Source organism: Zea mays, chromosome 4 (assembly GCF_902167145.1).
Source record: "Zea mays cultivar B73 chromosome 4, Zm-B73-REFERENCE-NAM-5.0, whole genome shotgun sequence".
Classification (NCBI taxonomy): Eukaryota; Viridiplantae; Streptophyta; class Magnoliopsida; order Poales; family Poaceae; genus Zea; species Zea mays.
In genome coordinates, this window is record NC_050099.1 from 66974678 (window position 1) to 67046766 (window position 72089).

A 72089-nucleotide genomic window follows, 5' to 3' on the forward strand; every position below is an offset into this window, starting at 1 on the left:
CGCCGCGCCGTCACCTGGAGTCCCTACGCGCTCCCTCTCTGCCCGACCATGGAACTCGTCGCGCTCGGTCCTGTCTATCTCCGTCACTTGCGTCAGCTCGCCAGACCTACAGCTCCATAACCTACAGCTCCATATATGTCACTCTCCCGTATCGTCATCGAGGCCGGTGAACCACGTTCTTCTCTGCTCGATCTCGTCGAACCACGAATCCCGAACTTTAGACAAAAATAAGCGAGGTCCCTGTGCATCGCTTATCAAGTACTCGGTCGAAGACTTCAATCGAAGATCGTCGTCATTCCGTGCGTCATCAAGGAATCCTAAGGATCGGATGAAGACGAAGCTAGCAGCGCGATATTCCCCAAGCGCTCGACAAATTGTCTGGATCGGAAAATCGCTACCGATCTCGTGGATTCGTGTCAGCTGTGGAAACGGTAAGCTGATAAATTATTTAGAATAGTTCGATCGATGAATAAATTAATGTGCTAGTGCGATGCTCATTAAGGTGCTCGATAAATTGCGTAAGTCATGAAACTCTCGTCGACTTCGCAGTTCTTGCGATTATCGAGCCAGGTTCAGCTATAGCGAGTTATTTCGCTATTCCGGCCAATTAGCGGAATTAGTGTACCGAATAGAATATTAATAGACCTGTGTGATGAGGAAATAGTTTAATCACTTATACATATGTGTGTATATATTTACGATAAAGAAATATTTAAGTAATTGTTGATATGAAAATCATGTGAGGAGTAAAATAAAATTTAAAATAGTTCTTTATGAGCGATGTAGAATAATTCATAAAACGAGGGATAAGTTTAGAATTCAATTAATTAACTGATAAGTTGTGGTTAGGCTAATTGTATTAAAGGTGTATAATTTGTTGTTTTGTGATGTTCGTGTTAGGTTCGGTTAATCTAGCGAAGCGTAATTATTGCGCATAGTCATATATTAATAACTAGTGTTTCCGTACAAAATTATACAACGCCTCGCCGCTAGGTGTTTAATTCACCGTCGTGTAGCCTTATTTAGGTTTGTGATATTCTTGTTTATATGCATTCATGTGCATTATGCAAATCATTTAGGTACGTTGATTAACCACGAGATGCGGAGAACTTGAGTCAAGTCGACCCCAAGCGTGGACTACTCCGCATGGTGAGGCTGATGGACCAACCTGAAGATGGTTAAATCAAGAGAATGTTTGGTCGAGGGATACTCATCAAGTGGACAACGTCTAACAACACTAACCTAGTGTTATTCCAGGCAAGCCCCGGTGCATGCAACCCCTTTCCTTGTGTTTTTAAATACTTTTTGCACACTTAAGTCTAGTGAAATGTGCATTAGGTTCATAGGAATTGCTTGAAACCCTTTGATGCATTGCTTTCCTTGATATCCATACCTTTATAGATACTTCTGGTGAAGTATCAAAATATGATTTACAAAAATGCTTAGCCCTGCTTAGATCTTGTGGATAGAGGTTGTCCTTAGCCTAGCTCGAGAAAGGATGACTTCTACCTGCAAGAATATTTTCATTTGGAGCAATGATGGGATCTTACTGCAAAGTTCCCTGTGATGCTCTTTTCATCCTAGGAACAGAAACAATCCTAAGGATGGAAGTACTTAAATCGAGACTTGGGCTAGGAACAGGTGATGCTCCGCCCGGGTCAATTAAGGATTGGATGCGTATGTAGGCCTGTTGATCAAGGACTATCTTATCTAGCCACATGCCCTGAGAATGGGACAGGGTAAGCTTGAACCCGGCTATTCCATACATGAAAAGACAATCGCGCACTGGGCGTGGAGAGATGGCGAGAGTGGCACGTACCCTCCTGGCAACGGATCGCCTAAAAGGGGTGGTGTACTCTCGGGTGGCGCGGACCTGTTCATGCAGTGGAGGATCCGTGGGAATAGTAGACATCAAGGTTTACAAGAAACATATGTCGTGTGGTTAGAAATCCTCAGCTGAGTAAATCGATTCGGATCGCCGTTATATCCCCGGAGAGTGGAGACTTGAGCTCCGACCTACAACCTAAGTCAAGATGTGAACACTATGGATAAAAATGATGTTGTATTGATGAGATGATGAAATTAGACTAGATGCAAACAGAGTCTATTAAATATTTAATCTGGCGTTAAAATATTGAAAGTAAGGACTCACTTTAGTAAGCTATTTCTGCAAAAGTATCTAAGTTGATTCTTGCTAAAGCCTCTCCTTGATTCCCAAATCCAGCATATCCTTGAGAGTCTTTTCTTTAGTCGGGTAAGTCTTGCTGAGTAATTCCATACTCAGGGTTTTATTCCCTGTTGTTTTTCAGGTTATAGTTTTGTGCTGTTATGATGGTGTTAAGTGCCGGTGGGCTCGGCCTTCTTATATAAGTATACCCCTTCTATACTTCTTATTGAGGATGGTCGTTTGAGCTAGCATATATTTCAAACATATACTTTTGTAATCACTCCGATAAAATAATGTAAAATTTTTGTAACTTGTAAAATTTGGTAACAAGATTTCCGCTGCAAAAATATTGGTGTGTGTGATTTGTGTTTACTTAATCCCGCGATTCTGGTTGTAAGTGGTTTATCCGATGTCCTTGGGGCAATCGGACGGATCCTGTTAAGTTATTTAGTGCACATGCATAGCTGTCTGAGATCTTTGAGACAAAGACAGGTGCATGTGGGCCCAATAACTTGGGAGGTTCTGCCACAAACTCGAGATCTAGTGGTTACCCCCTTGTGAATGTCACCAAGTATGGAGTTGATGGGGTGATCTCTTTGAATTGCTTGGTGGACTCTTGGGTGTGGCGATCTTTGATCCTGGATCTCTTGATCATTTTTTTCTTGATCCTCTTCATCTCCCCCTTGATCAATGTCCTCCTCTTGAGGTGGCTCATCGTCTTGATCTTCATCCTCTTCTTCTCGAGCCATTTCCTCATCTTGGGTTGGTGGAGATGCTTGAATGGAAGATGATGGTTGATCTTGTGTTTGTGGAGGCTCTTCGGATTCTTTTGGGCACACATCCCTAATGGACATGTTCCTTAGCGCGACACATGGAGCATCTTCATCATCTAATTCATCAAGATCAACTTGCTCCACTTGAGAGCCATTAGTCTCATCAAACACAATGTCACAAGAAACTTCAACTAATCCAGTGGACTTGTTGAAGACTCTACATGCCCTTGTGTTTGAGTCATAACAAAGTAAAAAACCTTCTACTGCTTTAGGAGCAAATTTAGAATTTCTACCTCTCTTAATAAGAATAAAGCATTTTCTTCCAAAAACTCTAAAATAAGAAACATTGGGCTTTTTACCGGTGAGGAGTTCATATGATGTTTTCTTGAGAATTCGGTGAAGATGTAGACGATTGATGGAGTAGCAGGCGGTGTTAATCGCCTCTGCCCAACACCGATCCGAAGTCTTGTACTCATCAAGCATGGTTCTTGCCATGTCCAATAGAGTTCTATTCTTCCTCTCCACTACACCATTTTGTTGAGGTGTGTAGGGAGAAGAGAACTCATGCTTTATGCCCTCCTCAAGAAATCCTTCAATTCGTGAATTCTTGAACTCCGTTCCATTGTCGCTTCTAATCTTTTTTATTCTCAATCCGAACTCATTTTGAGCTCGTCTCAAGAATCTCTTCAAGCTTTCTTGGGTTTGTGATTTTTCCTACAAAAAGAATACCCAAGTGAAGCGAGAATAGTCATCCACAATAACAAGACAATACTTACTCCTGTCGATGCTTATATAAGCGATCGGGCCAAATAGATCCATGTGGAGTAGCTCAAGCGGCCTGTCGGTCATCATGATGTTCTTGTGTGGATGATGAACTCCAACTTGCTTCCCTGCTTGACATGCGCTACAAATCCTGTCTTTCTCAAAATGAACATTCGTTAGTCCTAAAATGTGTTCTCCCTTTAGAAGTTTGTGAAGATTCTTCATCCCAACATGGGCAAGTCGGCGATGCCAGAGCTAGCCCATGTTAGTCTTAGTAATTAAGTAAGAGAAATGGTGACAGGCTCCTTCTTCTAGGTCTGGCATGAACAGTTCAGTTACTACTTCTTTCCCAGATGGGGACACTAACTTTACTATCCTCTTGTCACAACTGACAGCGGCTTGGTTTCTGTGCAGCCAATTCATCCCTAGGATGACATCTAACCCTTGAGTACCCATTACTACTAGGTTAGCGGGGAAGTCTATCCCCCTTATTTCAATCCTTAGATTCAGACACATCTTATTGGACTGAACCTTTCCCCCAACTGAAATAACTCTTAAAGGTGGAATCATTGGTTCTATGGGGATGTTATGTGCTTATACCCATGATGTAGAAACAAAAGAATGTGTGGCACCAGTATCAAATAGTACTTTTGTTGGATGAGATTCGACTGGAAACATACCTACTGCCACATCCGGTGCATCCTGGATTGCTTCGGCCTCCAAGTGGTTCACCTTTCGATGGTTGTAGGCCTGGCCATGGCCTCCTGGTGCTTTCTTTGGTTCTCCTTGTCTTGCTAAGGTTTTGGAAGCTGGCTGCTGCTAAACTACTTTCTTCGAGCAGTGATTCGCCCAGTGACCTTGTTCCCAATAATGAAAACTTCCACGGCCTTCTCCTTGCTTTGGCGCTACCTGATTGTTCTGGTTGGTTGCTGAGGCAGGAAGGCGAGGTGCCTGGTTGCTCTAGCGCTGATACTAAATTCCTCCTTGCTGGTTGTTCTAACGGTACTATTGTTGCTGCCGCTGAGGGAACTACCTCTGATACTGCTGCTTGTGCTAACGCTGATGCTGATGCTGATGTCCTTGAGGGTGACCTTGCTTGAACTGCTGAGGTGGGTTGCCTGAGTAACGGGGACGGCTACTACCCCCGACCTGAGATCCACCAATCTTGTGTTTCACGTCCTCCATCTCCCGGCGCTTTCTTTCGGTCATGATTGCTCTATCGATCAAATGCTGGAATGTCACACCCGGATTTAAGGGGTAAAGCCGGGTGTGTCTCATATGTGCACCAAAGAAGAACAACACATATAATGACCAACTATATAGAGATAAATGTCATAAACATTATTACATTGTGGAAGTGTCTTACAAAAATAAATGATAACAATAAAGCGAACTAATAATTATTCCTTGGCACCATAAAGCTGACTGAGAAATGCCACCTAGATAAGCTCATACTCCTCGTTGTAGACCTCCTCCTAGGCTACCTACTCTTCACCTGTAGGGGGGTTTATATATCGCAAGGGTGAGCTCACAAAAGATCATAGCTCAACAAGTTGTGGGGAATAATGTGCATGAACTCACTAAAGGTGGGAGCTCATGTGAAGTGTAAGGCTAATCAATAAATAAGGGTTAAAGCTGAGTATTGCTTTTAATAAGTTGGTCAAATGTTATTAGCAGTTACTAAATGTAAGTATATACCAAACCAGAGTAATAATAAATCAAAATTAATAATAAAACCACAATACGATGCAAATGACAAATTAAGTTTAATTCCATAAGTTAATCATGCGAGAGTCCAGAGCTGCTCTTGATTGCGAGCACGACTAGTATACCAGTTTTACACTCTGCAGAGGTTGTACCCATTACCCACAAGTCATGTTACCCAGTTTGGTCATCTTTATACCTTGTTTTACCATAGAACATTTTGGGTAGTATCTGCTATTGCTATATGTGGTTTTGGGTGTTAAGATAATTATCATTCATGATCATGCTTTATTATTGTTGTGGGTAACATGACTGTGGGTAATTGGTAAAGGGTACAACCTCTGTAGAGTGTAAAACTGGAATACTAGTCATGCTCGCGGTCATGAGCAGCTCAGGACTCTCGCATGATTAACTTATGGAATTAAACTTAATTTGTCATTTGCATTGCATTGTGGTTTTATTATTAATTTTGATCTATTATTACTCTGGTATGGTATATACTTACATTTAGTAACTACTAATAACATTTGACCAACTTATTAAAAACAATGCTCATCTTTAACCCTTATTTGTTGATCAGCCTTACACTTCACATGAGCTCCCACCTTTGGTGAGTTCATGCACATTATTCCCCACAACTTGTTGAGCTATGATCTTTTGTGAGCTCACCCTTGCGATATATAAATCCCCCACAGGTGAAGAGCAGGTAGCCCAGGAGGAGGTCTACAGTGATGAGTACGAGCTTATCTAGGTGACGTCTCCCAGTCAGCTTTATGGTGCCAAGGAATAATTATTAGTTCGCTTTATTGTTATCATTTATTTTTGTAAGACACTTCCACAATGTAATAATGTTTGTGACATTTATCTCTATACACTTGGTCATTATATGTGTTTTTCTTCTTTGGCGCACAAATGAGACGCACCCGGCTTTACCCCTTAAACTCGGGTGTGATAGAAGTGGTATCAGAGGAAATGTTGACTGTTTGACAAAACCTAGATAGAACTGGACACAACTGAAAGCTCTCTTGTGGGTTTTGGTGTTTAGATGACAACCCAATTAAAGGACTAACAAGTGTGCTAAGTGTTGAACAGTTGCTTAATGCAAAGCTAACAGGGTTCAACACAAGTGAACAAGTGTGATGGTCCAAAGATTGAATTATTTATAGATAATAGATATCACAAGTAAGATGGACATTGCTTAAGTGAGACTCAATATGCGTAACTCAGAGACAACCGATCAAGCCAAGGATGGAGGCAAGAAGAGCTTCGAGGTACCGAGTGCACGGGAGAAGGTCAAGGAGACCAGGAACCCATAGCCAGGGGTGAAGAAGAAGACTTGCAAAGTCAAGGTTGATCGAGTTAAGAAGAGTTATGGTGCATCAAGGATCACTACATAAGGACATGACTTACAACCAATGAGGTAACATCTACAGTTATGTGGTGTAAGTCATAAGGCTCAAGATCAAGCTCGGGAAGTGAACAAGGGGGTTGGAGTTCAGATATGTCAATCTAGATCAAGTCAAGTTGACTTGATGGTTTAGAGTCCAACATCGACCTCAAACATGCCAAATTGGGTAAAATGATGAAAAAGGTTAAGTATGTAAGGTTTGAGTGTTCAACCATTTTGCATACACCTCTTACTACAAGTTTGGTGCCTTGGTTTTCTCTCTAACTCTTTCTGTAGAGAAAGTGCCATTCTGATCTTTGCTTGAGGAGAAACAGAAAAGCTAGGAGAAGAACAAGAAAGAGGTAAGTTTCTAGGAATAAATCAATTGGATTATACTCTAAATGTGTTTGTTTAAGTCTCAGGAAAATCCTCCCAAAAGTTGAAGTCAAACGAAGAAAGAATGGAGGAAAAAGCACTTAGTGTGTTGTTGGCTGGTGCATAGGACAGTGAATATTAACTGTCCGGTGCACAGGATAGTGAATAGTTACTCTGTCCGGTGCATAGGACAATGAATAGTAACCTGTTCGGTGCACCAACGGCTAGCTCTTCCAGAGAAGGAAACTATCAATCAGATTCGTTACTGTTCACTGTCCGATGCTCCACCGAACAGTCCGGTGCACCCGCAAACAGGGAAGGCTGGGAGCTTCCAAATGAAGCCCCAACAGATCCTAGGCCCTTTGGGACTATAAAAGGGACCCCTAGGTGCCTCCAACAAGTACACAATAGCAGCCAACAAGTCCATACATCATTTCGATGAATTCTTTCTCTCCCTCTCTTGTGTATCTCTCTAGTTTGTGTAGAGAAGAAGTTATTAGCCTTTAGAGAGAGGGGAAGTGCTGCTGAGAGCTAGAGCAAAAGCTTGAGCACATTGTTACTCTGCCGGAGTGATGTCAAGTAGATTGTAAGAAGCCACAACATCGTTGTAACTGATCAACATAGTGGAAGGCTCTATCTGTCGCACTGACAGATCTAAGCAAGCAGAGGAAGGAGTTGAAATAGACTCCAAGCCAAGGTGTCACACCCGTTTCTGAGGGCAGAGCCGGGTGCATCGCATATGTGTGCCAGGATCTATTTCCACACATATGTTGACATCACAAGTGTAATATATCAAAAGAACAATGCATAAAAGCGTAAATAACGATTTTATTAACATATTACACTTCGAACAGACATAATGTCTTAACCTTTATTTATCAAAGTACAGCGAAACAAGGACATCCATCCACAGGAAGATGACCGGGGGTATCACTAGACTAGCATCCATGGAGTTCCGCATCATAACTTCATCTGCAAACTTCTGATCAAAATTAAAGCAAGGGTGAGCTCACTTATGGTCAGGGCTCAGCAAGTGGGGGAAAAATTAATGCAAGTTTAACAAGGTGAGGCTAAGGTTGAGCAGTAAGCATTTTAGTTGGTCAACATTTTATTAACAACACATGTCTTACTAATAAGTGTTAATCCCAAGTATTCCCATTAAACAAAGGTACAAGAGTATATCAAAAACACTTAAGTGCAACCACTTAAGCAAACCATCGGCAGATCATCGGATCTCGATTTATTTCCATCTTCAAGTTCAATTATCATGTGAGGAGTCCAGGTTGCTCATAACCGTGAGCATGACTGATATATCAGTTTTACACTCTGCAGAGGTGGCGCATCTTTAGCCATGAGTCACGATTCCCTTCTAGCCCGGGTTAGCTAGAGCCGAATTCACTTCCGAGGTGAATGGCTAGGGTCTCACTACGAGGCTTTTCCCTAGAGTCCTCATTATGCAAATGCTGGAAATGGTCAACTGCATAAGGTACACCTAACGTAACCATCTTATAGTCCAGACTACAGGGTAAAGCTTTGGGAACTATGCCAGTATCCAATCTGCCTGAGCCGGAACTATAAGCGCTTGCTAGATGCCCCGTTCCGGTCGACCACGACCAACACCCAACATAAGGCTTCCCTAGTTATTTAGCCAAGGGTGTCCCATACCACCCTTATGGTAGCACTTGTTGGAACTTGCTAGCCGGTGCAAGGGGATCCAACTGGGGTGAGTATTGACGTAAACAGGGTTCTCGCACGAGATGGCAAAAGCTCTGTCAATCTAGCCTCTCAAGGGCACTGTGCGGGGGTATTTATAGGTATCTGAGCACCCAGCGTCTTGTGTTAAGGACGCATGTGCCCTCAGACACCTAGGTTATCCCCGGAATATTCCCATAAAGCGGGGTTACAGACCGTAGTTACAGGGATGCCTTTACAAATTAGGCCCGTAATGCGCAGCGGCCACGCAGGGCCTGTTACAATGGGCAGGAACACACGTGGGCCTCCATGCTGGACGAGGTTGCAAGATGAGACGACCTCGTCACAGGTCTTCGTCCGGTGACGTATGGGACGAAGGGTGAGCCTGCCCATTGTCTTGTCTCCGTTGGTCCAGCGATTACGGCGAAGGCATCGAGCGAAGGGTGGCGTCTTCGCCTTCGCCCCAACATTTGCCCTCCGAGGGACCAGTTCGACTAAGTCATCTGGTGCCGAAGACATCGCTAGATGGCGGAGACGCTGCCCTCGCTCGAAGTGGTTCCGCGGGGGTTTTTGACATGACCGTTGATTAACACCGTAATGTTGGACTGCGGGTTTCCCGAAGCGTCGTGCCCTGTGTATAAAAGGGGACGGGGGGCGGTGCGTTTTGAACTTTATCTTTCCGCGCTCCGCAAAAACCCTAACCGCCTTTTCAAACCTCTTGCTGCTCGTCTGCCCTCCTTGCTCTTGTTCGCCGGAGATCTGGCCCGTGTGAAGCAGACCGCCCGCCGCCGCCGACGGTACGTAGCGATGCCGACCTCTTCTTCTTCTGCTGCCGCTACGCCGCCGGCCGACGCGTCGTCTGAGGAGACGTTGAGCACTATGGCGGCGGAGGAGTTGCACGCCGGCGATACGGTGGATTTCGGTGTGTCGCGGATGTCCTCGATCCGCGTGCAAGATATGCAGCAGTTTGGTTACTTTGGCGGTGGAGTCGCTCGTGTCCCGGGGACGGAGGAGGTCCCCGAGCCAAAAGGCGAGTTGGTTGTGTTCGAGGCGTTCTTTGTCGCTGGTCTTCGCCTGCCTGTGCACCGATTTATGGGAGAAGTCCTGCGCAGATTCAACGTCCAGATCCATCAGCTGACTCCGAATGCCATGGTGGCTCTGTCGAAGTATGTCTGGGCGACGACTTCGTACGGCGGACAGCCATCGGTCGAAGTCTTCGCGAAGTACTATTGCCTGCACTGGCAGAAAAGGATGATCGGAAATAAGGTTGCCCAGTTTGGGTCCTGTACATTTACGCCGAAGACCGGCAAGACCTCGATGGAGGTAGTTGAGTTGGTTCCTTGCGCCCGCAATAAATGGGGCAACTGGCATGGGTTTTGGTTCTACGTTGCGGAGGGCACAGTCGATGACCATCCGGGGCTCCCCGTGGACGAGATGTGCTCGCATTATTACTCAGCATACCCGCAGTTTGAAGTGGCGGAGGAGGATGCAAGCGAAGGGGCCCTTCGGTGCGCGGCCGGCCTGAGCAGCGGGCGTGATTTGGTTGAGGAGTTTGTGGCGTACGGGGTGTGGCCTTTGGCGCATGGCTGGGCGCTGGGCGAAGTATGCCCTCGCCAGATGCCTTCCCATGGTGGGAAGCTGGTGCGAAGTCCCGCCTTCGCACTGGATCTGCATAGCCGCGATCCGGCCGCCTTTGTGCGTGAGGCGGAGGATGGGGCGATGCGGATCGTTGGTCGGTACGTGCCGAAGACAGAGGGCCAGCGTAGCTGGGATATACGCGGGTCTAATGACCGCTTGAACAGGGTCTTCGAGTTGAACCGTCTGCCGTATGGCGGTTATCCCGGGCAAGACGATGTGGATCGTCGCGGGAAGAAGCCGGCGGCAGAGGCTAGAGACGACCCTGCGCCGGCGGCCGCCCCATCCTCTAAGAAGAGGAAGCTAGGTATTGCTACGGGAGGACTGGGGGTTTCCGATGGTTTTGCTAGGGAATTGATGAGGACATGCGCGGCCCCAGGGGAAGGATGTCTTCGCCCGAGCTCTGGGGTCTTCGGCGCGGATGCTGAGGGTTACCGGGGGTTGGTGGCCTAAGAATGTTCCTATCCCCCGCGCGGCCGGCGAAGATTTTTTTACATCTCGCATGGTTCGTGATTGGAGAGTGTTTCCTTACGGGCGAAATATTGCTGCTGTTGTGTCGGCAGTGATGGACAAGGATCGTCAGGGAGCTGCGCAGAAGTGCCAGGCGGTCGTCAGGCTCCATGAGGCCAGGCCGAAGAGGCCGCGGGGGACTGCGAAGGCTGCTGCCCCCGGCGGAAGCCAGCCGCCGCTGGCGGCGAAGTCGGCCGCCCCTGTGTCTAGCAGGGCGCCGGAGGCTGCGAAGGCGGCTGCCGCCGGCGGTGCCAAGTCTGTCCCGGCGGGAGCCGTGAAGGCCCGAGAGTTGCCGCCGCCGGGCAAGCGCGTTGCCGACTTCGCCACCGATATTAGTGTGGAAGATTATCTTGTTGGTAAGTCGTTGGCTCGAGTTTTTTTTAAATCTGTTGATACGTCGCAGGGTCGGGCGAAGACCAACTTGTTGTTGTTCCGCCTGCCGTGGCGACCGCGGCGGCTGCCGTGGTGCCCAGGGCGAAGGGTGGTGCTCTTGGTGCCGGTGGCGAGATTTCAGCACTCACTGTCGTCAGGGACGAGGCGGGCGCTGTATCCCGCCGGCTGAAGGAGGCATTAAGTCAGGTACGTTGAGCTAGACTTCGGTTTTTACCGGCTTCGTTGGGGCTGTGGTCTTATGTGTGTCTTGTAGGCGGCTGACTTCGCAGACCGCTCGGCGTCGGGGGCCCTTACGACAGTCGTGTCTGCCGAAGTCGAGAGACTTCGGGCGCAACATGCTGAAGCCGTCTGGGAAAAATCGGTCGTCGACAGCAAGTGCCGCAAGCTGGCGGATAAGGTGGCCGCGCTGGAGGGTGAGAGGACTGACCTCCGGCGCCAACTGGCGGAGGAGAGGAAGGAGGCTAATGAGGCCCTCGCCAAGGTGCAGTCTGCGCAGGCGGAGGCCAATTTGGCGCGGGCGGAGGGCAGTCTTGCCAGGCAGCGCGCCGAGGAATTGGAGGAGCGGCTCAGCGCTCTGCAGACCCGTGTGGAGAGGGCCGAGGCTTCGACGCGCTCGGAGGTTGAGCGGACACGCAAACAGCTTATGGACTCATACCATGAGCTGGGCGCGCGGACCGCTGACTTCGAAGTGCCGGACCGAGAGCCCGGACTTCGCTGCCTCGAGTGGCTACAGGAGGAGTTGCTGGCGCTCCTCGCCATCGTGGAGGGGTTTATGTCCTATGCCTCCCTGGTCACCTGTGAAGGGGCGATGAACGCGCTTTCTCGCGAAGGGTGCCGGCACTATGAGGTCTTCGACCAAGCTGATGAGGATTTTGAGCGCGATATTTACAAGGTTGAGGACCCTGTGGTGAAGGAATCCGCGGGAGCCCTCTACGACCGGATGTGGGGCCCTCACGGTCGGGAGGTGGTCAGGGAGCGGGCCGAGACGGCGAGGGGTCAGGTAATGTTTGGCTTTTGTTTGGTGTTTGTTGAATGTGGGTTATATGTGGGTTTGCTGAATCTGTGTGCTGTGCTGCACCCTTAGGCGACTTTTGAACGGATAGTCTTCACGAAAGACTTCGATTTTTCGCACTTGTTGTGCAAGTCCGGCTGCACCCTTAGGCGACTTTTGCACGGATAGTCTTCGCGAAAGACTTCGATTTTTCGCACTTGTTGTGCTGGTCCGGCTCCACCCTTAGGCGACTTTTGCACGGATAGTCTTTGCGAAAGACTTCGATTTTTCGCACTTGTTGTGCTAGTCTGGCTGCACCCTTAGGCGACTTTTGCACGGATAGTCTTCGCGAAAGACTTCGATTTTTTGCACTTGTTGTGCTGGTCCGGCTGCACCCTTAGGCGACTTTTGCGCGGAGTTGTCGCACGCGAGGGTAGCTAGCGCTGGGCCTCGCGGTGACTTTGTATTGGTCGAATGTCGAAGACCGTCGGCGCGGTCTTTTTTCGACGTAGATTTTTGCGGGGGATTTTTCACTTGTATATTACATGACTCTGCCTCGTTAAAAACCTCACCCCCGGGAGGAAAAGAGTGCGGGCCAAAATAAAATTGTTTTTGCAAATTACAAGGGCGAATTGGCCCTGATGAGTCAAACAAAAAATTTGTGGAGATTATCGATGTTCCAGGAGTGCTCCAAGTCTTCGCCGCTTGGCGTTGCGAGCCTGTATGCGCTGGGGGATGCCTTGGTCTTGACAATGAAAGGGCCCTCCCACTTGGGCTCCAGCTTGCCCCTGGACTCTATCCGAGCTGTTCGGACGAGTACGAGGTCCCCTTCGCTGAATTCCCTCGGGATGACTGCGTGGTCGCGCCATGCTTTTGTCTGGGCTTGGTATTTATTTAGAGCCTGTAGAGCGAAGTTTCGGTCTCCATCGATGAGATCCTTCGAAGTGGGTTCGTCCACGTCGGGGACAGCTGACGAAACTGTTCGCGGGGACCCATGTTTTATTTCTTGTGGGGTCATGGCCTTCGATCCATATAGAAGGCGGAAAGGGGTGAACCCAGTCGCCCTGCACTCAGTCGTGTTTAGCGCCCATACCGCCTCAGGTAACAAATCGGCCCACCTGCCCTTTTTTCGTCGAAGAGCATCTTTTTGACAGCTGTGAAAATTTTTCCATTAGCGCGTTCCACAACTCCGTTGGACTGCGGGTGATATACTGAGGCGAAGGCAAGCTTGGTGCCAATGGAGAAGCAAAAATCCTTGAAGTCTTGGCTGTCAAACTGCTTGTCGTTGTCAACTGTTAGTTCGGACGGTACTCCGAAGCGGCAAACAATGTTTTGCCAAAAGAATTTCTGTGCAGTCTTTGATGTTATTGTGGAAACAGCCCTCGCCTCGATCCATTTGGTAAAGTACTCGACAGCGACGAAGGTGAACTTGAGGTTCCCCTGAGCTGTGGGCAGGGGCCCGACGATGTCCAGGCCCCAGAGCTGGAGAGGCCATGTGTGGGCGATCAGTTTTGTGAATTGCGAGGGGCTGCCTGATCGAGGAGAAAACTTCTGGCAGGCTTCGCAGGACCTTGTGACCCGATTTGCGGCGCAGATCATTGTGGGCCAGTAGAAACCTTGGCGGATCACCTTTGCGGCTAGGGCCCTTGGCACTGCGTGAGAGCCGCAAGTACCACTGTGGACTTCGCGCAGGATTTGGACGCCTTCGGTCTCGGTGACACATTTAAGCATTGGCTGACTGGCCCCCTTCTTGTAGAGTTGGCCCTCAATCAGTGCGAAGTCCCGGCTTCGATGTTTGAGGCGCTTGGCCTCGTTGATGTCGGTTGGGTGGTAGTACCCCTGTAGGAACAGGGTTATTGGTGCCCGCCAGTCTTCGGTCATAATAAGGTTGACTATGCGGTGGCCCTCACTGTCATTGGTTATTTGGAGCCCTTCGGGGCTCCGGACGGCTGGCGTGCCGATAACATGGTAGAACACGTCGGAGGGCAGGGACTCGCCTCTGGCGGCAGCCTTGGCCAATGCGTCGGCTTCTTCATTCTTGGCCCGGTCCACATGCTGCAAGGTGAATCCCTTGAATTGTCTCTCGAGACTTCGGATGGCCGCGAGGTATTGCATGAGTACGAGGTCCTTTGCTGCATAGTCTTTCTCGACTTGGCCGGCAACTACCTTAGAGTCTGTTCTGATAATGCAGGTGGTGACACCAAGGGCTCTCAGCTTGCGGAGGCCGAGGATGACTGCTTCATATTCTGCTATGTTGTTTGTGCATCTGTCAGATTCCAGAGCGAAGCTGAGGCGTGCCGCGTATCGGTGCTTGACCCCGGCGGGTGAGGTGATGACTGCCGCGGCGCCTGCCCCCACATGGCACCATGCGCCGTCGCAGTGGATCGTCCAAACCTTCTCTGCGGACGGGTCCGGCTGTGTTATTGGCCCAGTCCAGTCGACGACGAAGTCTGCCAGAACTTGTGACTTGATGGTTGTCCTGGGCTCGAAATTGATGTGGTAGCCGGAGAGTTCGGCCGCCCACTTGGCAATCTTGATCGATGCCTCCGGGTTTCTGAACAATTCACCTAGTCCCCTATCTGAGGTGACCCGGACCTTGAATGCTTCAAAATAATGGCACAATTTGCGCGAAGACATAACAACTGCATAGGCAATCTTCTCCAGTTCTGTCATGTTACATTTGGATGGTGTTAGCACTTCGGAGACGTAATAAACTGGGCACTGCCTGATCACACCCTCAACTGGCTGCTTCTGCACAAGTGCCGCGCTGACCGCATGCGGCGAAGCCGCAACATAGAGCAACAGGGGTAGCGAAGAGTCGGGGCTTGTAAGGACTGCCAACTCCGACAGGTACTGTTTTAATGAGGCGAAGGCCGCTGCCTGCTCTGGTCCCCAAGCGAAGTCTTTTGCGCCGCGGAGAGTTTTGAGGAAAGGGAGACTTCGCTCAGCGGATTTGGAGATGAATCTGTTGAGGGCGGCCAACCTGCTCGTCAGGCGCTGGACGTCTCTGGCGGACTGCGGAGGCGTCATGTTGATGATGGCCTGAATTTTGGTTGGGTTGGCCTCGATGCCGCGGCGTGATACCAGGTAGCCCAATATTTTCCCCTGGCGAACGCCGAAGACACACTTTTCGGGGTTTAGGCGAAGTCGTGCGTCCCGCATTTTCGCGAATGTCTCGGCGAGGTCAGCAAGATGGTCCTCCTTGCTCCTGCTGGCGACAACGATGTTGTCCACATATGTGAATATATTTCTGCCGACTTGCCCCTCGAGCACTGTTTTGGTAAGCCGGGAGAAGGTGGACCCGGCGTTCTTGAGTCCCTCAGGCATTCTGATGAAGCAATATGTGCCGAAGGGTGTTATAAAGCTGGTGCTAGCCTTGTCTTCCTCCTTCATATATATTTGATGGTAACCGGAGAAGCAGTCGAGGAGTGACATGACTTCGCATCCGGCCGCGCTATCGACTATTTTGTCGATCCGAGGCAGCGAGAAGTTGTCCTTTGGGCAGGCCTTGTTGAGACTGGTGAAGTCGATGCACATTCGCCACTTGCCGCTCTTTTTCTGCACCATCACAACTTTGGAGAGCCAGGTGGGGTAAGCCACTGGCTCGATAAATTTGGCTTCCAGGAGGCGATGTACCTCGGCCTTGGCGGCTTCTGTCTTCTCGTCAGACATTTTGCGGAGGCGCTGTTTTTTCGGTCTCACCGAAGGGTCGATTCCCAAGCTGTGCTCAATTATGGATCGGCTGACCCCGACCAGGTCGAGGGCTGACCAGGCGAAGACGTCTTTGTTCTTGGACAAGCAGCAGAGGAGTTTCTCCTCTTCATGCGAAGTGAGGTCTTCGCTGATGGTGACTGTCTGCTTGGGCGTGGCCTGGTCCAGGGAACAGTCTTGGTCCCGTCGTTGCTCTGCAGCTGTGCCTTGTCGTGTTCTTTGTCGGTTGGGCTGACGGACGCAGGGACCTCGTGCTGGGCCGTGAGGCAGTGCACATTTCTTTGCCCGGGGACGAAGTCCCGCTCTATGTTGCACGCAGTCTGCTGATTGCCGTAGACCGTGATGGCGCCTAACGGACCTGGTATCTTCATGCACAGGTACAGTCCGTGAATGGCTGCCTCAAACTTGTTGATAGAGCCCCGGCCCATGATGGCATTGTACGGATACACCATATCGACGATATCAAAGGTTATTTGCTCACTTCGGGCATTGGGTGCTACACCGAAGGAGAGAGGCAGTTCTATTTTGCCGACAGGAAAAGTGCCCTTGCCGCCGAAGCCATACAACGGGTTGTCCGAAGGCTTGAGCAGGCTGTGGCTTATGCCCATGCAGTCGAAGGCATGGAGGAAAATGATGTCTGCTTGACTGCCATTGTCGACTAGGACTTTGTGCAGGTCCCAGCCTGCCACGCTGCAGTTGATAACCATGGCGTCGATGTGGGGGGCGCTGCGCAGGTCGACGTCTCGTGCGTCGAAGGTTAGCGGTACATGGGACCACTTTGTCTGCACGACTGGGCCGGTGATGGCGACGTGGTTGATGCTGCGGTAGTGGTCCCGCTTCTGCCGCTTTGTGTCGAAGTCGGTGCTGGACCCCCCAGTGATCATATGAATGACTCTGCGATACGGCTGATCGGAGAAGTCTTCTTGTTTTGGGGCGTGGGGGTGGGGGATGTTTTGTTGTTGCTGGTGTGGAGGTGGGGGTGGGGGAGGTACGATTTGTACTTCCTGGTGGTGTTGGTATGCGTGGTGCGGTGGATGCGGGGCGGGGGCGTGGATGTATGGTGGAGGGGGTTGCTGATAAGTGTGCGCGACAACTCTAGGGTTGTCGGCTGGCTGCGCCTGTGCCATCCTGTCTCTGCTGGCCTTCGTCTCTGGGCAGTCTCTGGTTTGGTGGGCGCAGTCTTCGCCATGAAAAAGACAGTAGAATCGGCGTGGCGGCTACGCACGCCCCCGACCCCTACCGCGAGTTCCATTTCCGTGGCCCTGGGGGGATATTCCTGGCGGCGAGGGGCGTCACCAGCGGGGTGCTGGTTGGCGATGTTGTGCACCTGCTGCTGATTGCGGCTGTCTCGACTGGAGTCTGGCTGCGGAGTCCTCGTCCACGTGCGGCTGGACTGTGGAGCATCGTTGGGTTTCCTCTGAGACTCAACCTTTCGCTGGTGGAGCTCTTCTGATTTGGCATATTTTTCAAATAGCTGATATAATTCTTGGAGGTTCTTGGGCGGATCTCTGATGCAGTGGCTGTAAAGGACGCCGGCGCGAAGGCCACTGATGGCGTAGTGGATGGCGATCTGGTCATCGACTGAGGGCAGCTGTGACTTGAGTGTTAGAAACTTGCGGTAATACTCCTGCAGAGTCTCTTTTTCCAGCTGCTTGCAGAGGTTGTGGTTGTCCTTCAGGGCCGCAGGTGCGGAGAACGTCGTCTTCAGTAGCCTCTTGGTGGGTGGAGTGGGTGAGGGCGAGGGCCTTGCCCTTTTTTGCGGCCAGCAGTGCTGCCTTCGCAGCCTCGTCAGCCTTCGAGCTAGCTTTCTTGGGTGCCATCGCGGGTGGTTTTTTCGTAGCACGAACGGTGGGCGCCAAATGTTGGAACTTGCTAGCCGGTGCAAGGGGATCCAACTGGGGTGAGTATTGACGTAAACAGGGTTCTCGCACGAGATGGCAAAAGCTCTGTCAATCTAGCCTCTCAAGGGCACTGTGCGGGGGTATTTATAGGTATCTGAGCACCCAGCGTCCTGTGTTAAGGACGCATGTGCCCTCAGACACCTAGGTTATCCCCGGAATATTCCCATAAAGCGGGGTTACAGACCGTAATTACAGGGATGCCTATACAAATTAGGCCCGTAATGCGCAGCGGCCACGCAGGGCCTGTTACAATGGGCCGGAACACACGTGGGCCTCCATGCTGGACGAGGTTGCAAGATGAGACGACCTCGTCACAGGTCTTCGTCCGGTGACGTATGGGACGAAGGGTGAGCCTGCCCGTTGTCTTGTCTCCGTTGGTCCAGCGATTACGGCGAAGGCATCGAGCGAAGGGTGGCGTTTTCGCCTTCGCCCCAACAGCACTGTTTTCCCGGGTGGTCACTCCATGTTCCAATTAATATGCAATAATCTTGTTTAACCATTGGGTTAACAACAATAATTTAAACTTACCATTTGGAACATTAACATCATAAACAGGAGTGACTGCATAAATTTAAAGTTATAGCAATAACATAGCTACTTGATTAGATCATAATCCCAGGTTAAACAAGGAGTAAGGTTGGAAAGGTTATGGGTATCTAAATAGGTAACCCATCAAATTATTCATATATATCCAATAATAAACTTTATTAAATGTATTGTTTGGGATCAAACAGAGTATGCAGAGGGAGAAGTCCTCTTGCCTTGCTTATTGAAAACTTGAGGTTCTTCCACGGATAGGAATAGATCTTGATTCTTAACTACTAGATCAACCACTGAATATCACACAAACAAACAAGAACAAACACCACTCAATAACATACCACATTCACCATACGTAAAGCTAAAAGAAAGCCTAACGAAAAGAGCGTTCGGTTTTCAAAAACGTCGCAAGTAATGGTTATAATAAGAGGGTATTCTTTTCAAAAATGTGTGATCTATACTTTATAAAACAAGACATGAGTTTAAAAATATCTTAAATAAAACATACAAATATTAGGTTCACCAAATTAATCTTTTATAAAACGTCATATGTGATATGTCTAAGATTAAAGGTTAATAAGACGATAAAACACGTTATAACGATATTAAACCTTTTTAACCTTTTAAAAAGATATAAGTTATATATCTAAGGTTAATGGGCTATGAAACACATTATTAAACATTAGTTTTATAAAAAGCTCATAAATAGTTTAAACAACTTTTTATGTGAAAAGATCATAATTATATTATTAATCACCTATTTAAGATGAGTTAGGTTATGGGCCTTAAGTGGATTTTCATGCAAAAGATAATGAACAAATAACTATCATTTAATTTCATTAGAAAACATATAGCCTATATTATTATATTCGAAGTCAATATATAAAGTAACATTTTAAGTTATAAAAGAACTTTAACCCTTATTACTTTATTTTATCCTTTAGGAAAAGCTAAGTGATTCGTATATAATGTGGATTAACTTCTACAAAATCATTAATCATGTCATAAATCTAGTTAAGAACAATTTGACTATATGTTTGATTAATAAATTATGATAAAGGATAATTAATCTATTAATTATCTTTAATTCTATTGTAGGAACAAATGATCTAATTCATTAGAAAGGAAATTATGTATAAACTATCATTTTAGTTTATAAAAGCAATGACCCTTGTTATCTTTTAATTAAGAAAATATAAATAATCTATTAATTATATTTAGTTTCAATTTAGGGACATATGACCTAAATCATTTGAAATGAATAATATTAACTATCATTTTAGTTATGACGGTGTGAGCACTTAATTAAGCCATTATATCATTATTAGAAAAGTTATAGGACATGTTACTATTGTAAAGCATGTAATTATGCATACTTAAATATGATACTAAATGAGTTTTATGTGAAGGGATAATAAATGATTATCATTCTATTAGGAAAACACTAAATCTATATTTGTTGAGAAAACTACATTCAAACCGATAGGTCATCATTTTAAAGATATGAACACCAATTCTATTATTTTAGTATCATTAGAAAACTCTATTCTTTCTATTTTCTCCTTTCTTTTCTAAATAAAAATTATACGTATAACTAAAAATTGTTTGTTTATAATTCTTCTAACATTAATATTCTAAGAAGTACATGTAAATTACTAAATGGGACTTTTAATAACATATTCATGATTGTTATGACATAGATAAATATCTTACTATTCTAAGTGATTTAAGTGTTATACTTATGAATACATTTATTATGAATAGTAAAATCTATATTTTCATTTGACCGGAAATACGTGGCTTAATATTTATTTCAATTTCTCATATCACTAAAATTATACTTATATCAATACTAACCAATTATCGATCCACACACTAAAGCGAAATCAAATCTGTAAACGTTTCCTAGTATGAGAATCACCGCGGTAGTGAATAGTGACAGTAATTTTTAAAATTATAAAATCATACACATTTTCAAAGCATTGCCGCGAGGTTCAATTTTGGCTACCCGTATACATCGAATTCTCTAAAATCATACACGTGAATCGCCAAATCGCATCATCTCAATATTACAACAATAATTCACAAAATTCATTAATTCAAAACATGCTTTAGAAAATAAATCAACGTTTTGGGTTGTCTTCAACCTTGGGTTCTTGCTCATGCGCAGGGATGGACTTGACAAGGGAGGTTGGTTGAGCATGGAACGGCGCGATCGTCGGTGAGCGTTCGGGCGGAGCTCCGGCGAGTCTCCACGGACGGCGATGGCATGGACGAACTCCGGCGACGACGTGGACGAGCAAGAGAGTGAGGAGCGCGTGAGAGAGAGGGGGAGCTCGGGGAGGAAAAGAGCTCGTGTAGGGATGTGCAAGGGCTCGGCGGGGGTTTTTAAGGAGAGGGAGGGAGAGGAAGGGGCGGCCGGGGGTGCTTCATGGCTGCAATTGATGGCGTTCATCAATGGGGAGAGGGAGAGGGAAAGAAGAAAACAGGCGACATTGAAGCTCCATTAACGCCGGGATGGCGAACAGATGCGGAGCTTCGGTCGGGTTCGGTTTCCGGTCCATGGCGCAGTCCTGCGGGCGGCTGGGCAGGGGCGCTGCGTAGCCGGGTAGTCGGGTCCTCCTGGCGCGACGGGGCTGGCTCGAGGTCGCGCCAGGGCGCGGTGCGCAAGGCGCTGTCCTGGCGCGGACGTTGGGCGGGTCGGTGCGCATGGCACAGGTCTGGGCGCTGGGGTGGCCGCGGGCGGTTCCTGGGCGCGACGAGGCTGGGCGCAGGGAAGAGCTCTTGGTGGCTGCTGCGCGTGGGAGAGAAAGGGGGAAGGGAGGAGAGAGAAGTGGCGACGGTGGCCAGCAGGGGAGAGGGAACTAGGGGCGGCACGGCTGCTAGGTTAGGATGTTGGGCCTAATGGGCCTTAGGGTTAGTTAGGTTCTTTTTTCTATTTCATTTTTCTAAATTCGAAAAATATATTTTTAAATAATTCTAAAATTCATATTAATTAAACCAAAATTATTTTTTAATAAAACATTTATTTTTGAACTAATTATTATTATATTATTTATTTACTAGGATTTTCATTTAAGAAGAAATGATATCCAATATCCAAAATCACTTATGAGCAATAAAAAATCATTTTAAATGTAAATAAATAACAAACACTTAAAAGAAAATTTATTACCATAAATACCATTAATAAACTAAATGCATTATTTTTATTTAATGATTTTTATAGTGTTACCCAAGGTGTGACTAACTCCAATGAGGACTAGGTAAGCATTTCAGGCTTGGCCGAACCTCGGGATAAATCCCTGTGTCTGTGTGCTCTGCTCTGTGTTGTGTGTTGTTTCTCTGTCTTATTTGATGTATATACTTGCACTTCAATACTTATATGTGGTACAAGCTGTCTTAGAAGTGCAGGGTATTCTAAGATAGGAACTTCAATTTTGCTGCAACCTACTCGAAGGGTCTTTCATTCCACTGTGATCCAGCCTTCGAGTAGAGTAAGAATTTCTAGATATAAAGTGATAAGTATTATTTGCCTATTTGCCTCCCCTCTAGGCGACATCCAGATCCTATTCCCGGGCATAGGGAACTTTCAAAAACCCTTACCTACTTACCTTTACTCTGATTCTTTCTACACTTTTCTTGATCCTGTCTCACCTTTGGCTATTCTACTCTAACTACTCTTACCTTTTCTATTCTAGAAAGACAAGAAGGATTTCACACCTTGGAATCCTACATCTACAGACTCCCTAAAGAGATAGGAGACCTAAGACAAAAAAATACATATTTTCTCTATCTAAAGTGTTTGGATGTTTGTTCTGATCATAAATGCTTGATTTGCTTCTTTGATTGACTAAAATAGTATAGCAGGGCATTTTAGCATGTACCGCCATAAGGTAATATGTAGTATTAGTAAGTGACACACTAATCTACCGAGCTGTTAAGACCCTAAAAGATCATGATCTAAAAGTGGATGTCTTGTAATTACTTGTCTTATCTGCAATTCTATCTTACCATGTGTTTCTAACCAGATGGTTAATACCAGGAAGGGAGGCGGTATCGATCTACCTGCCAACAACCGTCGCAAGAGGATTGTTAACCAATCGCAACCAGAGATGGATCCTCCACCGAACCCTCCACCGGCTGGAACAGATCCAGTAGCTGTCGCTCAGATGCAGCTGCTGCAGCAAATGGTGAACACCATGACTGAAATGCAAGCTTAGATGCGGCAAGAATATCAGGAGATGCGCCAGGAGCGTCAGGAAATGCAACAGGAGATGAGACAAGAACGACTAGAACGGCAGCAACAACCACCACTACCTCCACCGCCGCCACCAGCTCCACCCCGGGACAAGCACCGAGAATTCATGAGTCATAAGCCGCCCACATTCTCCAGCTCTCTAGATCCTCTACATGTTGATGATTGGCTGAAGTTAGTCGAAAAGATGCTCAATATTGCTCAATGTACAGATCGGGGAAGGTGCTCTATGCGTCAGGTCGTCTCACTGGCCCCGCTGCTGATTGGTGGGACTCCTACTGTGATGCCCATGTTGTTGCCAACACTATTGCCTGGGTAGAATTTTCTACACAATTTAGAAACTATCATATTCCTGCTGGCCTGATGAAAATAAAGAAGAAGGAATTCTTATCACTTAAGCAAGGCAATATGACACTGAGTGCATATCGTGATAAATTCATTCAACTGTCAAGGTATGCTCCAGAGGAGGTTGCTGATGACGAAAGGAAGTAGGAGCAGTTCATGGAGGGACTCGTTGGGCCACTCCAGTATCAGCTGGTATCTCACACCTTCCCAGATTTCTAGAGGCTTCTGGACAAGGCTATAGCTGTTGAACACAAACGTGTTCAGCTGGGCAAGATGAAGAGTAAGGCTATCACCTAGGGGCAGGGGAGCAGTAGCTTCCATCCTCGCTATGTTCCACCCCAGGGTACACCAGCTCGCCCAGGAGGAGGGCAGCAGTCCTACCAACGACCTGCTCAGTATACACCATAGTTGACTCCGCATACTCATCAGGCTGCCCCCACTGGCACCCCGGCGAGATCTGCTGGCCAGGGTACTACTACAGTCACCACTTGCTTCAAGTTTGGTGAGGTTGGGCACTACGCCAATGCTTATCCAAAGAGGAACCCCAACACACCGACTCGAAGCAATGTTCAAGGTAAGCAACAGACTCTGGCTTTCGGCAAGGGGTTCAGCATTGCTAGAGTCAACATATCAGTGCTGATGCTACTGCTGATGGTGCTGATATTGCTATTGGTACGTTTTATATTAATTCAGTTCTTGCAGTCATATTATTTGATTCTGGAGCTATGCATTCGTTCATTTCTGCTCGCTATGTCAATACAAATGAGTTACCACTTCAAACTATGCAAAAACCCATGATAGCAATCACCCCTAAAGGGCCTATTGAAGCAAATTATATGACCAATAGATAAACACTAACAATCATGGGAAGGGAATTCTAGTCTATGACTATAGTATTAGAAGAGAGCAGTATAGATCTGATTCTGGGTATGTCATTGTTAAGGAAAGCAAAGGCAGGTTATACATTGTGCTAGGGGAACCGTAGAACTCACCAGTCCAAAAGGAGAAAAATTCGAAGACATGATTACCATAACCCCCTCCACTAGACCAGCCATATATCTAGTAGATGGTAAATTTGTGGGCAGAAACATCCGTGTGGTTAGAGAGTTTCCAGATGTCTTCCTAGAGGAGTTACCCGGAATGCCACCGGATAGGGAAGTTGAATTTGTTATTGATCTCTTACCTGGAACCACTCCTATTTCTAAAAGGCCATATAGGATGTCAGTGGAAGAATTAAAGGAACTCAAAGAACAACTAACGGAGTTGCAGGAGGTGAGGTACATTTATCCGAGTTTCTCACCTTGGGGAGCACCGGTTCTGTTTGTACAGAAGAAGGATGGTTCACAAAGTATGTGTGTTGATTATAGATCATTTAATGATGTCACAATTAAGAATAAGTATCCTTTACCTTGTCTCAAAGATTTATTTGATCAAATGAGAGGTGTCAGGGTATTCTCTAAGATTGATCTCAGATTAGGTTATCACCAAATGAAGATTAGGCCTTCTGATATTCCCAAGACAGCTTTCTCTACCCGATATGGTCTGTATGAGTTCATCGTCATGTTGTTTGGCTTGACTAATGCACCAGCCTACTTCATGAATCTGATGAACAAAGTGTTCATGGAGTATCTTGAAAAGTTCGTCGTGGTATTTATCGACGACATTCATATTTATTCTAAGAATGATAGTGATCATGAGGAACATCTGCGATTGGTGCTACAGAAGTTAAGGGGTAATCAACTCTATGCCAAGTATAGCAAGTGTGATTTCTGGCTTGATGAAGTACCATTCCTTGGGCACATCATTTCTAATGGAGGAATATCAGTGGATCCGACTAAAGTGAGAGAGATAGTGGGATGGAAGATACCAAGCTCGGTCATTGAAATCTGGAGTTTCTTAGGACTCGCAGGGTATTATCGATGATTTATTGAGGTAAGATAGCGAAGCCCATGACCTCACTACTAGAAAAAGGAAAGGAGTTTAAATGGACTCATGAATGCCAAGAGAGTTTCAATCAATTGAAGTTTAGATTGATGTCACCCCCAGTGTTGATTATGCCAGATCTGCGGAAGGGATTTGATATATATTGTGATGTGTGCCGCCAGGGCTTGGGATGTATTCTTTTGCAGGAAGGACATGTCATTGCCTACGCGTCTTGCCAGTTGCAGAAACATGAGTTGAACTACCCCACTCATGACTTAGAACTGGCAGTCGTAGTGCATGCTCTCAAGATTTGGAGGCATTATATAATGGGAACTAAGTGCCAGGTCTATACTGATCATAAGAGCTTAAAGTATATCTTCACTCAGAAAGATCTCAACCTTAGGCAACGCCGTTGGTTGGTGCTCATCAAAGATTATGACTTGGAGATTCACTATCATCTGGGCAAGGCGAATCTAGTTGCGGATGCCTTGAGTCGGAAGGAACATGTTCATGCTTCTATAGTCGCCCAGTTACCCGATGAGTTAGTAGAAGACTTTGAAAGACACAACCTAGGAATAGTGGTGCATACTGAAGGTATCACTATAGAAGTGGAACCTACCTTAGAGCAAGAAATACGCAAGGATCAGATCGGTGATGCTAAAATTCAAGAAATCAAAGATCTGATGGCAGAAGGTAGAGGTCCAGACTTCACGGAGGATGAACAAGGCACAATATTGTTTAAGAACAGAATATGTGTTCCTGAGATCGACAGTCTTTGTGGGACCATACTGAAGGAAGCCCATGACTCAGACTATTCTATTCATCCTAGTAGCACCAAGATGTATCAAGATCTAAAGAAGAAGTACTGGTGGTATGGGCTAAAAAGAGATGTAGCTGCACACGTGGTTGTATGTGATGTATGTCAAAAACTCAAAGCTAAACATCAGAGGCCAGCGGGACTACTACACCCGTTAAAAGTACTCGAATGGAAGTGGGAAGAAATTGGTATGGATTTCATTGTCGGGCTACCTCGCACCTAGAAAGGTTATGATTCATATGGGTGATCGTGGATAGATTAACCAAAGTGGCTCACTTCATTCCGGTCAAGACCACTTACAAGGGTTCTCAGTTGGCAGAATTATATATGGCTCGAATTGTGTGTCTACATGGGGTACCCAAGAAGATTGTTTCTGATCGAGGATCTCAATTTACCTCAAGATTTGGAAGAGTCTTCATGAGAACATGGATACAAAGTTGAACTTCAGTTCGGCCTATCATCCTCAAACTGATGGCCAGACTAAGAGAACCAACCAAGTACCTGAAGATATGTTAAGAGCTTGTGCCCTTAAGCATGGTGGCAGTTGGGACAAGAGTCTGCCATATGCAGAGTTCTCTTACAATAATAGTTATCAGGCCAGTCTGAAGATGTCCCCATTTGAAGCTTTATATGGCAGAAAGTGCAGAACTCCTTTGTATTGGGATTAGACTGGTGAAAGACAGTTCTTTGGGCCTGAAATTATTCAAGAGGCAGAAGAACAAGTTCGTATGATCCGGGAGAAGTTGAGGATAGCCCAGACTAGGTAGAAGAGCTATGCTGATAACCGGAGAAGACCACTGGAATTCAAAGAGGGTGACGACGTGTACCTAAAGGTATCACCAATTCGTGAAATGAGAAGATTCAAAGTTAAAGGCAAGCTATCCCCTCACTTTATTAGACCCTTTAGAATCTTTAAGCAAGTTGGTGAGATGGCCTACCAACTTGAGCTACCAGATCATTTGTCTGATGTACACGATGTGTTCCATGTTTCGCAGCTTAAGAAGTGTCTTCGTGTCCTAGAGGAACAGTTGCCAATGGAGGAACTCAGTGTGCATGGTGATCTAACTTACACAGAGCATCCTATCAAAATCATTGACACCTTGACTCGGGTTACAAGGAATAAAGTGATAAAAATGTGCAAAGTGCAATGGAGTCATCATGGAGATGATGAAGCTACTTGGGAGAGAGAAGAAGAGCTACGAATAGAATTTCTCCACCTCTTTCCTAGTTCATCTTAATCTCAAGGTCGAGATTCCTTTTAAGGGGGGTAGGATTTGTAAACCCTAGTATATAGTACCCATGACTATTGTCACTGGAAATAATAAAGGAGCCCTTTTGAGTATGTGGCTTATTCATGAGGCATATTTTCTTTCAAATAAACACCAAATAAAAGCACATGAACTTATGCATCATGCTGGACTTCCTTTGTTTGTGCATTAAACTAAAACTTATAATTAAAACAAATCTAACTTCAAATTCGAAATTGAGCTCTCAAAAATGTAGGAGCAAAAGAGTGGCAAAATAATGATAATAATAATAAATAAATAATATTGTTGCAAAAAGTAGTAGTTAAATTCATATTAGAATTCTATTATATATTTGCAAGACTGAAAATTCAAAGCCAGAATTCAAATTTAGTTTGAATCCTTGATTTGGAAATAAAAGAGAAATTGAAAAAAGAAAATCAAAAGAGTATGCTGGTTGGGCCTCAACTGTGTTCAGCCCTGTGGCGGAACCGCACAAATTATTCCAACTTAAGTGCCTAAGTCCCACCATAGAGGCTAGACCACACTTAAATAGGAATAAATCGTCAGTCCCTCGGATCTAGTCCGATAAAGCCACTTAACCAGGATCGAATACCACTAGCTCACTCGAAGGTGAGGCACATAGAAATACAATAAAGCATAATACCATAAATTAAGAAAGTATCATTAGTGATTACATTATCGGAGTTTTAGAAATAATAACCATAAATTTTAATACAGCGGAAATAACTAACGGAGAAAACCGAGTAACATGGCGAAGCCTGGCCACGCTACTCCTGGTCCTCTCCTGCGGAAGCAATAACCCTCTCGATCGTCTATCCCGGTGGCAGGGATGAAGGCTGAGTCACACCATCACTAAATCAAGGAGGTACCTGCAAAAATTATGCCACAAGCAAGGCTGAGTATACTAATACTCAGCTAGACTTACCCGGTGTGAGGAGTCTACTCCTCTACCTCTAGACATGCAACTGTTTGGCTGAGGGGTTTGGTTTGCCAAAAGCACTAGCTGAGTCTAAAATCAAGTTTTAGCTTTTCAAGTTTTAGTATGATCCTTTTTAAACTATATGAGTACCTAGCTATTCATACATGGTATCAAACATTTTATCAATCAACATCTTTTGCCAGTCACCCCATTTCCACTTATTACTCAATGTAGCAGCATGGATCAAGTAGTCTCATTAGTTGCGAGAAGCAGACGATTCGAATTGAGTTTTTAAACCTTGCAAGGTAAACCTAAACACACGATGTGGCGAGGCACTCCGTCCCCACACACATCAACCGTCCCCATAGATTCCCCGTCAACAGAGAGGGGCTCACCGTCTTGGCGTACAATGCCTCACTGACCCCGACTGCCGTCGTGCAGTGACCGCACTTGTACCCACCATAACCGGAATGGGAGACCACGTCTCAGGTCGCGTGAGGAGGGCAATCTGCTGCCAGGTTCACTCAGGTACTAGGCTTACTGATTTACCATATTTCTCGGCATATGTTTAGTACGTTCAAACGCTTGACACACGGTACCACACCTTAATCCTTATTCCAATTTCCGTCTCGTAGACAACACGTCCCCATGGATCGTTGTCCATAGACCATCATCATTCCGATATAAAAATGGATACAACCAATTCCTGACCTCGCGCGAGTGCTAGAAAAATGACTCGACTTCTACCGAGATCCCTAATTAGTAAAGCAGCTACTCGACCTAGCATACTAGTATCCATCTCAAAGGAATTCTGAGTTCATGCAACTAGGGTTTCAAACAACTCCTACACTTAAGTGCACAGTACAAGCCTACAAACATTAAGTGCAGTAAAATAGCATATATAACGGTTATGCATAAAACCGGGGCTTGCCTTGAATTTAACACTTAGATAGTGTTTGTTGGGTGGCACTCGCTTGGCGAGCATCCACTGGTTAAGTCCATCATTCTTCAGGTCGTCCACCAACTTCATCTTGTGGTTGGCACCACATCAGTTGCTCGATCATCATCTCTCGGTCCTAAATGAGATGCAAGATGCATATGTATGAATATAATGAAAATAGCACGAGATATACAAATACACGGTAGCGAACTAAACATTAAATTGTAAGACACCATAAACAACCACACGCTAGCATTAGTCATCTACACGTTATCGACGTTTAACATTAACACCATTAAAAAGATGACAACATTTTAGACACTTACGCAACACAATACGACATCACAATCAACTAGAGAAAAAACATATAAAACATGACACATATGTTATCTCAAGCTTAGCCATTACCAGTCTATGTCCTGTTAAGTGCTAACTAAGCATTTTTAGCCAAAAGGGTGAACTCAACCATCAAATGGACACTTGCAGATATTTTGGACAGCAATACAGCAGTTACTTGTTTTAATCATAACTCTTCACATATTAATACAAAATTAGCAAACTAGGACTTTCTGGAAAGCTTGGAAAAATGCTCTACAACTTTGGTATTGTCATTACAACATGATTCAACACTTAGCAAGGTTAAAAAGTGCTAATACCACAGCTCTGTCTAGATTTGGACAGATTCAGACTTGCAACTTCAAAAATTCACAACTGAAGATTCAAGCATCCAAACAAAGTGATCTTAGACTTTCTGGAAAGCTAATTAAATGTTCTACAAATTATTTATAAACATCTCTGGCTGGTTTAATATGTATCAAGGGTAAAATACACTATGAAGGCTGTGTTGTCCAGAACTGGACAGATTCAGTCTTCACACTTTAAATATCCATAACTTAATCTTCAGACCACCAAAAAGAGTGATCTAAGACTTTTTGGAAATCGTGGCAAAAGAAATACATAACTTTTATAATCACCAAGAATTGATTCCAGGTTTAATCAAATCAAACATTACAATTTTCGAAATCTGTTCTGACAGTGGACAGAACACAGCAACCAGTTTGTAAAATTCATAACTCCTAAACTGTCAGGCCTATGTTTGTGAAATTTTAACACAAGCAAGATAAGAAAATCATCTACAACTTTCTTATAACGACCATGAACAGATTGTAACATTAACTTAAGAAAACAATTCAATCTCTGAAATCTATACAGAAATTGGACATATTCAGTTACTGAATTTGTGAAAAGCACAACTTCTAAACGAACAGACTTATGGTTGTCAAATTTTACCACCAGCAAGATAATAAAGTTATCTACAACTTTTCTATAGCACATATCTACAGAAAGTACAATTTAGTTCATCAAACATTCAGCACGGGGAAATCACTGCGTGCAGTCCAAAACAGCAATTAATAAATTTCAGCTCCTATACAATTCAAGAATCACCATGATCTAGGGACTTGACTTACTCTAACTTATATCAAGGCACACTTAAGCATAGTCACACAATAGATGATGTGATGGCTACGTAGTCATGCCATCACTTCACCGCACACAATTAACAAACACATCCACCACAATAATCGGACCCGGTACATATACGTGTATCGATGCGTCCCTTACCCACTAGTTTGCATGTTTAACTTAGACACTACTTGAGCACTACTAATTTTTCATCCGCGACCATAACCATACGCATTTAGACTACAACAAGCAAATCATCGTGACTACGAGCTTAACCAAACCATCTAACAATTCGGCTAACTAGAACAACGACATAGCCCGCTAAATAACCTACACGTCGGCTTGCCTATTATTATCGCAATCCGATACACAACATACACTACAACATTTTTATAAACACACATCTTCACAAGTATTTTTGCACCCCGACCAACTCATACGAATCGTAAACCACTAATCTCCCCATCGCAATCACTATGCATTTACTTCCCAAATCATGAACGTATATATATTTATCATACGAACCGAGTATTTCAATAATTATACTAAAACCACTAACTCCATTACACAACTTGTATTACGATCCTACTTGACCACCAGATGTGACTACTAGAATCCGTGAGCACAACCATACACTATATGCAAAGCATAATTTAACGAACACATAATGCGCATCGACTCGACTCGACTTATAAATATGGAGAAGCGATGACTACTTTGGCATGTCACCACCTCTCTATTTAAGCCAATCCAATTATTAACTATTACGACTAAACATTCATGTCGATCACACATTATTTTACCCTGTCTCGCATACAACCATATTGTGGCGTGCACTCGAGACCTTTCGATTAATGTAGCGTAACCTACTAGTATATGAACTCCGGCACTCATGTCTTAACAATACATCCTCCACGCAAACTAGCATTCTCTAAACTACTCGTCACATCAATAAATATACTCCCTATATAGTCATCAATCCCATCACATTGCATAAAACAAATACACTTTTCACATAAGCACATATCGATGCATTTCCCAAAACATAATCCACATTTTGTAACTTAGTCTTCGCATCAAACAACGCACCGCATATTTTCCTATCAAATATAAAAACATCAGAGTTCTTTTCTACTTCATTTTCTTCTCTACATGCTTCCATTCATACAAATGTATTTTCACACACATAATCACACATGCACATCATCGACCAAAACCTAATTAGACTAACTACAAATCGCACACATCAAACAACCTCTTGTTCTCTAACCGCAAATGTGATCCTACCAATGTGTATAGCCGAACATTTTTACACACATCCACACATATACATGCACTGCCTGTCATCAACCAAAGCATACGTATTGTAAACTATAAATCAATCAACCTGAATGTGATCGGACTAGACGCATGTGCTGCCCACATGGCTCGACATTTCGTCGAACGGGCAAGGAGCGAAGCGCGACGTCGACCACTAGCTACGATAACACAAGAATTTAATGGCTCGGTCACTTTGTCGAACACCAAATGTGTGAGAATAGTGAGTGCAGCGAGGAATCTCACCGAGGACTTATGGCATCGCGGAGGGGGCTGCGCAGCGTGATGCTTCCCACAGGCATTTTGTCGAACACCTACGACGTGTCGAGGTTGTGGGGCTGCGGGGGAAACTTGGTTGCGAGGAGCTGCGCTGCCGGATGAGGGAAATAGGGCGCTGTCCTTGGGAGGAAGAAGAGCTCCTGCGCGTCGGGGGAGGCTGCTCGCCATGGACGATGGCGAGCTCGCTGCGACTGCTGTTTTGTGGGGAAGAGAGGAGGAGCAGGGGAGGGCGTCGGGGATTCGCTGTTGTATGCGCGCTGGGGCTTGGGGGAGGGAGACGCTGCACAGGGCGTCGACCAGAGGTAGAAGAAGGGGGAAGGAGGAAGGGGGAGCCAGCTGGGAAATGGCGGCCCGGGGTTTGTTGCAGGCGCTGAAACATGGAGGGGCAGAGGGCTCCGGCTGGGGGAGTGGTGGCTCGACCATGGCAAGAGCAGGGAAGGGGAGGCTGGTCGTCGACCTTGGGTGCGGCCAGGGAAAGGTGGAGCTGCTGCTTGGCGCCATGGACAGCAGAGAGAGGGAGGAAGGGCGCCATGGATCGAGCTTTGCGCACCTACAGGAACAGAGAGAAGAGACGTTGGGGGAAATGGAGAGGGGCGCTGGCTTCTTGCTGGCCGTGGAGCAATGAGTAGAGAGCACGCAGGGAGGTGGAGGCGCCATGGGAGAGAGGCAGCGCCATGGGAGCTTGGAGCTCGGCTCCCTGCTTGCAGCCGTGTGGGAGAAGGAGGCAGGCTGCTGCTACGCGAGGGAGAAGGAGGAAGAGAGTGGCGGCTAGGAAAATTTGAGGGGTGGGAGTGAAAAATTGCCAAGTGCAAGGGGAGAGGGATCCTATTTATAGAAGAAGCCCTAGGGTTAGGGTTTCTTAGTGGGCTAGGCCGAGCTGGAATGGTCTTGGCCCAAACACTAAACCGGTCCGCGCTAATTTATTTCCATTTTATTTTATGGTGTTTTGATTAAACACGGATTGTCGGATCGCTAATTATTTCCCGGAATACAAATGCTCCTGCGGAATTCGTCTCTACAGAGAACAGAGCGAAATAGATTTCGGAAGATCGGGCGATTAACTCGACCGAGAGTTTGGTTTGACTTTGCTCGGCATTAATTCCCTACGCATGATTCGAAAATAAATTGTCTCGAGATACGACCGGCTTTCGGATTTTTAGTCGGAGAAGACGAATCGTGACATTTTAAAAAGCACTGTCGATGCAGGTTTTGAATTCAGTTCAGACACAAGATACTAGGCTGAGTCGAGTAAGAATTAATTAGAGGATGACATATTGAGTATTCTGTAATACCCAATTTGTAATTTGTTAGAAATAATATAAATAGAGAAACAATTTCTCCTTATGTGAGTTTGACCTTTAGACATCATCACATGTGAACACCATATTCAAAAAACAAATAATTAATAAAAAGATATACTATTAAATTGTGCATCATGTTGGATTTTAGTTGGTGTGCATTTTATGACAAAATAAAAATGATGTTACAAGAATTGGAATAAAGTCCAAAGTAGAATTGGACAATCTAAAAGAAACCCTAGAAAAGGAAAGAAAGAAAATTTTATGTGAGTAAAAATAATATAAAATAAATAAATAAAATATTATTTCTATACTATTATTTTAATGTGACACCCGATCTTCAACAGCCATCAGCCAATGAGAAGAGCGTTAGCATGCAGCCCCATTTTTCAGCCAGATTCTGCTCGGACGCGCATGCTCGGCTTGCTCTCTGTTACGTGGGCCCTATTGCAGTTGCTTGTCCCGTGTGCTCACTCCTCATTACCCTGGCATGTGGGACTCCCTGGCAACTATTCCTCTTCCCCGCTCCGGCAGCTTCGGCGTGGGATGTTACACACGCCGCACGTCCGAACGATGCGGACAGGTCGTTTCTGGCGCTGGGGATTAAAACCCCGATGGATCCGTGAACTTCTTCCCTCTTCTATCCCCCACTCGCGCTAGCACCGCTCTCGCTGGATCGCCATCCTAGTAGCCAGAGCACAGAGAGATCGAGCAGTGTATCTGAGGACGTTTCCGCCGTCGGTGAACAAGGAGCACAGTCACGCCGACGCCTTCCTTGGGCAACCGTACCTGCTCCTTGGACTCCGGTAAGGGCTCGATCCGAGGGATTCATCATCGCCTCCATTTTTGTTTCCTCTCTGCTCATGTTCTTTCCGCCGCAAGGGATCTTGCCCACGTTGCCGCTCGGGATTCAATTGGGGACCTGGGGGGTTTCGTCCTGGTGTGGAGTCGACGCACCTTGCTGCGCCGGGTGAGAATTTGGGCTGGGGGCGTGCCAATTGCTCGCCGGACCTCTGCTCTGCCGCTGACCCGTCCCTCGTTGTGGCCAGTGCCCACCACTACTCGAACAAAGGTAATAATCTACCTATTACCTCCTCCTTCATACTCTCTTCGCGATAGCTCCGTCCAATTTGAATTCGGCGGGCTGGGGTGCTAGATTGTGTGTCGCTGGTAGGGGGCTCCGCCGTGGGATCCTGACGGCGCGGCCGTGTTCGTCTGAGAGGAGGGTGATGGCCTTGTGACCGTCAATTTTAGGATGAACCGGTGGTTGTCCAACCGCATGGAAATAGCTCCGATCGAATCATCACACACCGGGCTGCGTTCGGGATTTGTCGCGAGTTTGTGGAGTTTGGTTATGGGCCGAATCGCTGACCACCGGTGAAGTTCGCCATTCAGATAAGTGTACGCCGCCGAGTTAGCTTAGGGCTAGAGATGGGGGCGTGTTGCCGTCGTTCCTGTTGTTCGCCACGGCAAGGAAGAAGGCACCTGGTGCCGTTGATCTGCGAGTGGATGTGTGGGATTCGAGCGCGTGGTAGCGACCCCGAGCCGTCGATTGGTGAGTGAACGACTCGGACTTGATTTCGTCGGGTTAAAGTGTAGGCCGTAGATTTCGAATCGGGCGGTCATGGTTGGTTTGGGTTTTATAAAATTTGGACCATCAGATCTCGATCTAGTGGCTCATAGCGCATACCGTTTCGAGTAGCAGAGATCTAATCCGGGGCGTAGATTTCTTATCCTACGGCTGGGATGTTCCGATAACCTTTCAGTCGTGTACTTATGCAAAAGAAACCCTATGAAAACTGTGAATCAACCCGCCGTCCTCGTCTGCGGCGCTCTGTGTCTTAGGGATTCTTAGGCCAAGCCCCCTGCGTTTCGGTTTAATATATGCGCAGTCCAAGAGATAAATAAAATAAGGAAAAGGAATTTAGAAATTGATTTTGGGTTTAAAAATAATTGCAGAAACTCATTTAATTAATAGAAAAATTCATATCAAGTACAAATGAGTCCATTCCAGTTTCTATAATTCTATAATATTATTGTTTATCACATAGTACATCTGGTTTGACATGAAAATCATATTAAAATTTATTTCTTAATTAATCCTATATCAAATACATAAAACCTTAGGAAAGTCATAACTCCTTCGTTTTAACTCCGATTTGATCCGTTCAAGTCGCGTTAGTCTCGTACAAGCACGTAGATCATTATTACACAGTATATTCTTATTTTTGGTGTGATGTTAATTTTATCTGTACCATGTTTGTTTGTATTGCTACGACTAGCGTGAGGATTCGTGTCATCTGAGAAGCAAGTTGGTAACTGGAATCTCAAGTGCCAGGCAAGTTGTGCCCTTGATCACTTACTTTTCCCAGCCATGTTCTTATTAATTTTAATGATCTGCATAGGTTAATTTTGATGGGATCCTTTATGTTACCCTAGTTTTGATTACCTCTATACCTTGTTCACCCCTGAAATATTTTTGGGTAGTACTTGCTATTGCTTTATGTGGATTGGGTATGGAGATACACTACTCATGATTATCCTGTTATTATCTTGTTATTATTACTGTTCATGTTAAGATCATTAAATTAATGGGAACATGGAGCGACCACCCGGGAAAACAGTGCTACCACAAGGGTTTAATGGGACGCCCTTGGCTGATTAACTAGGAAAGCTAGTGGAGGTCTTCCTTACCCGAAAGGGGCAAGGGCAGTAGGGGAGTGGTCAGTGTAGGGAGGTCCTTGGGTTGATTTTGCTGCGATGGCGGTCAGGCAAGAACCCTGCACTGGAGCTTCCTATAAACTGTAGCGGGATTTCTGAAGCTAGTGGAACTTTGTAAAGGCCTCGTAGTGTTACCCTGCCTCGCCTCCTCGGTAGAGGTGTATGGGATTGGCCATCTCTTGGCAGATGGGTAACATGACTTGTGGGTAAAGATGCGCAACCTCTGCAGAGTGTAAAACTGGTATACTAGCCGTGCTCACGGTCATGAGCGGCTCGGACCCTCACATGATTAATTATGGAACTTAAATTTAATTTGACATTTGCATCGCATTTGGGATTATTTTATTATTACTTTATTATTATTAAGGTTTGGTATTTACTTACACTTAGTAATTGCTAATAAAATTTTGACCAACTTATAAAAGCAATGCTCAGCTTCAGCCTTTATTTCATTGATCAGCCTTACACTTCATGAACTCCCACCTTTGTGAGTTCATGCCACATTATTCCCCACAACTTGTTGAGCGATGAACGTATGTGAGCTCACTCTTGCTGTCTCACACCCCCCCACAGGAGAAGAACAGGTGGTCGAAGAGGAGCCGCCTAACACTGAGGCATTCGACTTGATCTAGGTGGCGTTTCTCAGTTGACATTGGCGCCGACGATCCTTAGTTCGTTTTATGGTTATACTTTTATTTTGTAATAAGACTTCCGCTATGTAATAAATACTCTGATGTTTTGTGACATTTATCTCTATACACTCTGTTATTATATATGTTGTCTTCTTGGCGCATGTATGAGATGCACCCGGCTTTGTCCTTTAAAACCGGGTGTGACAGAAGTGGTATCAGAGGAAATGTTGACTGTAGGACGAAACCTAGATAGAAATGGACAAAACCCTTACCTACTTACCTTACTATGATTCTTTCTATACTTATCTTGATTCTGTCTCACCTTCTACTGTTCTACTCTGATCATTCTTATCGTTTCTACTCTGAGACAAGATGGATTTCACACCTTGGAATCCTACATTTATGACCTTTTTAAGAGATAGGAGACCTAAGACAAAAATTAAAATTATTTTATCTATTAAAAATGTTGGTTGATTGTGGTGATGATCAATGCCTGATTTGCTTCTTTGATTGATTGAAATAGTATAGACGGACATCTTAGCATGTACCACCATAAGGTAATGAATTAGCTTTAGTAGGTGACACACTTAGCTAGTAAATTACCCAAAGTAACATGCTTCGTAATTACATGACTTGTCTACAATCCTTTCTTTCGTCCCCTGTGTTTCTAACCCAGATGAGCTACCCCTATAGTGTTAGAAGAGAACACTATAGATGTGATTCTTGGTATGTCGTGGTTAAGAAAGGCAAAGGCAGTATATACACTGTGCTAAGGGAGCTGTAGAACTCACCAGTTCCAAAGGACAAAGATTTAAAGTTGAAGTTGCAGTAACTACCACCGTCGGACTAGCGTCATTCTTAGTAGATGAGAAGTTGGTGGGTGACAACATCTGTGCAGTTAGGGATTTTTCCGGATGTCTTTCCAGAGAAGTTACCAAGATGCCACTGAATACGGAAGTTGAGTTTGTCATTGATCCCTTACCTGGAACCGCCCCTATTTCTAAACGGCCATACATGATATCTGTAGAAGAATTAAAGGAACTTAAGAAGCACTTAACGGAGTTGCAAGAGGCTGGTTACATTCGTCCGAGTCTTCACCTTGGAGAGCACCGGTTTTGTTTGTACAGAAGAAATATGGATTGCAAGAGATGTGTGTGGATTAAAGGTCCCTTAATGGTGTCACTATGAAGAACAAGTATCCATTACCCCACATTGAAGATTTATTTGATCAGATGAGAGGTGCTAGGGTGTTCTCGAAGATTGACCTCCGATCAGGTTACCATCAAATGAAGATTAGGCCATCGGATATTCCCAAGACGGATTTCTCGACCCGATGTGGTTTATATGAGTTCACCGTTATGTCATTTGGACTAACTAATGCACCAGCATATTTTATGGATCTGAAGAATAAGGTGTTCATGATTTTGATAGATTTGTCGTGGTATTCATCGACGATATTCTTATCTATTCTAAGAGTGAAAGTGATCATGAAGAACATCTAAGGTTGATGCTATAGAAGCTAAGAGATAATCAACTCTATGCCAAGTATAGTAAATGCGAGTTTTGGATTGACGAGGTGCCATTCCTTAGACATATCATTCCTAATGGAGGGATATCAGTGGATCCTGCTAAAGTCAAGGAGATAATGGAGTGGAGAGTGCCCACTACAGTTACGGAGATTCGGAGTTTCTTGGGACTCGCAGGATATTATCGGAGGTTCATTGAAGGGTTCTCTAAGATTGCCAAGCCTATGACCTCGCTTTTGGAGAAAGGAAGAGAATTCAAGTGGAATGAGAAATGCCAAGAAAGCTTTGATCAATTGAAGAAGAGATTAATGTCGCCACCAGTGTTGGTTATGCCAGATCTACAGAAGGGATTGGATATTTATTGTGATGCATGTGGCCAAGGCTTAGGATGTGTACTTATGCGAGAAGGACATATGATTGCCTATGCATCTCGACAGTTGCGGAAACATGAATTGAACTACCCCACTCATGACTTGGAGCTGGCTGCCGTTGTGCATGCACTAAAGATATGGAGACATTGTGTCATGGGAACTAAGTGCCAAGTATACACGGACCATAAGAGCTTGAAGTACATATTTACTCAGAAGGACCTCAACCTTAGGCAACGCCGTTGGTTGGAGCTCATTAAGGATTATAATTTGGAGATTCACTATCACCCAGGCAAGGCAAATTTGGTTGCAGATGCCTTGAGTCGGAAGGAGCATGTTCACTCCGCTTTCGTTGTCCAGCTACCTGATGAATTAGCAAAAGATTTTGAGAGACTCAACCTGGGAATTGTTACACATATGGAAGGAATTACCATTGAATTGGAACCTACCTTGGAGCAAGAAATTCGTAAAGGTCAGGACGGTGATGCTAAAATCCAGGAGATCAAGGATCTGATAACAGAGGGTAGAGGCCCGGAATTCACTGAGGATGAGCAAGGCACGATATGGTTCAAGAATCAGATCGGTGTTCCCGATATTGATAGTCTTCGGGAAACCATATTGAAGGAGGCACATGACTCAGTTTATTCTATTCATCCTGGAAGTACCAAGATGTATCAGGATTTGAAACAAAAGTATTGGTGGTGTGGATTGAAGAGAGATGTGGCTGCACATGTGGCTATGTGCGATGTGTGCCAAAGAGTTATGCTGAACACCAGAGGCCAGCCGGACTATTGCATCCACTGAAGATACCTGAGTGGAAATGGGAAGAGATTGGCATGGACTTCATTGTTGGATTACCCCGCACGTCTGCTGGATATGATTCTATATGGGTGATTGTGGACAGGCTAACCAAGGTAGCCCACTTTATTCCAGTGAAGACCACATATTCAGGAGCTAAGTTGGCAGAGTTGTACATGACACGGATTGTCTGCCTGCATGGTGTGCCAAAGAAGATTGTGTCAGACCGGGAATCATAGTTTACCTCTCGGTATTGGAAGAAGTTACACGAGTCATTGGACACGAGATTGAATTTTAGTTCGGCTTACCATCCCCAGACCGATGGGCAGATTGAGAGGACCAACCAAGTGCTAGAGGATATGTTAAGAGCTTGTGCTCTTAAACATGGTGGAAGTTGGGACAAAAGTCTACCTTATGCTGAGTTCTCATATAATAGTTGCCAGGCCAGTCTGAAGATGTTACTGTTTGAGACTCTATATGGCAAGACGTGCAGGACTCCTCTATTTTTGGACCAGACTAGACGAAGATAGTTCTTTGGACCTAAACTTATTCAAGAGGCAGAATAACAAGTCCGTATAATTTGGGAGAATTTGAGGGTAGCTCAGACCAGGCAAAAGAGCTACGCTAATAATAGAAGAGGTCCACTGGAATTTAAGGAAAGAAATCATGTGTACCTCAAGGTGTCACCACTTCGTGGAATGAAGAGATTTAAAGTCAAGGGCAAATTGTTCCCTCGCTATATTGGACCATTCTGAGTTTTTAGGCAAGTTGGAGAGATGGCCTATCAACTCGAGCTACCTGATAATCTATCTGATGTGCATAATGTATTTCACGTATCTCAACTTAAGAAGTGTCTCCGTGTCCCTGTGGAACAGCTACCAATGGAAGAGCTCAGTGTCAGGGCGATTTGACTTACACGGAGTATCCTATCAAGATTTTGGATACTTTGACTAGAGTTACAAGAAAAAAGGTGATAAAGATCTGCAAAGTGCAATGGAGTCACCATGGCGAAGATGAAGCAACATGGAAAAGAAAAGAAGAGCTTCGCATAGACTTTCCTCAACTTTTCCCTCGTTCTTTTTAAATCTCGAGGGCGAGATTCTTTTTAAGGGGGGCAGGATTTGTAATACCCAATTTGTAATTTGTTAGAAATAATATAAATAGAGAAACAATTTCTCCTTATGTGAGTTTGACCTTTAGACATCATCACATGTGAACACCATATTCAAAAAACAAATAATTAATAAAAAGATATACTATTAAATTGTGCATCATGTTGGATTTTAGTTGGTGTGCATTTTATGACAAAATAAAAATGATGTTACAAGAATTGGAATAAAGTCCAAAGTAGAATTGGACAATCTAAAAGAAACCCTAGAAAAGGAAAGAAAGAAAATTTTATGTGAGTAAAAATAATATAAAATAAATAAATAAAATATTATTTCTATACTATTATTTTAATGTGACACCCGATCTTCAACAGCCATCAGCCAATGAGAAGAGCGTTAGCATGCAGCCCCATTTTTGAGCCAGATTCTGCTCGGACGCGCATGCTCGGCTTGCTCTCTGTTACGTGGGCCCTATTGCAGTTGCTTGTCCCGTGTGCTCACTCCTCATTACCCTGGCATGTGGGACTCCCTGGCAACTATTCCTCTTCCCCGCTCCGGCAGCTTCGGCGTGGGCTGTTACACGCGCCGCACGTCCGAACGATGCGGACAGGTCGTTTCTGGCGCTGGGGATTAAAACCCCGATGGATCCGTGAACTTCTTCCCTCTTCTATCCCCCACTCGCGCTAGCACCGCTCTCGCTGGATCGCCATCCTAGTAGCCAGAGCACAGAGAGATCGAGCAGTGTATCTGAGGACGTTTCCTCCGTCGGTGAACAAGGAGCACAGTCACGCCGACGCCTTCCTTGGGCAACCGTACCTGCTCCTTGGACTCCGGTAAGGGCTCGATCCGAGGGATTCATCATCGCCTCCATTTTTGTTTCCTCTCTGCACATGTTCTTTCCGCCGCAAGGGATCTTGCCCACGTTGCCGCTCGGGATTCAATTGGGGACCTGGGGGGTTTCGTCCTGGTGTGGAGTCGACGCACCTTGCTGCGCCGGGTGAGAATTTGGGCTGGGGGCGTGCCAATTGCTCGCCGGACCTCTGCTCTGCCGCTGACCCGTCCCTCGTTGTGGCCAGTGCCCACCACTACTCGAACAAAGGTAATAATCTACCTATTACCTCCTCCTTCATACTCTCTTCGCGATAGCTCCGTCCAATTTGAATTCGGCGGGCTGGGGTGCTAGATTGTGTGTCGCCGGTAGGGGGCTCCGCCGTGGGATCCTGACGGCGCGGCCGTGTTCGTCTGAGAGGAGGGTGATGGCCTTGTGACCGTCAATTTTAGGATGAACCGGTGGTTGTCCAACCGCATGGAAATAGCTCCGATCGAATCATCACACACCGGGCTGCGTTCGGGATTTGTCGCGAGTTTGTGGAGTTTGGTTATGGGCCGAATCGCTGACCACCGGTGAAGTTCGCCATTCAGATAAGTGTACGCCGCCGAGTTAGCTTAGGGCTAGAGATGGGGGCGTGTTGCCGTCGTTCCTGTTGTTCGCCACGGCAAGGAAGAAGGCACCTGGTGCCGTTGATCTGCGAGTGGATGTGTGGGATTCGAGCGCGTGGTAGCGACCCCGAGCCGTCGATTGGTGAGTGAACGACTCGGACTTGATTTCGTCGGGTTAAAGTGTAGGCCGTAGATTTCGAATCGGGCGGTCATGGTTGGTTTGGGTTTTATAAAATTTGGACCATCAGATCTCGATCTAGTGGCTCATAGCGCATACCGTTTCGAGTAGCAGAGATCTAATCCGGGGCGTAGATTTCTTATCCTACGGCTGGGATGTTCCGATAACCTTTCAGTCGTGTACTTATGCAAAAGAAACCCTATGAAAACTGTGAATCAACCCGCCGTCCTCGTCTGCGGCGCTCTGTGTCTTAGGGATTCTTAGGCCAAGCCCCCTGCGTTTCGGTTTAATATATGCGCAGTCCAAGAGATAAATAAAATAAGGAAAAGGAATTTAGAAATTGATTTTGGGTTTAAAAATAATTGCAGAAACTCATTTAATTAATAGAAAAATTCATATCAAGTACAAATGAGTCCATTCCAGTTTCTATAATTCTATAATATTATTGTTTATCACATAGTACATCTGGTTTGACATGAAAATCATATTAAAATTTATTTCTTAATTAATCCTATATCAAATACATAAAACCTTAGGAAAGTCATAACTCCTTCGTTTTAACTCCGATTTGATCCGTTCAAGTCGCGTTAGTCTCGTACAAGCACGTAGATCATTATTACACAGTATATTCTTATTTTTGGTGTGATGTTAATTTTATCTGTACCATGTTTGTTTGTATTGCTACGACTAGCGTGAGGATTCGTGTCATCTGAGAAGCAAGTTGGTAACTGGAATCTCAAGTGCCAGGCAAGTTGTGCCCTTGATCACTTACTTTTCCCAGCCATGTTCTTATTAATTTTAATGATCTGCATAGGTTAATTTTGATGGGATCCTTTATGTTACCCTAGTTTTGATTACCTCTATACCTTGTTCACCCCTGAAATATTTTTGGGTAGTACTTGCTATTGCTTTATGTGGATTGGGTATGGAGATACACTACTCATGATTATCCTGTTATTATCTTGTTATTATTACTGTTCATGTTAAGATCATTAAATTAATGGGAACATGGAGCGACCACCCGGGAAAACAGTGCTACCACAAGGGTTTAATGGGACGCCCTTGGCTGATTAACTAGGAAAGCTAGTGGAGGTCTTCCTTACCCGAAAGGGGCAAGGGCAGTAGGGGAGTGGTCAGTGTAGGGAGGTCCTTGGGTTGATTTTGCTGCGATGGCGGTCAGGCAAGAACCCTGCACTGGAGCTTCCTATAAACTGTAGCGGGATTTCTGAAGCTAGTGGAACTTTGTAAAGGCCTCGTAGTGTTACCCTGCCTCGCCTCCTCGGTAGAGGTGTATGGGATTGGCCATCTCTTGGCAGATGGGTAACATGACTTGTGGGTAAAGATGCGCAACCTCTGCAGAGTGTAAAACTGGTATACTAGCCGTGCTCACGGTCATGAGCGGCTCGGACCCTCACATGATTAATTATGGAACTTAAATTTAATTTGACATTTGCATCGCATTTGGGATTATTTTATTATTACTTTATTATTATTAAGGTTTGGTATTTACTTACACTTAGTAATTGCTAATAAAATTTTGACCAACTTATAAAAGCAATGCTCAGCTTCAGCCTTTATTTCATTGATCAGCCTTACACTTCATGAACTCCCACCTTTGTGAGTTCATGCCACATTATTCCCCACAACTTGTTGAGCGATGAACGTATGTGAGCTCACTCTTGCTGTCTCACACCCCCCCACAGGAGAAGAACAGGTGGTCGAAGAGGAGCCGCCTAACACTGAGGCATTCGACTTGATCTAGGTGGCGTTTCTCAGTTGACATTGGCGCCGACGATCCTTAGTTCGTTTTATGGTTATACTTTTATTTTGTAATAAGACTTCCGCTATGTAATAAATACTCTGATGTTTTGTGACATTTATCTCTATACACTCTGTTATTATATATGTTGTCTTCTTGGCGCATGTATGAGATGCACCCGGCTTTGTCCTTTAAAACCGGGTGTGACATATTCCGTTTGAGAGTACGGACTCGGATTAAAATAGTCGGACATCGATCGGGGTTCGTGGAATTAGACTCGGGCTCAGATCAAATAATAGACGTCGAGAGTTTGATTTAATGAGCTTCATATGAGATTTATAAATCGATATTAATTAACGAGTTTGCATTCGCGCCAAGAATTAAAAGTTTTAACAGGCTCCAAATTGGCTGTTTCTCGCGATCGAATAACTCCGACTTCGGTGAGCTTGCATGAATAATCCTGATAAGCAGAGATAGACACGATCGAGAAATAGAAAATTTTCACTAAGCATTCAAGTTTTCAAGTTAGGAACAAATCTTCATACTTAACACGAAACTGACACGGGTGTCACAAGCCCCCCCCCCCCCCAACAAACTCCACCGCGCGGCCCATCCTACTCTCGCGCATGCCGGTACCGACAGGCGGGCCCGTGCTGTCAGCCACTTACTTACACGCGAGCTTCTGTTACCCTCCGAGCACTGGCGTGTGGGGCCCTCGGGTTAGCTTCCCTCCGCGCACAGCCACAACAACCTCGTCGAAGGTCGAAGCCCCGCGCGGAGATGTCACCGGCGAACTAACCCTGCGGATTCCCCGCGTCTCTGCGCTATAAGGCCAACTTCTTTCTTACCCGGATCCTTTGACCGTCTCTCGTCACTCAGAACCAGGAACCCTAGCCGCCATTACCGAAAGCGGTGGGCGAGCCGCCGCACCGGTGTATCGGCCACATTGTGGACTATTTCATTGGCAACCAAGGGGAGGGGTCGGGAGCTATCGGTTTGGTAAAGCGAAGTCATGCATTGCATCGTCAATTCGAGCCTCGGCTAGAAACGCTACTCATCCGCCGCCGGCTCAAGTCAAACGTCGCGGAGCCACTGCTCGACGCCGCGGGGACAACCTACTACATTTGGTGCGGTAAGCTTGTCCCTGTCGTGTTTGCCCCTTGGCTAGTATCTTACCGCGCCCACGTTTTACGGAATTGAGGCACCAGGGGGCTGTGAATTCGTCGCCGGGGCTACTCCGGCATCCCATGGCCGCACCATGATGTGGGTTGTGGCGCGTCGTGTCTGATTGTGGAAATTGAGGGTAAGGACGAATTCGCCATGTACTGCTCGAAGTACAGGAACCGGGAGGGTCGCGCTTGGGCCAGACCGCCAGACTCTGGCGGGTGCTCGCCGTGGTTGGCGGTGGCGCCGCCGTGCTACTCGAATGGTAGGGGGAGGCTCTTGGGTGCCGTTGATCGGCGCGCCAATGGCCAAGATTGGGCGGATCCGCGTTTCTTTTAAGGTTGGTGTCACCCGTCCGATCTGGACGGACAGGATCTGGGGCGCATAGAATATCCACCGTAGGTTGAATGATCAACGCTACTGATTAGGTCCTAGCATACCGTTTTGGTTGGGCTCGTCCGAGCTGCCGATCAACGATCGGATGATCGCAGGGCAATCCCCGCGGTATAGAATCGCGACCGTTAGATCTAGATCCAGGGGGCGGCGTTGCGTACCAGTTCATAATACCTAAGACTTAATCGTAACGGTATGTTGATGATCTAACGACTTAGCTAGTCTCATACCCTTTCGATCTGGCGACTTTGCAAAATAAACCTTGATGTCCTAGTGATTCAACCTGCAGTCCACCTTCATACACAGAACCTTACAATTAGTCCCGGAATTTTATGAAATTGACCATGTACTTCCTTCAAAATAGTATTCGTAATCCACTGAATTTGGTGTATTAATAAAATAAATTCAAAAAGGACTTCTAGTGTAAAATTAATTCCAGAAACTAGTTTAAATCATAAGTAATTCATTTCAATTCCTTTTTGATCCATTCCAATTGCATCAATTTCGTATTGATATTGTTTATCACCTAGTAACTCTATTTTATCATGAAACATAGATTAAAATTATCCACTTAGTTTGTTCTAAACCAAACACTTAAAACTTCGGAAAATCATAACTCTTTAACCATAACTTCGAATTTAGTGATTCTTGAACCTAAGATCTCATAACGATGCGTAGAACATTATTATGCAGTATGTTCTCATGTTTGGTGTGATGTTAATTTCTCCTGTACTATTTTGTTTGTATTGCTTCGAGTAGACGAGCAAGTGACCGAGGACCTCGGTACCCAGCAGGTGGAAAACACTGAGCAGGAGCTCATTAAAGGCAAGTTGTGCTCTTGACCACTTTTATTTACCCAATAATGTTCTCTATAATCATTTTTGGCATGCTTAGGCTTAATTTTGATGGGACACAATAGGTTACCCTAGTTTGGTCATCTTTATACCTTGTTTACCACTGAACTTTTTGGGTAGTATCTGATATTGCTATATGTGGTTTTGGGTGTTAAGATAATTATCATTCATGATCATGCTTTATTATTGTTGTTCTATTTTGTCCATAATAAGACTATTATGTTAATTGGAACATGGAACTTAACTTGAGAAACACGTGCCACCACAAGGGTGGAATGGGATGCCCTTGGCTGACTAATTAGGAAAGCTAGTGGATGTCTACCTTACCCAAAAGGGCAAGGGCAGTAGGGGAGTTGTCGATGTAGGGAGGTTCTCGGGTTGATTTTGCTACGATGGTTTTTCAGATGAGGGATTCCTACATTGCGCTCCCTAGAACTGTAGCGGGTTTTCTGAAGCTAGTAGAACTTTGTAAAGGACTCGTAGTGTTACCCTGCCTGGCTTCCTTGGTAGAGGTGTATGGGGCCCGTACAACCACGTGGCAAATGGGTAACATGACTTGTGGGTAAAGGTACAACCTCTGCAGAGTGTAATACTGGTATATTAGACGTGCTCGCGGTCATGAGCAGCTCAGAACTCTCGCATGATTAACTTATGGAATTAAACTTAATTTGTCATTTGCATCGCATTGTGGTTTTATTATTAATTTTGATCTATTATTACTCTGGTTTGGTATATACTTACATTTAGTAACTGCTAATAACTTTTGACCAACTTATTAAAAGCAATGCTCAGCTTTAACCCTTATTTGTTGATCAGCCTTACACTTCACATGAGCTCCCACCTTTGGTGAGTTCATACACATTATTCCCCACAACTTGTTGAGCTATGATTTTTTGTGAGCTCACCCTTGCGATATATAACCCCCCCCCAACAGGTGAAGAGCAGGTAGCCCAGGAGGAGGTCTACAACAAGGAGTACGAGCTTATCTAGGTGGCGTCTTCGAGTCAGCTTTATGGCGCTAAGGGATAATTATTAGTTTGCTTTATTGTTTTCATTTATTTTTGTAAGACACTTCTGCAATGTAATAATGTTTGTGACATTTATCTCTATACACGTGGTCATCATATGTGTTGTTCTTCTTTAGCGCACATATGAGACGCACCCGGCTTTACCCCTTAAATCTGGGTGTGACATGGAAGGTAGGGAAGATATGGTTCATCAGCTGGTAGTGAAGGGGATCAACCAAGCCTCTCAGAAAGTGGTACTGTCTCTTGGCATATGTGTTGACATCCTCGGGTGCATATCATGACAATTGCAGAAACTTGTCCCTGTACTCACTAACAGACAGTGGGGCCTTAATTCAATGCTAGAAATTCCTCCTTCCTCACGATCATCAATCCCTCAGGCACATGATAACGACAGAAGTTGTCCCTGAACTCCTTCCAGGTGATGGCTTCAGGGTCGGCATGGGTGGCGAGGCAGGACTCCCACCATGACTGTGGTGCTCCCCTTAGCAGGCGGGGACCATATAGAACCTTCTCACGATCATTGCACTGATCAGTGTGCAACTCATGCTCCACGGTACGCAGCCAATCTTCGGCATCCATGGGTTCAGTAGAATGGGCAAAGACAGGGGGATGGCCCCTCATGAATTCTCACCACTTGTCCCTAGGCATTTGTGGCATCTGCACTTGCATCTGAGGTTGGGGTGGGGGTTGCTGCTGCTGCACCTGCTGCATTGCTGCTAAAGTCTAGCCAATTGCTTGGATTGCTTGGGTTTGCATTAGGAACATCTGCTCAATAGTCATTGGGGTGGCGGTGGCAACTGTTGCTGAGGTGCCTCCTATTGGCGTGCCTGCTGCTCCTACTGAGCACGCCTTCCACCTCTGCGCATGTTCTCAGACATCTGTAGAAAGCACACACACATCAGATCTGACTCTGCAGTCTTTCAGCATAAGAAAAGGTATATTGAAATCTTCATAACACTGAACAATTGATCATCTTCACTGACTCTCAACACAGCCATCACAGCTTCTCAGATAAAGAGGAAAGCGGAAATAAATGGGTTGCCCAACTAAATAACTGACTTTATTAATAACTACATCAAGTGGCAGGGGATGCCCACACTTTGGTGACAATCATTACAAAGATCCAACTTCATCACAAATTCATCACGACAAGCATCAAAACATATGATAAGCAAACTAAGACTAACTAAGACTCACTAAGACTAAGACACTGAATTAAGCATTATTACAGACTCCGACTCTATCGATCTATGGCTCCAAATATATCTAGGTCCTGCAGTCAGGGGTGCCATAAGCAAAGCGACCATGGGGCAGCGAGCGGTAAGGGTGCTGAATCCCGACAGGAGCGGGGGAACCACCATCTTGCTTGTGGAGCACCGTGCGCTCAGCACGCAGTTCCGCAATCTCTGCCCGAGCCTTGCCCAACTCATCAAGGGTGTGGTCTAGCTCGATGTTGAGCATGGCGACCAGGTTGACCAAGTTGTTTAGCCTGGGATTGCCCTCACCAAAGGGCAAGACAATCACACCTCCAGCACTGCCGGTCAAACGACGAGGGTAGTATTTTAGGTCGAGGTCGTCAGCTATGCCACTGAACAACGAGCAGTACTGTGAAAGCGCACGCCATGCAGCATCTTGCATGGCTGCCTCGGCAGTATCCCTCTCAGTGACAGAATAATGCTCTGAGAAGGCCTCTGCACCCTGGAGATCATCGTCCGGACGGCGCACCAAGCAAGTAGCCTCCCACTGGTCCGGGTATAACCCACGACGATGCTGGTAGACTACACAACGATACTCAATGGACCAAGTGTGTCGGTCGAAGGCCCGACGCAGCAAGGTGTCGAGAGCATCGTGGAAGTAACAACCGCGAGCTGCGTCACGAGTGATGGGTCTAGCGATCCATCCCTCCGGCTCCTGCTCCTCTGAGAGCTCCATGTTGTGGCTCAAACTACCACCATCGTCATTTTCTCCGTCTCCATTAGGGTCTCCTCCAACAGCCGGGATGCCCTTTGGTGGTGCAGGGGGCATCTCTGGTTGAGGTGTAGGGGAAGGCTACCTCCCGGACTCCACCTCCTGCGGAAGCGAGGGGGAAGAGTCTTGCTGCTGCTGCTCCTGGCTTCGGCGCTCCTGCTCCTCGTGCAGACGACGATGCAGTCTCTCCAGGTAGCTAGACTGACCTATCATCATGCGGCTCAATGGACGCTCCGCAAGGCGAGATGGCAAAAAGGAGAACACTGACTTACGTGCAGTGCATCTAATACGAGCCATCTACAAAAGATATCGTAAGCACAAGAGTGAGAATAGAACTATATGACCAGCAAGTAAACCAAAAGTAAAGTGAGATAAAAGTTTTGTGAGATGAGTATACAGATAGTAATGTAACATAGAATTGGTCAAGATGACCAACTTTTGAAGTGACACCAAAGGTCAAGGTAAGGGTAGGGGTCTATAGTCCTTAAGGCGACCATTCTAGTCTAGGTTAGCGGTCCTACAGTCAGCAAGGGCTTTGATACCACTTATGTCACACCCGGTTTTGGAAGGCAAACCGAATGCAAACCATGTACGTGCTAGGATCAGAAACTCACGTACACAACGATTACATAATTGGACATCATCACACATTGCTCAAAAATAAATACTGGAATAGGTACTTTATTACATCAATATGTCCAAGACATCCACAGAGTCATTAACATAACATTGTTATTAATATTATCAAAGTGCGGAAAAGCAAACGTAGCAGATAAGGCCTTCACATGCAGCTGACTGGTGGTTTGCCACTAACATAACTAGAACTCGTCATAGTCTTGGAACTCCTCAAAGTCCTCCATGTTGCCTGCATATCCTCCTGAGCACTTAATATAGTGGGGACAACCTGGGGTGATGTGGTTTTTAAAGCAAGGGTGAGTACACATCAACGTACTCAGCAAATGTCCCGTTTGGCTAAACTGTACTAGCTGTATGTGGAGTTAAGGTTAAGAAGTTGCTTTTAGTTGGTCAAGTATTTATTACTAATAGCATAGCCAAGTTTTAGTAATAAACCCAGTTATTACCCAAATGTACTCCTTATAAGAGGAAATACCAGAGATCAGAATTATATTCATCATCATTAACCATAATCATAAGACTATCCAAAGTTCTTCTAATCAAAGAGGATCCCAAGGCTGCTCTTAACCATGAGCACGGCTGATATACCGGTTTCTAACACTCTGCAGAGGTTGCACACTTTACCCACGAATCATGATTCATGTTCTGCCCGGAGATCATGACTCCCCATTGATCATTACCAAGGTGACCTGGCAGGGTCTCACTACGTAGCCTTTACAAAGATTCCCTAGAGGTCATAACCACCCATTAGGTTTCTCCAGTTTGATAAACACAGTATTTCTCCCCATTGGAAGGGTGACTAACAAAACCAAATTGAAAGAACCTCGGCAACCAGCCTCGACAGAGCAAGTATTATGCCCAGACCCCATTGACGGCCCTACGGCAAAGCCAACTACACCTCAAGTTCCTCTAATTAATCAGCTAAGGGCATCTCATTCCACCCTCATGGTTGTACTGTTATTCCGGGTGGTCACTCAACGAATAGGTCCTTACGGAGAGGTACTCAGGAAACAGCCTGAGTCCCCTAAAGTATCACAAGATCATCATCGGGATAACATCATCGTATCATAAATGTTCACATCATGTTCCTTGATTAAGGTAAGGCAATAACATAAAGCTAACCATCATAACCCAAAAGATAAACAAGGATAAGGTAAATACATACTAGTCAATCCTTAGATTTCAATAAATTAATACGGGACGGTGAATTATGAAAAAATGTAACACCCTGAATTTGGGGGTATAAAATTTTATTTTCTAATATCCACCAAATTCAGGTGTTACCCTCTTCTTCCTTTGCCTTTCTTTATCTTTTAAAAATAGAGAAGGAATATTTTGCTTTTATGGAAGTATTAGATGTATTAATGAATCTCAAAAAAGGTTTTTGATCATTACATCACATGCTGGAGCATTAGTCTTCTTGTTGTTGATTGAGTTGAAAGAGTTCGATGAGTTAATTTATTCTCTTTTGCGAAGCCCAATTTAATTAATAATAGATATTTACCAAAAAATATTTATTGAATATTCTATTTGGAAATATTATTATTTTTAATTATTATGATTTTTCTTTTAATATTTCGAAAAAGAACAAATATTTATTCATACATTTTGAATAACATGCGTTAAGAAAAAGAGGAAAATGAATTTCAAAATAAACAAAAAAGAAAGAAAAGGCCCAGCTGCTCGGCATGTCCATGGCCCGCTCAGCCTTCCAGCCTCATCGCGCGCACGGGAGCACCGGTAGCGCCCATCCAGTTCGTGGGCCCACCCGTCAGCAGGGTGCGGGACCCACTTGTCAGGCCTATTTCCCTCAACTGCCTACTCCCTTCCCTTGCCGCCACTACTCCTGTTTCCCAGCTGCTAGGCTATTCCTCTTCTCGCACGTCCACGACTTCTTCATCCCCAAGCATCCGTTCCCTGCTCTCCTTGGCAACCAGCAACAGCGGCAACCAGCAGCCCCGGCGCGGCCCCGGCGCGGGCGCGCGACCCCGGCTCGGCGTGCAGGCGCTCGGCCCAGCACGACGACTCGACATGGCAGCCGGCGCGGCCGACGTGGCAGCTCGCAGCGGCCAGCCCGCCCACGGCGTGGCTCGCGGCCATGGCACGGCAGCCGGCGCGGCGGCCCACGGCTTGCCCTGCGCGGCAGCCTGCGTGGCCAGCCTACTCGATCTCTGCCCGGCGCGGTGGCTCGCGGCCAGGCAGCGTGACGCACGCAGCCTAGCTCCCAGCCCATTGTCAAGCCCTCTCCTGCGCGCCTATCCCGCATGCCCAGGCGTCCGGCCCCGGCTCCCTAGCCCGCAGCGGTGTGCTCCCAGCGGGCCCTGGCCGGCATCCAGCCGTCGTGGTCGCCGAAAGGCCACTGTCACACCCGGTTTTAGAAGGCAAACCGAATGCGAACCATGTACGTGCCAGGATCAGTTATTCACGTACACAGCAGTTACATAACATGGACATCATCACACAGTGCTCAAATAGTATTAAAAAGGGAAATAATAGTCGATTACATCATACGTCTGAGACGTCCATATAGTCTTTACAATAAAAATCAAAGTGCGGAAAAGAAACGTAGATAAACGCGGCCTTCACAGGCAGCCGACTGGGGGTTGCCGCTAACCCACGCCTAGAACTCGTCGTAGTCTTGGAACTCCTGGAAGTCTCCTTCCACGACTTCATCTTCTCCTGAGCAGTGGTTGCAATGCTGACAACCTGGGGATGGGGGGTTTGGTGTGTAGAGCAAGGGTGAGTACACATCAACATACTCAGCAAGTATCCTGTTTGGCTGTAGTGGACTAGCTTTATGTGGGGATAAGTCAAGCAGTTGCTTTTAGTTGGTCAGATTATTATTTACTAATAGAAAGCCAGGTTTTAGCATTAACCCAAGTTATTAGCCCGATGTACCCTTTCCAAACGGAAAGAATACCACTTACCAGCACCATAGCCATAACCAAAACCATCGATCTCATAGCCACCTGTAAACCAAAGTGTCTCCGATCAAGCACCACTAATCACTGGAGCTCCCTTGGCCGCTCATAACCGCGAGCACGGCTGATATATCAGTTTTCAAACACTCTGCAGAGGTTGTGCACTTTACCCATAAGCCGTGATTCCCTCTTGCCTCGGGCCGATCAAACCCTTAAACACTACCAAGGTGAACAGACAGGGTCTCACTACGTAGCCTTTACAAAGATTCCCCGGGGCTGCAGCCGCCCGTTAGGTTTCCTAAATGTACCGCACTCCTCCCCAAGGGACGAATCCACCTTGGCAGAGCGAGCCACATACACCGAGCCCCATTGACGGCACGACGGTGAAGCGAACTACACCTAGGATCCTCTAATTATTCAGCTAAGGGCACCCCATTCCACCCTCATGGTTGCACTGTTTTCCCGGGCGGTCATCCATAGAACAGGTCCTTACGAAGAGGCACTCGAGAAACCGCTCGAGCCCCCTTGAAGACCACAAGTAATACATCATAATAAGAGAGAGGAAAACATCGTATCATAGATAATCTCATCATGTTCATTGATTAGAGTTTGAGCAATAGCATAAAGCTAAACAATAATAATCCAACCCAAATAGGTAAACAAGGACATGGATAACAAAAGCTAGTCAATCCTTAGGCATAAATGTGTAAAGCGGGAGGTGAATTAAATAATGAATAGGACAGAGATAGGTCAAGGGACACTTGCCTCCACCAACCGACTGCTGCTCAGGGACTTCTCCTGCGAGTTCCTCGGGCTCTTCAACCGGATCGTTCTCTATGCGATTGCAAGCATACACACATCCATACATTCAAATTAGGAAACAAACAGTACACCATACAGGAGAACAAATAAAGTATACGCATAGAATATCACATACGATAATGAATTCACCACGGTTAGAAAGAAATGGGAAAAGGTCTCGCGAGAGTTAAAGCTTATGCCCGAGACGCACTACGGGTAAACGAATAACTAAACGCTACGTGCTCTAGTTCCAATTGGTTCTAACAAAAGAATTAGCTACATGCACTAATGTAAACGTGACCACTTTTAGTGGATTAACATTGAATGAGTTAGACAATTAGCTATACAAATTAACTAACGTAACCAATCTCCAAATTAAGACTCCTATCTTATTAATATAAACACGTGATTAGCGCGCATAGGACACGGGGGGGGGGGGGGGGGGTAGACGGGACGTCTGGGGGTAGACGGGGACACGACGAGTCGTGCCAAGGCACTGCGCACTACGCGAGCACGCGCGCGAGACCGCACACACACGCCACGAACTAGCCGTGCGCACGTCGGGGCCGAGCGCTAGCCGAGCTCAAAGCTGCGCGCCATAGGCATGCTGGGCCGAGCTCGAGGCCACGCCGGGGCCGTCACGACGCGAGCAAGGCACGGCGGGGCGAGCGGGCAAGCATGTTGGGGCGAAGACACGACCGACCACCACGCCGGGGCGGGGACGGCGCGGCCGAGCCGGGGCGGAGACGGGCTTGCCGGGCGCAGCCGGGGGCGGCCAGGGCGAGGCCGGGGCGAGGGCGGCTGGGGCGAAGCCGGGCGCCGGCGGGCGTGGGACGAGGCCGGGCGCGGCGGGGCGCGACCGCGGCAGAACTGGGCGCGGCCGGCGCGACCACGGCGGGGCCAGGTGCGACCGGGCAAGGCGGGGCCGAGGTGGGGCGCAGCCGGGGCGGCGAGCCGGGCACGGGATGGGGCGGGGCGAGCTCGCCGGAGCGAGGGCGGGGAAGGGGCGGGTCGCCAGGGTCGGGGGCGGGCGAGCCGGAGCGGCCGGGGCGCGGGCGGGCTCGCCGGAGGGCGGCGCGGGGAGGGCGGACGCCATGGGCAGGCGAGCTCGAGGCGGCGGGGCCGGGGCGCGGCCGGGGCGAGGGCGGGGGCTCGCCGGAGCGGTCGAGGCGGGGCCGGCGCGGGGAGGGGCGCGGCGGGCGCGGTCGGGCACGGCGGGGCGTGAGCGGCCGGGGCGCGGGCGGCCGAACCGCGGCGAGGGGCGGGCGGGGGAGGGGGAAGGGAGGAGAGGGGGGAGGCCTCACCGAAGGGGGCGGCGCGGCGGCGGCGCCGGGGGAAAGGGCAGCGGCGGCTAGGGTTAGGGGAGAGAGAGAGTTGGGGGAGGGGAAGGGGATGACGGGCGGGGCCCGCGGGGAGGGAATCTTGGAAAAAGAAAAAGAAAGGGGGGGCGGTTGGGCCGGCTGGGCCAAAAGGGGGGGAAAGGGGGTGGGCGCGGGGTGGGCCGGCCGGAACGGCCCACGGCGGGGGGAGGGGGCGGCTGGGCCAAAAGAGAGAAGGGGGGGGGAGAGAGCAAAAGAAAAGGCTTTTCTTTTTCTAATTTCCCTATTTTCTTATATACCTAACTCTTCAATTCACTCAACCACAAACAAAAGAGTGCATAATCCGGCATGATGCAACAACCAAAAATAGTTCTAGGTTTTGGTTACACAAGATGTCGAGCTAATTCTCGCTATAACTTTTAGAAAAGATCAAGGCTTAGCGAGAAGAAAAGGGAAAAAGGAAAGAGTAATGCCTGAATTTGGTGAGAGAAAAGAAGAAAAAATTCTACCCCCAAATTCAGGGCGTTACAACCCTATCCCCCTTAAAGAATCTCGCCCTCGAGATTCAGGGTTGGCTAGCAAAGAGCTCTGGGTATTTAGCCAATAGATCATCTTCACGCTCTCAGGTTGCTTCTTCCTCTGAATGGTGATTCCATCTAACTTTGCACATTCGGATGGCCTTCCTTCGGGTGACTCTGTCTGTAACCTCAAGGATCTGCACTGGCTTCTCAACGTAGGTCAAGTCCTCCTGGACTTCGAGACCTTCCACTGGCAACTGCTCTTCTGGCACACGCAAGCACTTCTTCAACTGAGACACATGAAAGACATCATGCACAACAGACAAATTCTCTAGCAGACTGAGCTGATAGGCCACTTCTCCATGCCTTGAGAGAATTTGGTACGGACCAATGTAGCGGGGTGCTAGCTTGCCTTTGACTCCGAACCTCCTGACTCCTCTGATCGGTGACACTTTCAGATAGACAAAGTCTCCGACTTCAAAACTCAGCTCTCTTCTTCTTGTGTCTGCATAACTTCCCTGCCTTGATTGCGCTATCCTCAGATTCTCTCGAACCATCCTAATGTTCTCTTCGGCTTCAAGCAGAATGTCTGGCCCAAACACTTGCTTTTCTCCAGGCTGATCCCATTGCAACGGAGTTCTACAACTCCTTCCATAGAGCGCCTGAAATGGTGACATCTTCAAACTGGCCTGGTAACTGTTGTTATAGGAAAACTCTGCATAAGGCAATCTCTTGTCCCATCCGGACTGATCTTGCAACGCACAGGCTCTCAACATGTCTTCAAGAATTTGATTGGTTCTTTCGGTCTGGCCATCTGTCTGCAGATGATAAGCTGAACTGAAATTCAGATGCGTGCCCAAGGCTTCATGCAACTGCTGCCAGAAATGAGAGGTGAACTGCGTTCCTCTGTCTGACACTATCTTCTTTGGCACACCATGAAGACAAACGATCCGAGACATATACAATTCTGCCAATACTGCACTGCTGTAGTTGGTCTTGACAGGTATGAAGTGGGCTGACTTGGTTAAACGGTCCACTACTACCCAGATGGAATCGTAGCCGGCTTGAGTGCGAGGCAATCCGACTATGAAATCCATACCGATTTCATCCCATTTACACTGAGGGATCTGCAACGGTTGCAACAATCCAGCAGGTCTCTGGTGCTCTGCCTTAATTCTTCGGCAATTATCGCACATAGCCACATATTCTGCGATTTCCCTCTTCATTCCGTACCACCAGAATTTCTTCTTCAAATCCTGATACATCTTCTCACTACCAGGGTGAATCAAATAGGCGGTCTCATGAGCTTCCTTGAGAATCAACTCCCGAATGGATTGGACATTGGGAACACACAAGTGGTCTTTGAACCATATCACACCTTCTGCATCTTCTCGAAAGTCTTTGCCTCTGCCATCTAGAATCAGTCGCCGGATCTCACTGATCTTCTCATCATTCTTCTGCGCTTCTTTGATTTCACGCTCCAAGGTAGGTTCCAACTCAACTGTGACTCCTCGCGAATTGTTCAGAAATCCGAGACTCAACCTGTCAAACTCCTTAGCCAACTCATAAGGCATCGGACGAGCGACCATCAGATTGACTTGACTCTTCCTGCTCAAAGCATCTGCCACTACGTTTGCTTTGCCTAGGTGGTAATGAATCTCCAACTCATAGTCTTTGATCAGCTCTAACCATCTTCGCTGCCTCATATTCAACTCTGACTGAGTGAATATGTATTCAGACTCTTGTGGTCTGTGTAAACATCGCATTTCTGTCCATACAGATAGTGCCTCCATGTCTTTAGTGCGTGAACCACTACTGCCAACTCTAGATCATGGATTGGGTAGTTCTTCTCATGAACCTTCAACTGTCAGGACGAGTAAGCCACAACTCTTCCCTCTTGCATCAACACACATCCCAAACCTGTGTAACAAGCATCACAATACACCGAGAAGGGCTTGTGCACATCAGGCAAGACTAAGACAGGCGCTGTTGTCAACTTCTCTTTCAGCGCTTCAAAGGCCTCTTGGCATTTCTGGGTCCACTTGAACTCAACCTTGTTGCCTAGCAACGCTGTCATTGGTTTCGCAATCTTCGAAAACCCTTCAATGAATCGCCGATAATATCCGGCCATTCCAATGAAACTCTTGATTCCTCGAGTATCTGTCGGCGCTTTCTAGTTCAGAATGTCTGCCACTTTCTTCGGATCCACAGCCAATCCTTCTTTGTTGATTATGTGACCCAAGAACAGGACTTCATTGATCCAGAATTCACATTTGCTCAACTTTGCATACAACTGGTGCTCTCGCAATCTCTGCAATACCATCCTCAAATGATCTGCATGCTCTTCTTCGCTTTGAGAATAAATCAGAATGTCATCAATGAATACCACCACAAACTTATCAAGGTAATCCATGAATACACTGTTCATCAAGTTCATGAAAAAGGCTGGTGCATTGGTCAAACCAAAAGACATCACAGTGAACTCATACAAACCATACTTGGTAATGAATGTCGTCTTCGGAATGTCCGAAGGTCGGATCCTGAGCTGATGATAACCTAACCTCAGATCAATCTTGGAGAACACACTGGCTCCTCTCAACTGGTCGAACAGGTCTTCTATTCTGGGCAAAGGGTACTTGTTCTTGATCGTGACCTCATTCAGAGCTCGATAATCGATACACATCCTTTTGGTGCCATCTTTCTTCTCCACAAACAGGACAGGGGCGGCCCAAGGCGAGGTGCTTGGCCGAATGTAACCTTTCTCTGACAGCTCATCAATCTGCTCCTTAAGTTCAACCAACTCTGGTCCAGATATTCTGTTAGCTCCCTTAAAGATGGGGGCGGTTCCAGGAAGAAGCTCTATAGCAAACTCAACTTTCCGCTCTGGTGGCATACCCGGTAAGTCCTTTGGAAACACATCCAGGAACTCAGACACAACCTTGATCCTCTCAATTGGATCTGCTTCACTGCTATCAACGGCCATCTGATAACAACTTCCTTTCTTTGGCTCAGGCGGGACTAACTCGGTCACCACTTCCTCTCCTAGTGGAGACACCAACTTGATTGTCCTCTTATCACAACTGATAACTGCCTGATACTTATCTAGCCAATTCATCCCTAGGATGACATCTATTCCCTGAGTACCCATTACTATGAGGTTAGCGGGAAACGCTATCCCCCTTATTTCCACACTTATATTCAAACAAATGCTATCGGCTCGAATTCTACCACCGGCTGAGTCAATTTGAATGGGGGTTGACATGGTAGTAATTGGAAGATTATGTGCTTCTACCCATGATGCAATAATGAAAGAATGCGTTGCTCCAGTATCAAATTGTTGGGACTATGCTTCGTCGTCGAAGGTCTTGTAGGAAGAAGCAATTTTCGGCTGAAGCTGTTCGTATGAGATGACCGAAGGTTCCTCTTAGTGAAGCTTCGGAATTTACAAACCGACATAAAAGTATAATGACCTTTTAGTCCATATATGTTTGAGTCACCGTTGTAATCCCTTATGAGGGGCATAATTGTAATTCCTCACAGGCCACGCCCTGTGCCTATAAATAGGTGAACAGTACCTCTGTACTGTTCACGCAGTCTTGTAATCATTGGCACATTACGCTGGAATTATTGCTTTCTGCCAAGACGAAGGTATAAATGTACCTAAATGTTATGTTTCAATATTTAAGTTCACATAATAAAATATATACAAATATCGTTATTCATTTTCGGTATGTCTTTCTATAATGTCTTATGTTGCACATTTTACTTCATATTGTTTTTCAAGTTTGATCACGAAAGTATGACTTTCGTGATATTTTGTTTGTGACCTTCGTCCGAAGCTCATTAAATCCTTGGGGAGATAATGCTTCCGCGGACGAAGGACATTAATATTTAACATTTTATGTTGCCTTGTTCTTAATTCATAGCATTTGAGAACAAGTCCCCAACATTGGCGCCCACCTCCGGTGAACTCACTTCCACTTTTTTCGAGCTGATGGCTTCGTTCAACGATCGAGCTGGAGCTGCTTCGGCTCCGAAGCTGGTGCTCCCGATAACAGGTGGTTCATGCTCAGAACCAGCTAACAAAAAGCAAAAGAAAGAGGCGCAGAGAAGGGTACAACATGTTGGAGTGCAGGGACCCTTCATCAAGTCAAGGTGGTCCCACATTCCAATCACCTTTTCCCAGGAGGACCTTCAGCTCAAGGATTTTCCTCATAACGATGCTATGGTTATTTCTTGCATTATCAAAGGGTTTCTGGTCCACAATGTCTTGGTTGATACAGGCAGTGCAGCTGATATCATATTTGCTAAGGCCTTCAGGCAAATGCAAGAGCCAGAAGATAAGATTCATGATGCTACACACCCTCTCTGTGGCTTCGGAGGAAGACAGATTGTAGCACTGGGCAAGATCACCATGCTAGTGACCTTCGGATTCATCAACAACACCAGAACTGAGCAAGTTGTGTTTGACATTGTTGACATGGAATACCCTTACAATGCAATTATTGGTCGTGGCACCCTCAATGCTTTCGAAGCAATTCTTCATCCTGCTTACCTCTGCATGAAGATACCTTCGGATCAAGGACCCATTGCTATTCATGGGAGTCAGAAAGCTGCCAGAAGGGCTGAGGGAAACTGGACTGACTCAAAAGCAATCCATAACATAGATGGAGCTGAAGCTTGTGAACAGTATAAATTTAGGAGGGAGAAAGCAGCTTTAGCAGATCAGCCGAAGCCCATGCTCTTATGTGAGGACATAGCAGAGCAGAGGGTGCTGTTGGGCTCTCAATTATCCGAAGAACAGGAGAAAACCTTGATAAGGTTTTTGTTCAACAATAAAGATGTTTTTGCATGGTCAGCCAATGATCTTTGCGGGGTTAACAGGGATGTTATTGAACACTCGCTCAATGTTGACCCATCCTTCAGACCTAGAAAGCAGAGGCTTCGGAAAATGTCTGATGACAAGGCCGAAGGTGCTCGTAATGAAGTCAAAAGACTCCTCAGTGCAGGAGTTATCAGAGAAGTAAAGTACCCAGAATGGCTAGCTAATACTGTTATGGTAAAAAAGGCCAATGGCAAATGGCGAATGTGTATCGATTTTACAGATCTCAACAAGGCCTGTCCGAAGGACGAATTCCCTTTACCAAGAATAGACTCTTTAGTTGATGCAGCAGCTTCTTCAGAGCTCATGAGTCTACTAGACTGTTACTCAGGCTACCACCAAATATGGATGAAGAAGGAAGATGAGCCGAAGACTAGCTTCATAACCCCAAGTGGCACATATTGCTATCTTCGGATGCCTGAGGGGCTCAAAAACGCTGGAGGAAGTTTCAGCAGAATGACTGCGAAGGTTCTCCAGTCTCAGATAGGCAGAAATGTGCTAACTTATGTTGATGACATCATTGTAAAAAGCACGAAACAGGAAAATCACATTGCTGATTTGCAGGAGACCTTCGCCAGTTTCAGACAAGCTGGCCTAAAATTGAATCCAGAAAAATGTGTCTTCGGAGTAAAGAAGGGGAAATTTCTTGGATGCTTGGTTTCAACAAAGGGAATTGAAGCTAATCCAAGTAAAATTGAAGCTATACTTCGGATGGAGCCACCAACTACAAAAAAGGGGGCCCAAAGATTGACAGGGAGGTTGGCATCTCTTAATAGATTTATATCCAGATCAGCAGAAAGAAATTTACCATTCTTCGAAGTGCTGAAATCAGCCGAAGTCTTTCAATGGGGACCAAGCCAGCCTTTGAGGAACTGAAGCAATATCTGATAGATTTAACAACATTAACTCCACCAACGCCAGGGGCTCCTTTGTTATTATATGTGGCAGCTTCGCACTCAGCGGTAAGTGCAGCGCTTGTTCAGGAGAAGCTTGATGGCCAAGTCAAGAAGCAGGTCCCAGTGTATTTTGTATCTGAAGTTCTTAGTATATCAAAGAAAAACTATACAGAATTGGAGAAGGTGTTATATGCTGTTTTGATGGCATCCAGGAAGCTTCGGCATTACTTTCAAGCATACAATATTGTTGTTCCTTCTTCGCAGCCATTGAAGGATATTATGAGAAATAGAGAAGCTACTGGGCGGATTGGAAAATGGGCTGCAGAGCTCAATGAATTTTGCATTGATTATGTGCATAGATCTTCGATCCAGTCTCAAGCGTTGGCAGATTTTATCGCCGATTGGACGCCAGGGGCTCAGGATGAAGAAACAAATAAAGATGCTGAAGTATGGACAGTGTTTTGCGATGGGTCTTGGGGAACCTTCGGAGCAGGAGCAGCCGCTGTGTTGGTCTCACCATCCAAAGTTAAAACTTGTTATGCGGCAAGACTCGACTTTAGTTGTACAAACAATATTACTGAGTACGAAGCCCTGCTTTTGGGTCTTCGGAAGTTAAAAGCAATGGGAGTCAGAAGGGCCATTCTTAAAACTGATTCCCAGGTTGTTTCGGGTCATATCGACAAGAGTTGCAAGGCTAAAGATCCGAAACTTGAAAAATATCTAGACACGGTCCGAAGAGTCGAAGCTTCCTTCGAAGGATTTTCTGTCAAAAATATTCCTCGAGGACAAAATGAGCATGCTGATTTGCTAGCTAAGTCAGCAGCACAGGGGCTGCCCTTACCTTCGGATGTGTTCTTCGAAACAATAAAAGCACCTTCAGTGGAACTTCTTGAAAGAGCAGTCCTCAATATATCTCCTGTTTATAGCGAAGATTGGAGAACTGAGATCATCTCTTACCTTCAGGGTAAATTCCTTTCAGATGACGAAACTTATAACAGGAGGATAGAGGCAAGAGCTCGTCCATATGTCATGATAGAAGGGGAGTTGTACAAGCATGGAGTTTGTGCTCCACTACTCAAGTGTTTATCTAGAACCGAAGGCATAGAATTGATGAAAGAAATACATGCAGGCCTGTGCGGATCTCACATTGGATCTAGGCCGTTACTTGGAAAAGTTTTCTGTCAAGGGTTTTATTGGCCGAAGGCAGCTTCGGATGCAGCGGAATTAGTTCAAAAGTGCGAAGGTTGTCAGAAATGTGCAAGAGATCAAAAACAACCTTCGTCCTTAACCCAGCTCATACAACCCATCTGGCCATTGCAAAGGTGGGGCCTTTACTTGTTAGGTCCGTTACCACCGGCCCAAGGAAACTTAAGATATGTTGTAGTGGCTGTGGAATATTTTTCTAAATGGATTGAGGCAAAGCCTTTAGCCACAATAACTTCGGCCACCATACAAAAGTTTTTCTGGCAGAATATTGTTTGTCGTTTCGGGGTACCAAAGGCCATCACTGTAGATAATGGAACACAGTTCGACTCCGAAGCTTTCAAAGATTTCTGTGATCAAATTGGTACGAAGATCCATTTTGCATCAGTCAGGCATCCGGAGTCAAACGGACTCGTTGAAAGAGCCAATGGCATTATAATGACAGGAATAATGAAGTTAATCTTCAATCAACCTAGAGGAAAGTGGCCAGATCAATTAATCAAAGTGGTATGGAGCCACAACACAACAATATCAAGGTCAACAGGCTTTACTCCATTCAAATTATTGTTTGGTGACGAAGCAATAACTCCGGAGGAAGCCAAAACTGGATCAATAAGAGTAGTAGCTTCGGCAGAGTCAGATTCTGAAGCTGTTTATTCTGTGGAAAAAGATGCTATAGAAGGGATCAGGCTTCAAGCTGTGGAGAACATCAATAAGTATCAAGCCGAAACAATCAAATGGCGTGATAGAAAGGTTCGGCTAAAGAATATTGAGCCAGGACATTTGGTGCTTCGGCGAGTGGCTAACCTAGATACAGTGGGCAAGTTGCAGTTGAAATGGGAGGGACCTTTTTTGGTAGCATCTTCGTCAAGACCCGGTTCATACAGATTGAAGGATATGGACGGCAACGACATTCCTAGATCTTGGAATGCGGATGAGCTTCGGCGATATTATGTGTAACTTGATGTAATTTTTTATGTTTTTTCTTTTTCATGGCACCCTTTTCCTTTCTGAAGGGGGAGAAAGGTTTTTAATGGGGCCATCATATGTAATTTCCTCTCTTAGTTCTATAAGAGCAAAATCCCCCAAGGAATGTAAATGTAAAAGCTGAGAACGCACCATCGAGTGCCGAAAAGTAAAAAGCGAAGAAGCTCCAAAGTCGTTCCTAAGGGAATACAGAGCTTACAGCAAAAAGTCAACGCTGATTCCGCCGAAAGTAAAAGGCGAAGAAGCTCCAAAGTCGTTCCTAAGGGAATGCAGAGCTTACAGCGAAAAGTCAACGCTGATTCCGCCGAAAGTAAAAGGCGAAGAAGCTCCAAAGTCGTTCCTAAGGGAATGCAGAGCTTGATTATTTCTAAGGAAATAACGGCTGTGATTATGGCTTCGAATACGTGTTCGGACACTCATTTGCACATCACATTACATCATAACATTTGCATTCATAAACATTCATCCAGGCATATGTAGGATAACCATCATCATAGCATAAGTGATTGCTTCGGCAAAAAGAAAAAACTGTCTTTTGTACTTCTTCGTGTACGAAAAGAAGAGCTTCGGAAGAAAGGGAAATGTTGTTTTTTATGCTTCGCTGTGTACGAAAAGAAGGGAAGGTGTTTTTTCGCTTTCGGCTCAAAAAGATAGTTTCGTCCACATCAAAGCACTTCTCATGCATTAATGAAAGGGTAAGAACATATTACAAGGTATGAACAGAATTCATTAAGAACAAGTTTAGTCACATTTACAAAAGTTATCTCAAAAGTTTCTTGAGTCTGTCTACAGTCTACTCCTACTTAATCTTCAAAGGACCCCAGCTTCGGCGTCATTCTCTTTAAGCATCGGCCTCGGCTTCGTCATCCTGCATGAATTAAGTTGTTGTAAGTCAAAATCGAGCTTGAAGGAAGAGGTAAGCACAAGGTATGATTTCTTACTGGTTCAAGATGACTCCGAGCTTCGTCTCTAGCCTTTTCTCGCCCGCCTTTTGTCCATATCATCTTTACAAATCTATTAGAAATGCTTCGGGCGAGATCAGGAATGTCATCTAGAATTGATGGTGATAAAGTGAAATTGGGTCTATTGACAATTTTTCCATGATCGCAGCCAGCTTTTAGGAAAGCTGCAGCAGTGCCCCGAGAAGCTACCCAGGCGCAGAAGTCACCATGCCCGGCTATAACTTCGTCAAGCTCATCAATTTCACCCTCAATATGTTCGAAGGTCTTTGGTAAATCTTCAGCTGACGGGGTGAATTTCTCACTGCTAGCTTCGACTGAATGGAAAAATTTTCTCAGTCGTTGAATACATTTCTTGCTAAATTCTAAACATTTGTCTTGAAGGCCCGCCAATAGTTCTTTCAAAACTGAATTTTGTTGGACTTCGGCTTCAAGTTTTGCATTAAGTTCTTGCTTTTCTTGTTCAAACTGTTCAGATTGGCAGAGAAGCTTCGTGTTCAGTTCTGTTATTTTAGCTTCGGCTTCCGCCAATAAGCCTTCAGTCGCTTGAAGCTCGAAGTTCTTCTTTTCAATAGCAGTTGATTGCTCTTTTATTTTGCCTTCTAAATTTTCAATTATAACTTCGTGTTTCTTGTCTTCCAGATCTTGCTGCATTTTCAAAACTTTACTCAACAGCATACTCTGCACGAAAACAACCTTCGTCAGACATGTCTTCATTATCCAAAACAATAAAAGTCAGGGGAAAAGTAGTTCACCTTGAAATTGGAATAAAATAAACTACCAACGATATGTTGTCGTCGGTAGCGGCTAATGTCCGTTTCTAGCTTCGGAAAACCGATACTCTTTGACAGAGTACCGATAACCTTAGCTCCAGTTTGATTCCGGATACAGTCCAATTTTTCATCATCAATACCTCCGAAGAGGAGTGCTCCTGGTTTATATCCGCAAGATTTGGCATACTCTTTAAGCTCTTCTATTTCGGTTTTTGACAATTTTTCTCCAACTAAATTTTGAAACATGAAGGCCTCGTCCTCTGAAGCTTCGTCAGCAATTTCCTTTTCTTTCCCCGACGCTGCGGCCACGGCCTCTTCAGCGGCAGTAGTAGCTTCTTCTACGGCCATGTCTAGCAGCATTTTGTCGATGTGTTCAATTGTGCTTTCCAAGTTCAAATCTTCAATTGAGATAGCTTCGGCAGCCGCGACCTCCGAAGGTGTGATTTCAATATTTGTCATTTCCTCAGCCGCTGGTATCTTCTGAGCTGAAGCTCTTGGTGGTGTCTTGTCAATGACCTCTGTCACACCGATGATTCTTTGTCTCTTTGCTTTAGTCGTCTTCTTCGTTTTTTCGGGCTCCTTTTCCTTCTGAAAAAACTTTGTCAGTTGAGGCCCCAATGGACTTAGCTTCGCAGGCAGGGATTCAGTCATTACCTTCAAAATTTCCTCCACGTCAGTGGCAGAGTGTGATGTGGGGGTTTCTTCTTTGTCGGATACTTTTTGCTTCGGAGAAGACGCTTTTCTCTTCTTCGGAATTTTCTTCTTTGATGGTTCTTTCTCATCTTCATTTAAAGCTTCGGTTATCCTTTTCCTTTTCCGGCCTCCGACACCTTTATTCAGATTTTCGTAGTCAGGGTATTCAAAACCCAAGGCGTCCAACACTCGATTTAGTCTTCGCTTCGGACGGGTGCCGAAGGCCGCGGTCATCAACTGATCTTCTTTTTTGGAATAATTGCCGAGTATTTCATTGCACATTACTTCAATTGTATCCAGCCACTCTTGGCAAGGTGTTTTAAAGTATTTCTTAAACTTGAAATAGTAAGGTAACCGCACAAGTTCTCCTTCTTTTTTCTCCCCCTCTAGCTTCGGCATTTCCCATTCTTTTAAGCTAGGAAAAACCCTGAAAGCCAAAAACTCCTGAACCAGGTCTCTTGTACTGATATGCTCTGAAATAATTCTGAATTCATCCAACGCTTGTTGGGTTGGACCTTCTGGTGTCATGTTGCAGCGAGGTCGCGTTTCTCCGAAGATTAGTTCAAGTGGACTTTGCACAAGCTTCTCCTTGTCATCATCAACCTTGACATAGAACCACTCTGACTTCCAGCCTGCTGCCCATTTGCTTCAGTAGCTGATTACAGGAAACTTTGTGGTTTTCCGATAAGCAAAATTATAGCAACCAAAATTGTCATGCAATCCATCTTTTCTAGCCTTCGTCTGATAGTGCAGCTCGTGAACTCGACAAAAGCTGTCCGCAAACGGCTCCACCGCTTGGCTTCGGAGGGCCCAAATATAAACACTAAGCCTAACGATAGTGTTAGGAGTCAACTGATGAAAGTAGATACCAAACCTCTTCAGTACCTCTGCAATAATCCCATGTAGGGGGAATCTTAATCCAGCCTTTAGAAAGCTCTTGAAAACGACTATTTCATCCTTCTCCGGCTTTGGGGTAGTTTCTTCCCCCCTGAAGCGTAATAGCTTCTTCTGACTTTCACTGAAAAAACCCGACTTTACCATCTTGGAGAGATCAGCCTTCGAAACAGTAGACTTTCCGAAGTCCAAGTGGCTGGGTTTACTTGGCATAGCAATACGATAATCATCTTCAGGATCAGTTTCCTCAATGTTCTCTTCTTCTACTTCGGCAGTTGCTTGTTCTGCATCGGCACTGGGGATTTTTTCCGAAGCTACCAGCCCGAATCGTTGCATTGCTTCGGAGATGGGAATAGTCTCCGAACCTTCAGCTTCGCCTCCCTCACGCTCAACCCTAGCGGTAGAACGCACTCTGGCCATTTAATTCTGAATTTGTGGGAATTAAATACTTTTTCTTCCGAAGTTTTTTCTTCTGACGAAGCAGGCTTCAAGCTGGAGCTTCGTTCGATTCCGAGAGTCAAGCTTCGGCTATGGTTAAAAATTTTGGCAGCAAAACAGTGCAAATAGCAATGAATGCTGTGGTAACTTCACACCTACTCGTCTGTTTATATAGTACTGCAGGTAAGAAGGCGAAGCGCCAGGATTTTTACACCAGGCGGACAGCCGCTTGCACTCGCTGCGCGGTGGACCGCAGAGACCAAACAGTAACTCTGTAAGGTGGGACCGCAATGCGCTGGGAAACTGAATCGTTTCTCGATAACGAGCTCAGGGAAGGTGTTTTTTGGACCTTCGGCTTCCTGAAGCTTAGGAGACTTTTTTCACGGATCAAGCTCGTTACGAAAAACGATCTAGCGCCGCGAAAGGAGCTACTGTTTGGACTATGCTTCGTCGCCGAAGGTCTTGTAGGAAGAAGCAGTTTTCGGCTGAAGCTGTTCGTATGAGATGACCGAAGGTTCCTCTTAGTGAAGCTTCGGAATTTACAAACCGACATAAAAGTATAATGACCTTTTAGTCCATATATGTTTGAGTCACCGTTGTAATCCCTTATGAGGGGCATAATTGTAATTCCTCACAGGCCACGCCCTGTGCCTATAAATAGGTGAACAGTACCTCTGTACTGTTCACGCAATCTTGTAATCATTGGCACATTACGCTGGAATTATTGCTTTCTGCCAAGACGAAGGTATAAATGTACCTAAATGTTATGTTTCAATATTTAAGTTCACATAATAAAATATATACAAATATCGTTATTCATTTTTGGTATGTCTTTCTAATGTCTTATGTTGCACATTTTACTTCATATTGTTTTTCAAGTTTGATCACGAAAGTATGACTTTCGTGATATTTTGTTTGTGACCTTCGTCCGAAGCTCATTAAATCCTTGGGGAGATAATGCTTCCGCGGACGAAGGACATTAATATTTAACATTTTATGTTGCCTTGTTCTTAATTCATAGCATTTGAGAACAAGTCCCCAACACAAATAACACTTCTGCAATATGGGAGTCGACTGGGAACATACCTACTATCATGTCGGGGGTCTCCTGAACTGCTTCAGCCTCCAAGTGGTTCAGTCTCCCATGATTATAGCGCGGTTGAGAGCGGTTGCCTGCTCCAGGCTGAGGCACATTCTGCTTTGCTGGGGCATTGGGGCCTGACTGCTGCTGGGCTGCTTTCTTCGGACATTGCATCACCCAGTGGCCTTGCTCTCCACAGTGGAAACATGCCCTGTTTCCAACCTGAGCTGGTGCTGCCTGACTGTTCTGCTGGGCTGGGGCAGGAAGACGAGGTGCCTGCTGATTCTGCCTCTGAAACTGACCTCCTGACTGATTGCTCGGACGGTTCTGATACTGGTGTTGAGGATACTACCTTTGGAACTGCTGATGCTGCTGAGGTGGACGCTGGTTCTGCCTGAACTGCTGAGGTTGCTTGCCTGAGAAACGAGGACGGTTGCTGCTTCCAGGCTGGGGTCCACTGATCTTGCGCTTACGGTCCTCCATCTCCTTACGCTTCCTCTCTGTCATGATTGCTCTGTCGATCAGGTGCTGGAATGTCGGGAAGGTATGATTCATCAGTTGGTACTGCAGAGGGTCAACCAAGCCTCTCAGGAAACGGTACTGCCGCTTGGCGTCGGTGTTGACATCCTCAGGAGCATAGCAAGACAACTGCAGAAACCTGTCCCGGTACTCACTGACAGACAATGGCCCTTGCTTGAGGGCCAGGAACTCCTTCTTCTTCACTGTCATCAGACCTGCCGGAACATGGTACTGACGAAAGCTTCCTCTGAACTCTTCCCAGGTGATGGCGTCGGGGTGGGCATGGGTGGCGAGGTAAGACTCCCACCATGACTGAGCTGCTCCTCTCAATAGACGGGGACCATACAAGACTTTCTCCCTATCATCACACTGAGCGGTGTGCAACTCCCGCTCCACAGTGCGCAGCCAGTCTTCAGAATCCATGGGGTCAGAAGAATGAGCGAACGTTGGTGGATGACCTCTCATGAACTCAGCACGCTTGTCTCTGGGCATCTGAGGCATCTGAGGCTGAGGTGGGGCCTGCTGCTGCTGCTGCTGAATGGCGGCCAGAGTCTGACCGATGGCTTGGACTGCCTGAGTCTGCATCAGAAACATCTGCTCGATCGACATTGGGTGCGGGGGCGGCAGATGCTGTTGCTGGGGCACCTCTTCCTGTTGAGCGGCTCGCTCCTGCTGAGCACGCCTTCCTCCTCTGCGCCTGTTCTCTGACATCTGCAGAATGCAACCACACATTAGAACTGATCTGGCAAATCTTGCAGCATAAGAAAAGAGTATAGAATTCTTCAACAGCACTGAACAGATGAGCATCCTCACTGATCTCCAACACAGACCAACACAGCTTCTCAGATAAAGAGGAAAGTGGAATAAAAGGTTTCCCAACTAGCTAACTAACTCCATTAACATAATAGGTAAACCAAAATGCAGGGGATACCCACACTCTGGTGACAGTCATTACAAAGATCCAAACCAAACACAGTTCATCATGACAAACATAAATGCACAGGATATAGCAAACTACCCTGCCTAACTAAGACTAACTAAGACCGAAACTAACGCTAAGACTGAAGCTTCTACGTATATATATTTTGTATTAATTACAAGATCCAACTCTAACGATCTATGGTTCTAGATTTATCTTGGTCTTGCAGTCGGGATTGCCATAAGGCTGGTGTCCATGCCGAGGTGAGCGGTACGGGTGCTGAGTCCCGACGGGAGCGGGGGAACCGTCGTCCAGGTGACGACGTTCCGCGCGCTCAGCCCGCAGCAGGGCGATCTCAACACGAGCCCTACTCAGCTCATCTAATGCATGGTCCAGCTCCGTGTTTAGCACGGCGACTAGGTTGACTGTGCTGTTCAACCTAGGATTGCCCTCACCGACAGGTGAGACAATCACGCCTCCTGTGCTGCCAGATGGACGGTGGGGGTAATACTTCAGGTCAATACCGTCAGCTACCCCACCGAGAACCGAGCAGTAGTGCGAAAGCGCACGCCGTGCAGCATCTTGCATGGCTGCCTCAGCTGAGTCCCGCTCAGAGATAGAATAGTGCTCTGAGCAGGCCTCCGCACCCTGAAGACTGTTCTCCGGGCGGCACACCAAGCAGGTTGCCTCCCAGCGGTCCGGGTAGACCCCGCGACTATGCTGGTAGACCACACAGCGATACTCGATGGACCAAGTACGCTGGTTAAGTGCCCGACGTAGCTGGGTATTGAGCGCATCGTGGAAGTGACACCCGCGAGCAGCGTCGCGAGTGATGGGTCGAGCAACCCATCCTTCCGGCTCCTGGTCAGCAGAGAAGTCGGTGTCGTGGCTCGAGCTGTCGTCGCCACCTCCGTCGTCTGGGTCTCCTCCAGCAGCTACTCCAGAAGCTGGGGCGCCCAGTGGTGGTGCAGGGGGCGCCTCCAGGGGAAGCACAGGGGAGCAGCTCCTCACAGACTCTATCTCCTGTTGGAGCAAAAAGGAGGAGCCCTGCTGCTCCTGTCGTCGACGTTCCTGCTCCTCATGCAGGCGGTGGTGCAGTCTCTCCAAGTGACTGGACTGTCCGGCCACGGGACGGCAAAGCGGACGCTCAGCAAGGCGGGAGGGTAAGAAGGGGATGACGGACTTTCGTGCAGTGTGTCTAAGTCGAGCCATCTACAAAAGACATCGCAAGCAAAAGGGTGAGAACAGAATTAATATGACCAGCAAATAATGAACCATAAATAAATGAAGGATTAGAATAAAACACAATTTTCAGCAAGGTATAATATATAATAGAACATAGGTTTGGTCGGTATGACCAACTTTTGAAGGGATATCAAAGTCAAGGCAGGGACAGAGGTCTATAGTCCTTAGAACGACCATTCTACTCTAGGTTAGCGGTCCTACAGTCAGCACGACTTTGATACCACTTATGTCACACCCGGTTTTAGAAGGCAAACCGAATGCGAACCATGTACGTGCCAGGATCAGTTATTCACGTACACAGCAGTTACATAACATGGACATCATCACACAGTGCTCAAATAGTATTAAAAAGGGAAATAATAGTCGATTACATCATACGTCTGAGACGTCCATATAGTCTTTACAATAAAAATCAAAGTGCGGAAAAGAAACATAGATAAACACGGCCTTCACAGGCAGCCGGCTGGGGGTTGCCGCTAACCCATGCCTAGAACTCGTCGTAGTCTTGGAACTCCTGGAAGTCTCCTTCCACGGCTTCATCTTCTCCTGAGCAGTGGTTGCAATGCTGACAACCTGGGGATGGGGGGTTTGGTGTGTAGAGCAAGGGTGAGTACACATCAACATACTCAGCAAGTATCCTGTTTGGATGTAGTGGACTAGCTTTATGTGGGGATAAGTCAAGCAGTTGCTTTTAGTTGGTCAGATTATTATTTACTAATAGAAAGCCAGGTTTTAGCATTAACCCAAGTTATTAGCCCGATGTACCCTTTCCAAACGGAAAGAATACCACTTACCAGCACCATAGCCATAACTAGAACCATCGATCTCATAGCCACCTGTAAACCAAAGTGTCTCCGATCAAGCACCACTAATCACTGGAGCTCCCTTGGCCGCTCATAACCGCGAGCACGGCTGATATATCAGTTTTCAAACACTCTGCAGAGGTTGTGCACTTTACCCATAAGCCGTGATTCCCTCTTGCCTCGGGCCGATCAAACCCTTAAACACTACCAAGGTGAACAGGCAGGGTCTCACTACGTAGCCTTTACAAAGATTCCCCGGGGCTGCAGCCGCCCGTTAGGTTTCCTAAATGTACCG